We start from the raw sequence: 72,089 nt of genomic DNA, 5'->3' as shown, positions 1-72,089 counted from the left end.
GCAATTGATTAAAATAGTAGAAAAATCCTTCCTTGGCCGAAAGAAAATAATAATGCTACTAATACTATTAACATATCCCAAAACAGATAAAGACCTCATTTAATTTAAATAGACTTGTGAAGTGAAATGCAAAGCAACACTTTTCAGCTCATTGACTTAGAAAGATAAGCTCTAATTGGTACAGCAGTTGAAACCGGCGGGTACTGCATAAACAGTTATTTCTTTGCCTTATTTGTTTTCTTCCTACTTCAGGTTTTATATATGCTATGAAACTATAAACTGTTGTTGTGAAAGCATATAGTATTATATATATATATATATACTGTACATAATGGACTATATATAATGTACATAGAGGACAAAATTATAAATCCAACATATATAATAGCAATAGCATGTATTTCTACAATAATGATTTCTGTAGAAAAACATTAATTTCATTTGCTAGTGTTCTGACTTGGCAGGAAAACAGATAATAAATTTTGTGAGTAAACCAGGAGAAGCAAAAGGTAAAAGCAACTGAGAAGCAACTGAAACCCAGACAAGAGGCAAAAATAAAGTTCAAATAACAGGCAATAAGTCAAAAACTAGGCAAGACAAGAAGAATAAACACACAGTAAGTCAAAATGAAAATAAGGATTTTATCCACAGATTGGATAAAGCTCAGAGCAAAAGGCTGACCTTTTATACTGCCTGCTGACTGAATCAAGGTCACAACCCCAGAGACCACACCCCTGGAAACATGGGATGTGACCCTGACAACAGTAGGCAAAGTTGCTTCTCTAGCTACAAAACGCCATTATTCAGCCTAAACCATGACAACTAGCTGGCACCCTTTTCATTTTTAGCTCCTGCCTTGTACCAGATACTGCCAAGAGTGATTGTGGTGGCTTGTGACCTGCAGTTGGTTAAGCAAATTCAAACAGATGCACTACTGGATGAAATGAATTCAGATTTAATGGCAACCAGTATGCATCATTTTAGTGATTTGGACAGAATATAATTATCTTAGCTGCATTTTATGAGAGTGAAATTAATTTTTTCATATTGCAGTACAGAGCTGAGAAGATTAAATCTTGCATTAGTGATATGCAGATCCACAGTTGTCTTAATTTAGTGGATTTTATTAAACTATATTAATTCTGCAATTGAATATGCTATAAGATAGAAATGTAGGTGTAAGCATCAATCCTCTGAATGATTATTTTATTAATATAGGAAAAAGGGCTTGCACAATCTAGAATGTTAAATAGAACACCAAGAGCACAGAAAGCATCACAAATTGTATGGTTAACAGGCAGCTCCGATAGACAGTGTTGCTAGAAACGAAGTGTATATGTGGCATGTGAGTCAGATTCTTGTTCATGGCATCTTTTCCCTATTTTGCTTTTGAGCTTCCCATTGTTTCTTTCCCATGTAATCATGAATTATTTTCACTTTATTGTGGAACAAAAAGGGGCAAGGTTTCATATGAAAGCAGGACTTTGTAACAACTTATGATTCATTTAACTTTGTAATTTTTTCTGATAACTTTGTATATTTTTCTTTCAAGTTTGGTATTTTTCCCCAGGGTTTTGAATAGTTCTGATTCCAGTTTCACTTTCAATCTGTCATTTCGTTTTAATTTTAGAGTTATGATTATGTTTTATCACTATTTTGTTTCTGTTCTTCTGTGGCTTCTGCCATTTTGGGAGTCGGTTTCTAATATTAAGAAGGCATTGCTGAATGTAATCTTTATGATGAGACATAAACTTGAATTATGTGTACTCAACATCCAAGACTGTGAATAATAATAATAATAATAATAATAATAATAATAATAATAATAATAATAATAATAATAACTTTTATTTAAAAGTGTCTTTCAAGGTACCCAAGGCCACTGTACAACAATACACATAAAATCAAACAATCCAATATAGAAACAAAAATTAGTGAGAACAACAAAAGGTAATATTAAAAAGAAGGTTTTAAGTGTAGATTTAAAAACAGAAAATGAAGCACATGCATGGAGCTCCAAAGGCAGGGCATTCCATAGCCATGGCCCTGATACACTAAGCCCTGTCGCTCATAGTGCGCACTCAGCATAATTGAATGGTTAATACCAAAGAGTCAGAAGAACAAAGTGAACGTGATGGAGTATAGGGACAAATTAAAGAAGACAAATAAGGTGGGGCCAGACCACGAAGAGCCTTAAAAATTAGAAGGAGAAGTTTATATTGAATACAGAAAGGAACAGGTAGCCAATGCAATTTTAGACATGTAGGAATAATATGCTCCCAGGGTTATAAGTGGGTAACCACTCTTGCTGTGTAATTTTGTACATATTGTAATTTGTTTAGACTCCAAGTAGAGATACCAAACAACACTGCATCGCAATAGTCCAGTCCCAAGTTGACAAAAGCTTGAATAAGCGTCTCAGTTGCAGTATTAAAGAGCAATTCACTCAGCCTTGAAATATGCTTAAGGTGAAAAAATGCAACCTTGGTAATATTATTAATATGAGAATTAAAGGAGAGTGTAGTATCAAGAATAACACCAAGATTTTTAATCTGTGCAGACAAGGATGTAATAAAGCCAGGAATTTTTACTGAGGAATTGTCTATTTTCTTGAAAATGCCTGGAGATGCAACAATTAAACACCTCATTTTTATCACTATTTAGTCTGAGAAAGTTTTCAGAAACCAGTGTTTGGTAGGTCATTCCAGAGTCTGGGCACTATACAGCTGAAGGCCCTGTCACCCATGGAGTGTAGATTAGTGAGGGACACAACAAGATTGCCAGAATCAGAGGACCTTAGTGGGCGGGCAGGCACATAGTGATGGAGAAGGTCACTGATGTAGTTTGGTGCGAGGTTATTTAAAGCTTTGTAGGTTATTAGTAGGAGTTTATATTCGATTCTGTAGGACACAGGGAGCCAGTGAAGACGGAGCAGGATGGGTGTGATGTGCTCACTGCTGCTGGTTCGAGTAAGGACTCTTGCAGCTGAGTTTTGAATAAGCTGGAGCTGTGATATAAGAGTAGAAGGGGCACCTGCCAGTAGGGAATTACAATAATCGATGCGGGATGTGATAAAAGCATGGACAAGTTTCTCAGCATTAGAGAAGGAGAGGAAGGAGCGAACACGGGATATGTTACGGAGGTGAAAGTAAGAAAGTTTCTTAATGTGATTTACGTGGGCGGAATAAGTGAGGGAGGAATCAAAAATGACACCAAGATTTTTTACAGTAGAGGCAGGTCTGATGAGATCACTGCCAAGATGGACTGGGAAGGAGCTCATTTTATTAAGTTGCATTTTAGTCCCAATTTGCAGGAGTTCAGTTTTATTGCAATATAATTTTAAAGAGTTCTGCTCCATCCAGGTTTTAATTTCACTAAGGCAGGTTGTGAACTGAGAAAGCTCTGATGAAGTTCCACTTTTAACATTGAAGTAGAGCTGGGTATCATCTGCGTAAAAATGATAACCCAATCCATAACTACGGATAATATGGCCAAGGGGAAGCATATAAATACAGAAAAGCAGAGGACCGAGGACAGAGCCCTGAGGGACTCCTTGTGTGACTGGCACGGAGTTGGATCTGCTGTTGCCAAGACTAACAAACTCTTGCCTATCAGTTAGATAGGACTTGAACCACTGGAGGGCAGTGCCAGAGATACCCAGCATGTTCTCCATTCTGGACAGTAGGATGTCATGTCTGACAGTGTCAAATGCTGCACTGAGGTCTAACAGAATTAATATGCTAGTTTGTCCAGAGTCTGCTGCATAAGCAAATCATTGGTTACCCGTAGCAGAGCAGTTTCACAGCTGTGCCGCGCCCTGAAACCAGACTGAAAGGGTTCCATCAAATTGTTAGAGGTTAGGTAATTGGTGAGTTGCGAAGCTACAACACGCTCAAGAACTTTTGACAGGAAAGGTAAGTGGGAAATAGGCCGGAAATTGTTAAGATTGTCAGCATCAAGACCAGACTTTTTTAACATTGGGGTTACAGAAGCAATTTTAAAAGTGAGCAGCACAGAGCCAGTGTCAAGGGATGAGTTTATTATTGTTGTAACAGTCGGGATTATGTCATGAAGGCAGGATTTAAGTAGTGTGGTGGGGATGGGGTCCAGTACACAAGTAGTCGGCCTCATCTTACAAAGCAGGTTATTAACAAACGCAGAAGTGACTGGTGAGAACTTAGAGAAGGAGCTGGATGGAGTGGGAAAACAGGGAGAGATATAAACAGATGATATATTTATGTTAGTTGAATTATTTAGATCTTTAATTTTGTTATGGAAAAAGTGGAGGAATTCCTCACAGACTTCAGTAGAAGAGGTAGTTGGACCAGATGCGGGTTCAAGTAGTTTATTAACTACAGAGAACAAAACCCTTGGGTTATCATGGCCACTTTCTATTATTCTGCCATAATGGGTGTTCTTGGCAGAAGTTAGTGCTTCTCTTTAAGCTCTTTGGTGGTCAGAGAAAGTCTGGATGTGCACGGTGAAGCCAGTCTTACGTGACATTCTCTCAAGGCGTCGGCCAGCTGCTTTCATAGATCGCAATTCTGAGTTATACCAAGGAGCTGAGCGTTTAAAGGAAACCTCCTTATGTTTTAAAGGAGCTGTTTTATCTAATGCTGAGTGAAGGGCTGAGTTATAGTGGTCAACAAAACTATCTAGTGTTGGTGGAATAGGTGCAGACAGTAAAAGATCAGAAATGGATCCAGAAAGGATAGAGGGACAGATATTTTTAAGGTTTCTGTAAGAAATTTGTCGTTTACAGGTAAGAGGTGGGAGAGGTAATGAGACAGTGAAAAATACTGCTTTATGGTCAGAGTCCCAAATCAGTGCTGTAAATGTTGGCAACAGATAGTCCAGAAGTGCAGATCAGGTCCAATATATGACCGCCAGAATGGGTTGGAAAATCAACATGTTGTGTCAAGTCAAAACAGTCCAGTAAGGATAGGAATTCATTTCTCAGTTTAGATGTGGGGGTGTCAATATGGATGTTGAAATCACCAAGAAGGATAATTCTCTGAAAGTAAGAGCTTAGGTGGGTCAAAAGTTGAATCAGATCGGATAAGAAGGATGCATTGTATTTTGGGGGGACGATAAAGAACAATGAGTGAGACAGGACCTGATTTCGTTATTAGTTTAAGAGCCAAGCACTCAAAAGGCAATGGACAGTCAATTGGGATTCTTTTAATGTTTAAGTCTTCTCTGATAATTACTGCAAGCCCGCCGCCTTGTCTTGAGCTGCGAGGCTCTGAGTGGAAAGTGAAACCAATTGGAGTCGCCTCTGTGAGAGATGCAAATTCGTTTGGTTTTTGCCATGTCTCCATTAAACACAGAATATCAAGTTTGGTGTCAGTGATGAGTTCTGACAGCACCAATGCTTTGCCATTAAGAGACCTCGAGTTAAACAATGCAATATTACATAATGAGGCTTCTTTCTGCACAGAGCCATGATCAGGGTTTATTTCCACATAATGCAAATTTGGCACACCGACAATTCTATTTCCAGGGTCATGAGAAGGACGGCGTATTCCTGAGCAAATGCTGCCGGTGGTCTTTTCATTTGCAGCCCGGCAGTGGCGGCGACCTGATCCGCGATGTATATATTTCGGGCGCTGCAAAATACCGGCGTCCTTTAGGATGTTGCAGTCAGACCATTTGCTCTGGACAAACTGTTTAATAAGAAGGAGTTTGTCATGAGAGTATTTTAGCATGATACTGGGCAATACTTATCTGAATAGCAGTGGAGAAGCAGCACAGCACAGCGGAACCGGTAGGACAGGCGGGTGTGGTAGCGTAGATGAGCAGCCATTGCAAGCAGCAGAAAGCATAGCAGGAGGAGGTAGCAGGAGTTGGAGGTTCCAATACACAGCCACAAACAGTAACGCTTGGTAATTTCAGGCGTGATCGCCCCGGAGCCAAAAGCCAGATTAGTATGAACATCAGATCAGTTCCCAGTCGTAGAGTACTGTAAGATGAAACGGGAGCAGATCAGCAAAGCGAATTTAATATAATCACAGAGACAGATCATCCCGAGGTCCTAGATTGCCAGGCACAAAGAAATGCTTGTAGGTTCTCGTCCCGTGATCCACAGACTCAGCTGTTCCCAGTCAAAGTAGAGTCCATAAAATCTGTAAATATAAGCCAAATCCATACAATTCGAGTCAGCTGTATCCACAAACTATACGTACAATAAAAGAAATAAAACAAACGTAAGAAAGTGTAGAATTAGGTGAATAGCGAATAGCTTTTAGCTCTACTTGACTTTATTACCTTTCTCTCAGTTTACTTCTCTGTCAAGATGCTAATGTAACCTGTATGTGTGTGCTAGACCATCAATTATGTCGTCTGTTTTTTTTTTTCAGAATTTACTGTCTTAATCTTCTTTATTTATTTATCTGGTTTGTACAATGCTATATACTGTATATTCTGCCGTCCTTTATTATACTCTGTAAGTGCCTTGAGCATGGGAAAGGTGCTATATAAATAAAATGTATTATTATTATTATTATTATTATTATTATTAGTGTTTGATGTCAGCCAAACAGGCATCCAATTCATGAGGAGGTAATGTTTGTGTAAGCCCGATATGTAAATAAATTTGGGTATCATCACCATAACAATGAAACTGTAGACCACACCGTCTGATAATGGCACAAGGAGGAAGCCTATGAATGATGAAAGGCAGAGGTTCAAGAGTCGATCCAAGAGGGACACCCTGGAATAAGTAAGATGGATCAGACCTAATCCTACTGACAGCAACAAATTGCCAACGGTCCTTAAGGTATGATTTAAGCCATGCAAGAGCTTTTCCAGAATAAAATCTATAAAAGCTTATCATGATGTTATCAGTAGTGCTTCTTGCTAAAAGTTTAATGACTTAGGGCAAAGATTCTGGAGCTCAACTTTGGTTTATTTTGGTGGTGTTTTCTGGTTAGTATAGGATACCTGACTTTTGACTCCAGCTTGTTTGCTGGTTTCTGATCGTGTCTCATCTCCTGTTCCTTGTCCTGTTCTGGTGGTCCTTATTGTCAAAACACAATTAGGGCTGCAGCCACCTGAGGAAGTTATAAAAGATTCTAATTTTTCTCAGCTTGTGCCATTGTTTATAGCTCCCTTCACTCTTAAATAGGTTCTTAAAATTTTACTATTTGGTTTATTTTTTATCATTTTGACTTTGGCTAAGTTAAGTATTTATTTATGTCTCAAAACGTGATTTTTAAAGTATAGTATGTTGCCCTTTGTAATTTTCTAATTTTTGTCCTTTTACCTTATGCCTTCGCTTTTGCTTGCTTTTTGGCTTTATTATTTAACAGTCTTCTTTTTATTTGTTCTTTCCTACTTGTTCTTCATTTTATTTGTTTCACATGATTTTCGTGTCTTTTTTCTTTTGCTATGTTTAGAGTTCACTTAACACTTGTTTTTTGGTCCACTTTATTTAATACAATAATTGTTGTTAAGTAGATCCATCAAATTGAAATATTTGTTTTGGCAGAGGATTTTTGTTTGCTCGTTTTTGCTTACAATTAACCACATCTTTGTCCAGCTCTACATTTAGTCTGAATTATTATTTAGATTTTTCTCGATGTAATTATTTTGATTTAGGTTCCCTCATTTGGTCTTTTACATTTTTGGTTCTTGTGTAAGTTATTTGCTTCAATTGGTGTGTTCTTCACCATGTAAAAAATGTTGTATAAATATATATTTTTCAGCAAACGTGTGTCAAGAAATACTTCTGGAACTCCATTATACCAACAGCAATATGTCTGCACAATGCCACACTGTGGCTGCCAAGTCAGAAGTTTATTTTCTTTTTTATTTTCTTTTTTGTTCAGACCAAAGTGTATGTGTATATTTATTTATTTACTTCCTTACTTATCTGTCTATTTATATATGTATGTATGTATGTATTTATTTATTTAAAGAGGTTCTACAAAAAGCCAAAGATCCATCAACCCATCTATCCATCTCTCTATCTATATCTCTTTTACTCAGCTACTGATACTGTTAAGTATTATTTGGGTTTGTATAGTACAGGTTATTTTTTATGAGACAGCTTTTAAGAAAATTAGGCATACCTAATTCACACAGTTATGTGACTAAAACACAGTAATCGTATACACTACAATTAAGTAATCAGATATTTGTTCCCTGTAATTAATCTGACGGCTGAATAGATTCATAAGACAGGTATCCTTGAGGTGCAGTTTGCCGAAGTAGAAGAGACGATAAAAACAGCACTTAGAATCATTGCTTTCTACTCTCCCTGCCAAATTTCATCTTTTAAGCATTCATGCTTTGTTGCAAATCAAGAATTTAAAAATATAAATTAAACATCATACAGTACTGTTTAAGGAAGGCAGGTACTGCAATTAGTTCACTCACATGACAATTGTACTACTAGCTTGTTTAATATCTACTCACGTGGATCTTTTATTGCAAAAGCATTTAAACTTAAAAAATAGAATGATTATATTTGAATCTACATTTAAAATTAAATTCATCCAGTTAAATGGAAAACTCCACCTTTTGAATGTATGAGGTCATTATTACACATTCCACAGGCCACATCTATGCTGTAATATGTTTTTTATAACTATTGAATGGATTTTTGTGTTTTTACTTCAAAAATGCTCATTTCATTATTTAAACACCACAAAGAAAATCTCATTGGTTTACAGCATTATTAACAGTGTCAACAAATGTTGATATTGCACTCCCATAAACATGCCTGATTGAAAAAAATAAAGACATAAGCCTACCATGCATTGACAAAAAGACAAAGTAACCTCTTTTACTATCTTTACTTTTAAACACCCACATAAGGATGTACACAATCATATTTAATTTTGAACTATAAAAAAACTGTTTGATTGCTACAGATCAGAGATTTGTGATGTTGTCTGATTTCTGTGGGTAACTGGGATGCAGCTTAAGCCTGTTAAAGAAAATATTTTGTGTAATGTCAGTCTGTTATCAGTGATCATCCCAAAATATTTGTACTGTACTATCATTTGTACAGTTTTCCTATTTAATACTGTTAAGAGAGAGCAAGAGGACGGGAACATCTAAAATCTTCAGCCACATACCCCTGATCTTAGAAATATTTAACTATAAAAAAGAAAGGGCTACACCACTGAACATGTTTTTTGATTTCCTATTAGCACTAGAATTACCAGAGCCTACGAAAAAACTCGTAAATCCGTCCCACCTTAAATCGCATCTTAAATCCGTTTGCACCTCTCCGCCAGAGTCCTTTGTCATCTAAATGTGCTGATAAACAAAAGCTACTAGTAGCCAGCTATTCCATCCCCCCACCGACTTAGAACGAATTTCTCCTAGCTCATGCCTTGCCTTGATTTGATTACAGTATCTGGGATTGAAGTGGAGTTTTAGAGTGGAAATAATATAGTGTTATTTGGAATACACGCATTTCATGTGTGTTCCGTTTCTATAGTAGTCTGTGCAAGCACATTTTTAAAACAGAAACGTTTTTCATATTCTAATAGTAAATGACAAAATGTAGGCATAAACTATATAACGTATGAAGCCTGAAGTCCATATATCAAAGAAACACTTTCACAAAAGGTACAAATAAGAGAACACGTGCGCTTTTATTCAAAAATATAACTGCACAAAAAAAAAAGTCGCGTTAGCATGCCACATTGACATTCTTACTACAACCGCCACGGTGGCGTAATGGTATCAGCTCCTGACTGGGAATCAGAGGGTGGTGAGTTTGATCCTGCACGGCTCCACTTCAAGAAGTGAACTGCTCTTATTCTTACAATTTTAGAATAACAACATAAATTTGATTTCAGTCTGTAACAGCCGGTGTAACTTATGATACTGGTAAAGGTTAGCTTTTTTTTTTTTTTTTTAATTCACTTTTCATTCTCGCAGTCGCATTCAGAATCAATCCATACAACCCCATCTGACATAAAGACGCGCTATAGGTCTGCAGTGTACCACGATGCATACTACCGCCCCCCCCCCCCCCCCAAAATTTTTCTGACACATAAACGCTGGCGAAGCTGCCTTCTTCGTATCTCACCGTCACTTGAAATCAGCAGTTCTTAGCTGCTTATCAATCCATACAACCCCCATCTGACACAGCTGTTTTTCACATAAATAAAAGTGTACTTTTATTCAAGACTATAACCGAAGAATAAAGAAAGCAAGTTACAGTTGGTGGTTGATACGACAGCTTGCGTGGTGCAATGCTAAGAACTGCTGATTTCAAGTGACGGTTTGTGATAATAATGTGTGTGTATATATTTATCTATCTATTTAGGTAATTATTTAAAAGATGTTTCTGTAAAAGGCCAAATCCCCCCCCCCCCCCCCCCCCCCCCACTTCTGTTCTATCTAAAGTCATCAACAATGAGTACATGACTTACCTGCCTTAAACTGTAAAAAGACTTACAATGACAACATATTCCTTTTATGAACTCTTCATTTCTATACAAAATAAACAGAAGAGGAGAGCTGAGCAGTGAATGAAGTAAAGTCATCAGAGCAGCCATCTGTTGCTTATGTACTATTAGTAAAAATGTCCAGAACCCAGCACACCAAGGTAGGATGCAAACAAGATTTATCAATCAGCTTCAAAAACGTGAGGGTGGGTTGCATCAAAATCAAATTAAAAATTAAGTAAAAATTATCTTGTGTGGGTTTTTGATCCTTCCAATCACTTATACAGCAGATTCAAAAGAGTAGCTGTGGTGTGCCCTATTTCCTCTTTGCCCCGTATGCAAACTGGTAAGGATCCAGATAGGCCTAAAGTAAAACCAGGACATTAAAAGAAAAAGAGATTGTGGGTTCTTTAAAAAGTTAGGCACCTATCCCATTTGCTGTTCTGGTCTCCATTTCTTCAGTCCCCCATCTCCAGCTCAATCCACCACTGCCTTGATTTGTTGTTTAAAAACAACAGTGATGTGGAGGTTAAAATTCAAAAATGAGAAAATCTGTTAAAACAAAGTTAAAACACAGGCAATAATCTTCTTCAAAATATACAGTCCCCGGCACTTCCCTTTAAAAACCAACACCTCTCTGGCTTATCCTACTAAGCCCTCACAGCACGGAGAGACACCAATCTATGGCTTTCCGCAGAGAGCCACAGGACCCTGCTCTGCTCCGCGCTTTACCCAGTGAAAGCATGTTGTCCTCCCATCATTGCCTATCGCTGGCTCCACTCGCTGAGAGGATACTCCTGAGCACTCCTGCTCCCAAATCTCTCAACAGGAGTGATCCATGAGCCCCCTCTTGAGCGCTGGCTATATAGCACTAAAACATAAGTAATATAATAGTTATAATTTGTTACTAACCCCCAACTATATTATTTCTTTTCTCAGTACCCTAATGTGGCACTTGGTGCCACTTGCCCTACTGCCAAGTTGTTTTGCTTGCCGAAGGTAAAGTCATCTCTGATGGAGGATCGCAGGAATCGTTGGTTAGAGGGGTCCTTTCATCAGATTGGCTGGCCCAGTGCTGTCTCAGCTGTGGAATGGCCAATTTGGGGAGGCAGCATGATGGCCTCTCTAGGACTCTAAACAAATCAAATCTAAATTATATTATGTAATATCATCATGCCCAACTTGCCTGGAAAGGGGTCTCTCTTCGAACTGCATTACCCACAGTTTCTTCCATTTTTTCCCTACAAGGGTTTTTGTGGGGGGGTTTCCTTGTCTTCTTAGAGAGTCAAGACTGGGTGACTGTCAAAAGTCAGGGCCTGTTAAAGCCCACTGTGGCACTTCTTGTGTGATTTTGGGCTATACAAAAATAAATAGTATTGTATTGTATTGTATTATATATTACTCCCAGGGGCTCCATTCCTGTCCACCCGCTTCTCTCTTACACCAACTCTCTGTCACTCCTGCCTCTCTTCTTCCTTTCATTAACCTTCATTCTTTCTCTCAGTTCTTTGTTTTTTTCAAGCTGGCTTGTTCTTATTGGAATCCGTGGGTGCAGCATCTCAATCGCGCACTGCCGGAAGCCAATGAAGCAATTGAGACAGACCGCACCCATACATACAGGTGTGCTTCGCCCCAATTACTCCACCAACTCCTGCAGGCTACATGAGCATGCACACCCATGGAGAATGAGCCAGCCAATTAATTATTTATTTATTAAAAACGGCCACTTTTTCTGAGCTGTGGACCTGGTAGGCCACACCTGTCTATAGATCACTTGATTTCACATTTCACTCTTTCTGTAATTGCTCTTATCAGTTATAGTTCCATGCTAAAATGTCATGTTTAGGAAGTACCTTTCAATTTTTGCTAGTCTATGGGTTTTTTGTTTGGATATATTTTGACTGATTTAACCGAAATTAGGGTTATACAACAGAATCGTGAAAGAATAGGGAAACCAGTATTATATAGTATCAGTTTATATAGTATTGCAATTTTTTATAATTGTTTTCCTTGTGCTTGCTTATAATTTTATTGTTATGATGGTGATGTCAAAGTTTATGCTAATTAGGATAACTATTTTACTGTCACCCAACATTTTTTGTATTTGTTGTTGTGGACACCAGCATTTTTGTTTCTGGGTTTCAAGAATATCTGGTCACTATGATGCTACATGGTTACTATGAAGATGTTCAATTGTGACATCATAAGTGGTCATGTTATATAAGATGGCCATTGTTGCGACCTAAAGAGTCCTAAATCAAGAAAATCCCAAAAATTGTTGAAATGCCCACTAGAGAGGGTAATACCAAGTAAATGTCTGCTATTCACACAAAGGACAACACAGAATCTTTAGAAATAAAAGTTGTATTTTCAGAAAGCAGTGAAGCTCTAAGATCACAAAAGGCACTGCAGAGAATTCCTGGAAAGGCAAAGTCAATCCAAGGAAAACAAGTCCCAATTATGAATTGAGGAAACAACATCAAGAAACAGCACAGAGGTCACAAAATCCTGAAATTCTCAAAATATTCAGATAGCAAAACACACAGGGGGACTCACCACCACCATGAGTGCATTCAATGAACCAAAATGGACAGTGGGTTACCACTACCTTTATAGAGTTGACAGTAGTCCATTGACAGTGGTAGGCAACTGACCCCACTTCTTGGTGGACCACCTAAAACATTTATGAAACACAACAGAATACACTTTGACATGAAGAAACTAAATATTCAATATTGTTAACATAAAATATGAACAAAATTAAAATAAAAAAGGCATTTGAACCCCAGCTGGGGAGGAACACAACAGACGTGAAGTTAAAAATACTATCTGAATTTTTTACAAAATAAAGGAGAGATCTAGCAATTCTTGGGTATTTTCAGAAGAATTCTGGTTACAACTAAAATTGAGTGAACACTTTCTATACTTTGAAAAAATATTATCTATTTAGTGTAACGATCTAGGTAATGTGGAGCTTATCGCAGCTAGCATAGGGTGCAAGGCAGCAACAATCGCTGGAGAGGGGCAGGGGCGCCAATCCATCACAGAGCAAACAAAACACACATACGCACACACAAACACCAACCACACACTAGGGCCACACGAAGACCACCAGTCCACATAACCTCCATGTCTTTGGACTGTGGGAGGAAACCAGAGCACCCAGGAGAAACCCAAGCAGACACGGGTAGCAGCCCAGTGGTCTGGCTATAAAAGACCTATTCAGACCAGAGCTCAACTGTAAATCGGTCAGTGTGCTGTACAAAAATTGAGCATTATTATGGGGGCCATGGACCACACGCCCTAGGCCCTGAGGACATAGGTCTTTGATATTGTACATTTTTGTTTGTGCTTTTGTTTTTCCTTTCATTTTAATAAGAAAAGCATTTTATTGCTTCTTTGGCAATGCTGTGCTGCTGTTTGGGTGTGGGAACTGTTCAAGAGTTCCCACTTCAGTCCACCCAATATATTGGTTGTGACAGTTTGGTGGTACACACCAAGGAAGTTGTTTGTGATTTTATTTAGCATTAAATGTGTAGAATTTGCTTTATGGATAGTAAGTGCTGCACATTTTGCTTTTAGTGGTTTCATGTGTGAAGTCAATTTTGGAATCAATGTGTTTATTTCACGGGCATGGTGGAATTCTGAATTGCTTCACAATAACAGGGAGTTGGGTTATAATCCTATCAGATTGGTGTGTACATTTTCTTCTTATCTTCATGGGGGATTCAAGTGCTGTGGTTTTACCCAACAGCAAAAAAGCAAAAACAAAAACATGTTTGGCTAATTGCTTTTGGCATAGTGTAAGCAAGTTGGCTCTTTGATAGACTGACTCTTTGATACAGGCTGTTAATTGCCTTATACTTGATGGAACAGAAGTATTCTATAAAGGATTAAATAGTTTTGGATGAACAACCTGCATGCATAAACTCTGGAGCCCATTTAATCCATTTTGCTAGTTGTGGTAGAGCAGCGAATATTCCAAATGAAACACAACCCAGAACAGGGCACCAGTCCACCACAGGCCACACTTATGCACACAACCACGTGATACCAATTAAGATTAAGCAATGAACATAACAGTCTCTGGAAATGCAGGAAGAAAACCAAAGTACCCACAAGGAAGTCCATGCAAACACAGGGAGAACTTGCAAACCTCACACAGTCAACAACTGGGCACAGGACTGGAACCCATGCAGAATAATGCCACTTTTGGATAAACTAGACATCTAGTGATTCATTATTTAAAAATTACAAAAAAAAGTATACTTTGTTTTTTCGTTTATATGGCTTTCATTGAAAATCATTTTGCTTTGTAGCTTCTTTAATTTTAAGATTAAAAAGCTGAAAATAGTTAATTTTATCTGAAGCAAGGAACCAAACCAAATCCCAAGGTATCCATAGTGCAATTCTGTTTAATCAAAAATGTATGCATTAAATGAGAATCATTCATAGCAGAAATTAAAATAAGCAGGATGAATTCGCTGAAAGTGAAAATCTTCTTAATCAAAATAAATGCCGTAGTGATGAGGATTGGGGATTCTTTTCTTCTACACATTTTATCTGATTTTCAACTGCAATGAGAATTGGGTAAATACTTGCTGAGCTGGGTCAGAAAAAAAGAAAGAAAAGTTCTTGACATCATATGCTGAGTCTTTAACCATTTTTGTGAAAAGGTTATGTAACTAAGATCAGATTCACCCTTAGTGTAAGTGTTATAGCTAAAACTATTAACTTTAAACCACAAGTTTTGATTCCATATATGAGTCACTGTGTGATGCAAGTGTGTACAACTGTGCATCAGTTGTAAAAAATGTAATAAAACTAGCTGATCTTGCGAGGTGCCTTCCATAATACACAACAGTAACACCAGTAGCCTTCACAGCTCACCCCCCACCTATGTTTAAAAGCAGGGTCTTCCTGAAGATCAACAAATCTGTAGGAGCTAAAGAAGAATTTATTTAACCTGGATGGCCAGAATTAATATTATGGCTGGGTAGTGCTCTATAAACAGTTAACACATTGCTTCACTTCACCTTTCTTTAATATGCCATTCTCTAAGAATCATATCCCCCATAACAGAGATCGAGTTTGCCGCTGGCCACCACCAAGATTTGTCCTTCACAAAGAAATCATCCCCAATACTACTTTGGAAACAAATGACATAGGACGCTGTGCTAATGCTCAGAAAGTGCCATTATTATCTACAAAAAAAATGCCTTAAAAAGTTTGCACAATGGACATTATTACCTTTATGTATAGAGCAATATTCCCTCTAAGGTGCAGAATGTTTCATACTTCAGTGCACAACATTCTCCAGTAGTGTATAAAAAAGCCAGTTAAGAAATCCACACCCAGTTGCCAAAAAGAACACTCAGTGGTTCTCCTTCTTGAACTTGATTATTAAAAGTCGTGATTCTGAAAAGCCAGTTGGTCAAACCTTGGGACATTGACATTAAAGTGACTCAGGCAGTAGAGGTCTGCACTCCAGTGGAAATTATAACTTAATTTTTTACAATGCAGGACTAGAATTTAAGATTAAAGAGGTGACTAGATGGTATTCCCCTGTTCATGAGTATGAAGGTCAGAGCATAGATGAGCCTCTAAGAAAATTCTTGAAAACTAAATAAACTATATACGGCATATGCATATGCTTTCTACATAATGATTATTGTACTAGAAGAAAAGAGAACGTGTCTGGGATGCGGTCTTGTTTTTATTTTTTTTAACTGAGTATTCAAATGAATCATTCCAGGCTTTTCGGTGCACATGCATTACAGCTTGTAAGGCATGTGCACAATATCATTGCTGGTTGGAGTACATCTTAGCTGTTTCTCTTTATTTTACTGTCAGTAGACTGTTCAAAAGGGTCAGCTGGAGATTAAAAAAGGCTGGTGGTTAGTGCTTGGGTTTGTGGTCCAGATTAGTCACTTCATGTTGTCATGACTGGCGTAATAGCATTAAATAGTGCTCACTAGGTAATGTAACTTTTTCCTCACAAAGAATAAATTTTGCTCAGAGTCATTCCGACTCTGTCCTTAGAGGGACCATTGGTACAGAGTTGGAGCACAACTTAGCCTGGTGTCACACTATACAACTTCAAGTCATATAGAGCATGTAGCTGTAGAGCATAGAGTCATATAGACCACAAATTCTCTATTTGTTGGTGTTGTATGCATTGAACATCTGGCTGAGTGGACTTGACAAGGAATTGTATGGAGATGATGAATTCTGCGAGTCCCTCACAAACTCTCAGCACAGTTTTAAATTTCCTATTGCAAATGTATCATGAAGTAAATAATTTTGGCAACCAATTAATATAAAGTATTTTTTTCTTTCTGCTCTCTTCAACTGTAGGATAAAGACAAGATGTTGAGCAGACATTTCTGTTGGTTCCAAAGCTTCTCCTATATTTTTCTATTTTCCTTTGTTTGTTGAGGCTGCTACTGTTCTTTGTTGTCATTCTTTTATTTGTAGATTTCATTGGGCTCTTGTCTGTTTGTTAGCGCAGTGTGCATTATACGTCTGGCTGAGTGGTCATTCGCTGTCATCTCTCTCACACACAGAAGCACACTGCTATGACTGAATAGTTGGGGATGTCATACTAACACAACTGAAGGTATGAGTTCATGCTACAGCTCCCCACAATTCGCTAAGATTATGTCACTGAAAATCATTGAAATGCTTGTAATGTGTTGCTGGGTCTCAAGTCTACAAATTTACATGATTGGAAGTGAAATGAATAAATGTATATAAAGATTTCTTTATAAATATATTATTATTTTTAATAGCCACATTTTCAAAAAAGTAATATTTACATTTAACAGTGATTCACTTTTTGTACTTTGAAGGTTCTTCATTGTTTTCTTTTTTTTTGAGTAATAAGCCTATAACAACATATATATTTTTTGTAATCTTGTCATTGTAACAAACTAACCAAAAGTCATGAAAGGCTCATGTAAGACAAGATTTCTATTATAAATAAGAGGTTTACCACCTAAGTTTATCAATTAAATAAAAACAGGGAGCAGCTGAGGTTCCCCTCTCCTTGTACAGCCTACACTGTTTTAACAAACGACACCCACCTCTTTGTCCAGGCTCACGCAGCCTGACACTTCCTTACGTCCCACTGCTCACGGGCTGCTGAAGTGACAGGCACTGCAGACCACATTACACCTCTCAGTTCTGGTGCATTGCAGCTTGGCGCCAGTCTCTAAAATGCAGACATAGCAAAGATCAGCTTGATTTAAGTACAAGACTGCATTTAAAGATTTCTGAATGTCTGGCATATTATAAAAATAATTATACAGAGATTGTCTTGGAGTAATTTACTTGTCTAATACACAAGTTAAATATAACTTCACCAAAAAATAAAATTAGTTTGGAATCACACAGTTCATTTCAAGTATCAGTCCCCTCCATCCACTTATCTTTCTATTATAAAAATCTTGGAAGGAGACGAGATGTGATTGTCTCAGAGATACTTTCACATTCCGCGAGATGAGTCTTTGTGCCAAGCGATGTAACCACGACCAAGGCTGGAAGCCCCGCGAGACAAGAGCTTATGCAAAGAGATTTAGAAAAGATCTATGTGGCTATGTCAGACACATTTCTTGTAGAGAAAAAGAAATGGTATTCACTCACGGGCAGTTATACGTTACGTTGTCACAATGTAATTCCAAACACAGACTCAAAATTCAATGCGATATTGATGAAAAGGTAAAAGCAAAAAGAGATCGAATATATGGACATAGGTTATATGACAGAAGTGCGCGAAATGCAGAGCAAGTGGCACGGCAGCAGTGCAAATCCAGCAACTGATCGAGCAAAGAGAAGGTAAAAAAAACTATGTGTTTCCCATTGTATCACCATTTAAGAGGGGGTGTTGGAGGAGCGATCGCATCTCTTTGGGGGTGTGTTCAGCCCTCCTTTTCACAACACGAGTGGCAGAGACGCCAAGTGGCTGATGAATACCACAGGCAGGGGGGGTGGGGTTGGATGGTGGGGGAGCAAAGCCCCCTAGTTGAATATATATGCTTTGTGAGGAGTGGCTGGAACAGTCTGACGTCCTGGCCGGGATGAGCCCCATTCCCTTACCTCGCAGGGAGGCCGGGATAGTGGATGGACAGGGGAAGACAGCCTCTCAAGAGTGTATGCTTCCCCGATACTCTGTATGGCAGTATTTCTTGGCTGGTGTACCCATTCATATGGCCATAGAGCACACTGGGAGTTGCAGTCCAGTGGAACTTCCCTGCTGGATCCTGTGGAAGCTACCGAAGGGAGCTGCAGGAAGGAGCTGTTTCCACTTTTCAGAGCTCCAACCTGACCCAGTGTGGAATATTGTTTCCAAGGCTTAATTTTTTAGTGTCCCCATTTTTAAATAAATAAATAAGTGACTTCCATGGTTGTGTGTGCGGGAGGTTGGCGAGATAATTGATGCGAGACACAGTTGCACGTGAGGGTACGATCATCTCAGTTGCTTCATTGGCTTTCTGCAGTGTGCAATTGAGCCGCTGTGCCCACAGAGGCATATAAGGTGGAGCTGGCACAAGGAAAAGAAAAGGAGAAAGAAAAGGGTGGAAAAGATAGAAAGGTGGTTAAAGGAAGGAGAGAGAAGCAGGCAGGAAGACAGGAGAATGCTGGTGCAAGTAGACAGAGAGGAGAGCCCCAGGGGTCAGAGTGTGCAGCTGACGTTCGGGGCTACTGAAGTGGATGACTCCGGCTGAGCGTTTCAAGGAGCTGAAGTGATCAGGGGTGTAAGCAACTCCACATGGAAGTCAGTGGGAGTCAGCGGCTTGGATTGGGAGCCTTGCTAGATCCATTGCCATTGAGGACCCAAGCCTGGGTCTGAATGGGGAGCCCAGCTGTTGAATCATGGACCAGCAGGGACCCAGACCAATCATTTAAGAAGGTTGCGGTTTGGTATCTTCTCCTCCTGCATCGTCTGGTCAAGATAAGGGGAGAAGACACTAGGATAGAGGAGTTGCATCAGGATTCTGAGGTTTTTAAAAGGACAGTGTTCTGCCTGAGCAGTTTTAACCTCATTAATGAATTTATTTATTGGATTTTTTTTAACCTCCACTGGATAATGTTTCTGTGGATTATTTATTTATTTATTGACTTTCGATGTACTGAACTTTTTGGACACTTGGATTTGTGATTGATTTTAATAAAGCACCTGCCCCTTGCTATGTATGTATGTTGTGTCCACATTCTGCTAGGCTCATCCCTCTGTTACGTTATCGGCAGTAGTGGGTTCAAGAGGCTCCTGGAAGAAACCGGAGCATGGAGCCAACCAGCACTGTCTCATCCAGGGGTGGTTCCTGCTTGTGGTGTCCAGGGTCTGCCATAAAAGGGGCGACATCCTCTCAGACAGGGAATCAGTGCTGGGAGAGGAATAAAACAAGGCTCCCCTGTGAGAAGAGGAGTAGAGGAGGGGAAAGAAGTGTACTGGGTTTAAATTGAAAAACATGTGAAGGTACTTGTAAATAAAATGATTATGTTTGCAACAAAACTGTGTTGGTAAAGTTGAGTTAATGGTTTGGTAGTCATGACATGCCCCCTACAGGCCACAGCTTCTTTCTGGTGAGGCATATGGAAAGACAAAATTAAATCTCAGTAGCAGGAAGTATATGGCAGGAAACAAGTAGAGACTACTGTGGGAAAAGCGATATTTTAGTGAAATATGCATATATATGCAGAAAGAAATCAAACTTACAAACATGGAGGCATGTGCTTCTATTGCTTCCATTACTTTTTACTCACTGTTCAAAATACCTGTATGTTACTTTTGTTTCTTGTTAAACTTTCAATATATTTTTGATCAAATAAAAAATTACATTGATGCAATCAGTGTATAGTATATCAAGTGTCATCACAGGATGCTGGGAAGAGAAGAAAAATTTGAGACACTTAATAACTGTCCATTAAAACAATTGCTATAATTATTAAAACCTTTTAAAGACCTTTATAATGATTTGATAAATATGAGAACAGTGAAACCAAAGCCAGGTAAATTGTTGTGCCTGTGTAGTAGATCAATATAATCAAAATTATATTTAAATCTAAAATGATAATGATTATATTTCAGAAAGCAGTAGAAAATTAGAAACCTCAGGGCTTGCGGTCTAAAGCCTCAACAAGACATTGCCTGCCAATAACATTAGCCCTTGACAAACAAACAAACAAACAAACAAATAAATAAATACAAGTACAAATATTGTATATGTAAAAGCACTTAGTTACATAGTACTTCTGATACACCTTATTACCCAACAGTAATAAAACTGATACCCTTTGTTTTACAAAATTTCCTGGGTAAAGCCAGGTAACACAGCTAATCTTATATATAAATGTCTACGCATGGAAGTGTGTGTGTCTGACCAGCCTGGAAGTGAGAGGTGGAGTCGGGGTAAGGGCTCCACCTCGGAGGAAACAGAAAACTTGCTTAGCCACTAATAACACAAGCGAATAATGCTTTTATGTTCTAATAAGCTGTACCCTTTACCTTCAGAAGAGCTTCAGTGCTTCTAGGAATGCCATCATATGAGACCTGAACTGAGTGTAGAAGGATACTGCAACATTTTTCAAGAGAAAAAGCCTCCATTTCTTTGAGGGATTAAGATGGTGAGAATCTACTTTGCACTCTGCTCCAGAGCTTCCCATAAAGGTTCAAGGATGTATATTTGGAGATTAACAATTCATCCAGGTGTTAATAAAAAATATCTTCAGTTAATGTACCTTTGTGCATGAGGAAATTTTCAACCCGGAATTGGGGAAAACTACAGTTTGAGCAAATGGCCTTTGGACCAGATTGTATGCCTGGTCCTTGCAATGGCCTCATATTCCGTGGCTGTTATACAGTTATATGAAAATGTTTGGGAACCCCTCTCAGCCTGCATAATAATTGACTCTACTTTCAACAAAAAAGATAACAGTGGTATGTCTTTCATTTCCTAGGAACATCTGAGTACTGGGGTGTTTTCCGAACAAAGATTTTTAGTGAAGCAGTATTTAGTTGTATGAAATTAAATCAAATGTGAAAAACTGGCTGTGCAAAAATGTGGGTCCCCTTGTAATTTTGCTGATTTGAATGCATGTAACTGCTCAATACTGATTACTTGCAACACCAAGTTGGTTGGATTAGCTTGTTAAGCCTTGAACTTCATAGACAGATGTGTCCAATCATGAGAAAAGGCATTTAAGGTGGTCAATTTCAAGTTGTGCTTCCCTTTGACTCTCCTCTGAAGAGTGACAGTATGGGATCCTCAAAGCAACTCTCAAAAGATCTGAAAACAAAGATTGTTCAGTATCATGGTTTAGGGAACAGCTACAAAAAGCTATCTCAGAGGTTTAAACTGTCAGTTTCAATTGTAAGGAATGTAATCAGGAAATGGAAGGCCACAGACACAGTTGCTGTTAAACGCAGGTCTGGCAGGCCAAGAAAAATACAGAAGCGGCATATGCGCAGGATTGTGAGAGTGGTTACAGACAACACACTGATCATCTCCAAAGACCTGCAAGAACATCTTGCTGCAGATGGTGTATCTGTACATCATTCTATAATTCAGTGCAATTTGCACAAAGAACATCTGTATGGCAGGGTGATGAGAAAGAAGCCCTTTCTGCACTTACGCCACAAACAGAGTCACGTGTTGTATGCAAATGCTCATTTAGACAAGCCAGATTCATTTTGGAACAAAGTGCTTTGGACTGATGAGACAAAAATTGAGTTATTTGGTCATAACAAAAAGCGCTTTGCATGGCGGAAGATGAACACCGCATTCCAAGAAAAACACCTGCTACCTACTGTCAAATTTGGTGGAGGTTCCATCATGTTGTGGGGTTGTGTGGCTAGTTCAGGGACTGGGGCCCTTGTTAAAGTTGGGGGTCGGATGAATTCAACCCAATATCAACAAATTCTTCAGGATAATGTTCAAGCATCACTCACAAAGTTGAAGTTACGCAGGGTTTGAATATTCCAACAAGACAATGGCCCAAAACACAGTTCAAAATCTACAACGGCATTCATGCAGAGGGAGAAGTACAATGTTCTGGAACGGCCGTCACAGTCCCCTGACTTGAATATCATTGAAAATCTATGGGATGATTTGAAGCAGGCTGTCCATGCTCGGCAGCCATCAAATTTAACTGAACTGGAGAGATTTTGTATGGAAGAATGGTCAAAAATACCACCATCTAGAATCCAGACACTCATCAAAGGCCATAGGAGGTGTCTAGAGGCTGTTATATTTGCAAAAGGAGGCTCAACTAAGTATTGATGTAATATCTCTGTTGGGGTGCCCAAGTTTATGCACCTGTCTAATTTTATTATGATGCATATTGCATATTTTCTGTTAATCCAATAAACTTAATGTCACTGCTGAAATACTACTGTTTCCATAAGGCATGTCATAGATTAAAGGGAAGTTGCTACTTTGAAAGCTCAGCCAATGATAAACAAAAATCCAAAGAATTAAGAGGGGTTCCCATACCTTTTTCATATGACTGTATAATCATGTAGAGCAACAGATCTAATAACTCCCACAAGATGGCTGTCCATAACAACTCTGTAGCAACATACACTGTAAGTTGAAGGCATCCTTTGGCTTTTTCCAAATATAGACCCATTCAGATATAAGAAATAGTGCAAAAGTTGACAGCACATTATTATTTTTTTCCATTTTCATGTTTCATGAGTCTGGTGTTCTCCTTTGTGTATTGGCCTTGGATAAAAGCAGTTTTCAGTTGACGATACTGCCGTAAGTTCCAGCTTTGTGAAGCTCATGACATAAAGTTTTTGTTGAAACACAGAGGTGACATTTAGCATCTGTGTCCTGTCGTATTCATCTCTCCCTGTTTGTGAGCCTCCACTTTTGATCACTGATTCTCTTCGCTGATGTCATCCAAATTTTTAATACTGTTTCTCTTGACACATTAAATAATTGCCAGGTTCTGTGACCGCAGCACCTGCAATTAGGACACCCAGCTATTTGGCCTCTGTAGAATTTTCTTATTCTCCACATTTTGCCTTGAAAACTCCCATATCAAAGTATTGATTGACAGACGTCTTTTATAGCTTGTACACACTGCTAATTGGTAATCAGCCTAACAAGACTTCCCTTTTCAACTGCATTTGTGATTGACAGCTTCAAAGTAGAGGAATGGGCGGCACGGTGGTGCAGTGGGTAGCGCTGCTGCCTCGCAGTTGGGAGACCTGGGGACCTGGGTTCACTTTCCGGGTCCTCCCTGCGTGGAGTTTGCATGTTCTCCCCGTGTCTGCGTCGGTTTCCTCCCACAGTCCAAAGACATGCAGGTTAGGTGGATTGGCGATTCTAAATTAGCCCTAGTGCGTGCTTGGTGTGTGGGTGTGTTTGTGTGTGTCCTGTGGTGGGTTGGCACCCTGCCCGGGATTGGTTCCTGCCTTGTGCCCTGTGTTGTCTGGGATTGGCTCCAGCAGACCCCCGTGACCCTGTGTTCGGATTCAGCGGGTTGGAAAATGGATGGATGGATGGAAGTAGAGGAATGCTCGGTGCTGTGTAGCCATGACACATAAAAGACTTATTTATGGTTCAGTATGTCGTGAGTAAAGTTTGCTTTCTGTTATTTGTTTTTGAAAATAATCAGGGCTAATTCTTTAAGCTGGGAATGGTGAGATGCGGTGGGGCTTTGTGGGTATTGTAGTTTATTATGTTTATTGATTAGTTCCCCTATATAAATCATTCAAACTCCCAAACTATTTGTTTTCCAATAATAAGAAAAATTGCCAGCCAGAGAGCAGACTTCATAGGGAAGATCTGGTTCTGCCTCATCCTTTGAGGACAGTGGAGTACAATTTCAAACAGTTTAATGTTGTTCATCGTCTAGAGGAGGCACATCTCTGAAGCTTTCAAGCACTTCAAGATTTACTGGTTAGACTGTGTATTATTATATTGGGAATGCTGTATTTGTTAGGGGAGAACTCACTACCATCCATCTATAAGCTTTATTCCTTTACCTTTAGTCTGTTCAATGCTTCCACCCTTCTAGATTTGTTTGGGACTCTGTAAATACAGTTTAATAATCGTGTGTGTCTATGCTTTGTTCAGTCGTGAGATGTGGTAAATATTGTAAATATTTTGTGTCATATTTTTGTATTTCTCAATTTATTTGAACAAGTGGTTGATGAGAATACAGTATTGGATTATTCTTGGACTTTGAACTCCATCATTTTAAATTAAGTATAGTATTTTCTAGTACAGTGTAGGGCCATTAAGCCGCAGTGATTGGGGTCCAAACTACTTAACCGCGGCTTAAATATTTTTTGATAATGCATAAATTACAATAAATAATGAAAAAATAAATGTTTTTTGATCACAATCCTTTTGCTGAACATCATATGAAGCGTGTTCATGTTTATTACTCATGGCGTAAAAATTTTTAAAGCAAATATGATGTGCTCGCTATAGATTCAGAAACTGAAGTGATTTACGTTGGGTTTGTGACTCATATTTATACAATTTCAAGTTTTATCAGATTATTGAATTAAAAATAATACTTTAAATATGAGTCGATTTTTTTGCGGATTTACCGCGGATTAACTTTGTAGCATTGTAAGGTGTGAATCGGTTACAATAGCGGCCTCCATAACTCTGACACTCAGCGTGGATAAAACAGATTAATATTTGAATTTCATTGTAAGTTATTTTATTGTTTATTGATAAATAAAAGACTAATCTTCTATAAAATACCTCTTTGAAGTTATAAGCCAGCATTTAAATATTTAATCTACGATAGTGCATAGCATGTCAATCACGGACATTCGAAATGCCAAAATGACAGCTGTCAACACCTGTCTCGAGTGTTTGAGAGGCCATGTTTAAGTCCGTACGATCCATAGTGTCAAAAAATTGGGATCCAAGCTTTTTACGCAGCTTAAGCGAATTCACAGATTACTAGCCCGCGGCTTAATGGCCCTACACTGTATCAGTGGGTAGCTCTGCTGCCTCGCAGTTAGGAGACCCGGGTTCGCTTCCCGGGTCCTCCCTGCATGGAGTTTGCATGTTCTCCCCGTGTCTGCATGGGTTTCCTCTGGGCGCTCCGGTTTCCTCCCACAGTCCAAAGACATGCAGGTTAGGTGCATTGGCGATTCTAAATTGGCCCTAGTGTGTGCTTGGTGTGTGGGTGTGTTTGTGTGTGTCCTGCGGTGGGTTGGCACCCTGCCCAGGATTGGTTCCTGCCTTGTGCCCTATGTTGGCTGGGATTGGCTCCAGCAGACCCCCGTGACCCTGTGTTTGGATTCAGCGGGTTGGAAAATGGATGGATGGATGGATTTTCTAGTATGCAAATTAGTGGCGGCCTCAGCGCTTTGAGAATTTTGAGGTCTCTTACAAGTGATTTTTCAGTCCCACTACTGTCTAGTCTCAAGTACTTCTATCCCATTTCTGCCCACTCCCGGCTGCTGTCTCCCACTCTGGCAAAAGTCCCATCCTAAACTCAACCATATTCCCGCTTTTAACTGTAAAAGGTACAATAATTGACCACATAGCCTAATTATATTTTAAAACATCATTAATCCAACTAGTAGACAGTATTGTCCATCTTCCTTCACAAGCTGCTATGCATGTGAACCATAAAGCCTGTAATAACTCATTTGAAAACTCGGTTTTAAAAAAGCCAAGACACCAAAACCACATTATAGATACACACACTCCATCTTCTTCTCTTCTGAATGCATGTGATTTTACAGTGAAACAGTATTGATTACGACTTGTAATGTGTTTGTTTCTCAGACTACTGACCCTGATGTACTTATTTTCTTTTTCTATCCTTTTTAGATCCAGTTTGCCCTCTTTCCTTAAGACAGTAGTGGTCACCTTTATATGACATCTTCATTTTCTTGACACTCTGTCTCATGGAAAACCTTCATTTTGCAAGGCAAGCATAGACTGACAAGAAACCTTTTTGTTTCTGGACATTTTTGACCCACAGTTAAACTTTAGAAATGCCTGCACCTTGCAACACAAGGAAAGATAATTTACTTGCTTATCTGAACAGAGTAAACAGGTTTGCTGTGCTAACAGAATTACAGAAATATCTCTAATAGCCAATTTACATTTAAACATGATTAATTAAAGATGAGCTAAGAAAGTTTACCAGAAGAACACAAGAGTAGTGGCTGCTGAATGGGGGCTTTGCGGTCATATGTGAATAATAAATTATAAATCAATCATTTCAAGAAATAATAGCCTTTCCAACTTTAGTAATATTTTGGCTGTATTTTTAAATCAGTTTAATGGTACCTTGATTTAATACGGGGATGTAAAAGAGACAGCGCCACTAAGTTTTGTTCCACATGTTTTCCTAGAATGTAGCCAGAGAAACCACAGGAAAACTGAAGAGGTCACATCCTGCACCTACAGAGCCCTGCTGTTTCTGGTTTCAAACAAACCCTCCACCAGAAGTTGGCATTCACTTTTGGACCAGCTTTGGAGAAGTATGGAGCTCTGCACGTCTGAAAACAGCATTACATCAAATCTTATCGAGCACACTAGTGTTTACTTTGGTTTTCATTCTTTAGATTTTCAAATTAATCTAACCGCCCATATCTGCACACAAATTGTAGTAGTGGCTGCTGAAAAGGTGGTTTGCATTAAGTTATAAATAAATTAGCAGTAATAGCCATTTACAACTTTAGTAATATCTTAACTGTACTTTTAGATCAATTTACCGGTACTTTGATATAAAAAAAAGGTATCAACTTCTGTTAAAAACTTTCTGGGCGACTCCAAATTTTGAAATGCTGTTATATACCACCCGTGTCTGAGTAGGTCCTGGAGGGTACAACAGGATTTCTGCTACTTCTTTTTCATTTTTCCATTACTTCATCCACTCCTGCAATATTCCTTTGTAAAAGACGCAACGTTTCTTGTGTTCTTTTCCATGTGGAATTATCTTCCACTTATTTGCTCTACCAAGGTAGTTTGAGTCTAATACAGTATGTTTTTTATTGCACATACAGTACAGTATAAGGATCTGCAGCTTCGTACACTTTGTGCTTTCTTGGTGTAAAATAGGCAGTAACTTAAAAAAAAATACATTTGCACTGTTTTAGTGATTATATTTTTAATTGAAATAGAATATAACAACAACAGTTTAGAAAAAGGAAATAATGGCAATGTGTAACACCCAAAGATGCAGATTTCACAGATGAGTATGGAGAAAGCAGCCTGGGCATTTTACCTTAACAAAAATTCAGTCTGAACAGTAACATGAACATCAACATGTGTGTGACTGAATATGACATATGAAGGACTTGTGCTTTACTCAGTTTAGTTCCGCTTAATGCCTGTGGCAGTCAACAAGAGTTAGCTTTCTTTTGGTCAAACACATCAATGAAACTGCTTTACTGGCTGCAGCCTAGGGAGCCACCATAATCTAGAAGTGCACATAATTACCTTAGTGTAATTAAAAGGGATTTTTAGTGAAAAATAAGATGACCCACAGGGCGACACAGTGGTGCAGCAGTAGCGCTGCTGCCTTGCAGTTAGGAGATCTGGGTCCGCTTCCCGGGTTTGCATGTTTTTTTGTTTTTTTTTTGTTCTTTATTTCGCCTTATACAATTTCTTGTATTAGGAATTTGGTAGTTTTTGCATACCCCTTGGGGTCAGAGCGCAGGGTCAGCCATTGTACAGCGCCCCTGGAGCAATTACAGGTTAAGGGCCTTGCTCAAGGGCCCAGCAGAGCAGTGCTCTTTTGGCAGTGACGGGGATTCGAACCGGCAACCTTCGGGATACCAGCGCAGATCCTTAGCCTCAGAGCCACCACTCCGCCCTAAATGTTCTCCCCATGTCTGCGCGGGTTTCCTCCCAAAGTTCAAAGACATGCAGGTTAGGTGCATTGGCGATCCTAAATTGTCCCTAGTGTGTGCTTGGTATGCGGGTGTGTGTGTGCCTGCGGTGGGCTGGCACCCTGCCCGGGGTTTGTTTCCTGCCTTGCACCCTGTGTTAGCTGGGATTGGCTCCAGCAGACCCTCATGACCCTGTAGTTAGGATATAGTAGGTTGGATAATGGATGGATGGATGGATAAGATGACCCACTATGGGATGTGGTCGGGTAGATGGAGGACAGCATATCATCAAAACAGGAAAGTTAACCTCTCTGAGGATGGTCCAATCCCACTTAACATTCCCCACTCTTGGTAAATTGTGCTTCACAATGACAGGAACAGCAGATCATGCACACTTGACTGACAGGACCCAGTTATCCCTGCTGCCACATTCCTGACATCTCATATGTAAAACTGAAAATTACAGAAAGGATGATGAGGCTCTCCTTTCACAATCTGAAAATCAAGAATAAGCAAACTTTTGTTACCAAAGGCCTTCCTGAGTTGCTTTTTGGACACCCACTTTATGGTATGACAAACATACCACCGCAGTCAAACTCCATACCTGCCACCATCTCCAGACAATGGTTTTGCATCAGGGCAAGTGCTTGAAAATGAAACAAAAAGCCCTGCAAAGGTGCAACTCTCCCCTCACAAGGTGAATGTCGGCAAAATATTGTGAGACATAAATTTAAATATTTTTTTAAATTTAAAAAATTTTCTGCTGAAATGTGGGTATTAAAATGTAAACCCATATTATTTGCTCACATTACTCACAAACATACAACATTCATTTAGAGCACATGGGCTACATTTTTAGAGAACTGCAGACAACATATTACACATGTAAAACCAACAGTGCCTAGAAAAAATCAAAATCACTAACTCCAAAGATGAAAATTTTATATCAAAATGAGTCAGCAATGTTAGCATCACTGACTGCTGTGCTATAATTTACAAAGCGGATTTAAGTGTTCTTTCATAGCTGGCAGTGTTAAGCTCCTTGTTCTGTGTCTGATGGCTGTGCTTTAACTGAAGTGATATTTTACTTGGTGTGAGCTTCCTACTAGTTTGATTGATGTAGATATAATCGCAGGATATTTGATTGGACAGACCTTGTCTGTTTAGAATAGAACTGGTGCTAATGGTGATTAAATGTAACATTCTTATGTTCAGTTAGCAAGGTTCTGTTTGCAAAAAGTCTTAAAGATTTACTGCAATGAGAATTTAGCAACATTTGAAAATATAGGACATAGTTTTTGAAGTGTAAGTCAGGACATCTAAATTTGAGGCTGATATACAGAATTGTCCCAATTAATATAAGATGCTCACCCACCTAAGAGAGACATGCAATTTTCTCCATAGAATGGGGGACTCCGCAGTTGTCCTGGGTGCTTCTGCTCTTCTTAAAAAGAGTGTGAGGTGAGGGATAGTTTTCAGGAGGTGGCCAAAAGCAGGCAGCATATTTTCCCAAGGTCAAAAGAAATGAGGGTGCCTTTCCCTTTTAGATTGAAAAACTGGCAGGAGGCCAGATGCAAAGGTACAAGTCTAAGTCTAATACCTGGAGGAACTGGAATCATGTTTCCCATTTAAGCAATTAACATGGAGGCTACCTGAGGGATGTGGACCACCAGAACTCTTGAATCAGTTTTTAAAAGAAAGAAAAAGAGGCCTTCCAGTCCCTATTGCCCCTAGAAAACCTGTCAGAAGTGTGACTACTTGAGAATAAGAGTAGATTTTGTACTGCTTGTCTACGCACACTTTAAGTGGGAAACTAATCAGGAATGCCATCATCATCATCATCATCATCATCATTTTCATTCTTTTATTCTTGGTGAGCCCAGGAATATCATCATCATTTGAATTATCTTGGGGAAGATAGTGACAAGTGACAACATAGTGAGAACAAGCTGAGTTTGGGTGACTAAGAGAGCTTCCTACTAGGTCACCCCTAGTCACCAAAGTCACCCTATACCCAGCAACTTCTACCTGTTTTTCCTTGGAAATTTCTATAATTTCCCGGGCCACTTATGATTTATAGTCTTTACCCCATGTCATGTGTCTTTTACTCTTTCTTCTTCCAATGAGACCAGGGACTTCTGTAGATCCTTCAATAATTCCAAGGTTCTTATCCTATCACAAAGAATAAATTCAGAAACCCTGCTCAGGAGCCTCATTTCAGTCTCTTGTACTTAAAATCACATTTTTCCAAACACCCACAGCTCTTGATAACAGGTGACAACAGAGACAATGACTGACTAGTAAAAGGTCACCACAGTTTCACCAAAGTCACCAGGTTTATCACCACAGACCAGAACAACATTTCAAAGCTGCTGTTACCTCACTGATTCTGTGGTCAATTCCACAATCCTTTTTACCCTCTCTTGTAAACAAGACTCCACAATAGTTGAACTCCTCAACTTTAGGCAATTGCTCATGCCTAATCTGCAGAGAGTGAAACACTCTTTTCTAGGAAAAGACCATTATCTCAGATTTGGAGGTAGCAATTCTTATATCAACTGCATTACACTAAAGTATGAAGGCCTCCCTTGCATATCAGATTAGACTGTATGATGAGTGCAAGAGCAGTGACATGTGGTGAGGTTCATGGCTGGTGAGGCACTGACTCCTTCAGAGTCAGATTTACAAATACAGTGTAGGGCCATTAAGCTGCGGGCCAGTAATCCGCGAATTCGCTTAAGCCGCGCAAAAAGCTTGGATCGCAACTTTTTGACACTATGGATTGTACGGAACTAAACATGGCCTCTCAAACACTCGAGACAGGTGTTGACAGCTGTCATTTTGGCATTTCGAATGTCCGTGATTGACATGCTATGCACTATCGCGGATTAAATAATTAAATGCTGGCTTATAACTTCAAAGAGGTATTTATAGAAGATTAGTCTTTTATTTATCAGTAAACAATAAAATAACTTACAATGAAATTCAAATATTAATCTGTTTTATCCACGCTTTGTGTCAGCGTTATGGAGGCCGCCATTGTAACCGATTCACACCTTACAATGCAACAAAGTTAATCCGCGGTAAATCCGCAAAAAATCGACTTGTATTTAAAGTATTATTTTTTAATTCAATAATCTGATAAAACTTGAAATTGTATAAAATGAGTCACAAACCCAACGTAAATCACTTCAGTTTCTGAATCTATAGCGAGCATATCATATTTGCTTTAAAAATTTTTACGCCATGAGTAATAAACGTAAACACGCTTCATATGATGTTCAGCAAAAGGATTGTGATCAAAAAACATTTATTTTTTCATTATTTATTGTAATTTATGCATTATCAAAAAATATTTAAGCCGCGGACCACCTAAGCCGCGGTTAAGCAGTTTGGACCCCAATCACCACGGCTTAATGGCCCTACACTGTATATGAACCCAAAAGAGTAGCTTATTCACTATTCAATTGGCAGCATGCACATTGACTACTGGTTATGTTTCATATCTCATCAGCATTCTTTGCACACAGATAGGTAAGGCACATATCTGGCTAAGAAAGAACATTACATTTATAGCGGCAAGAGAGAGTAGAGATACATTTGCTCTGCACCCTTTATGTGTTCTAAATTTGCTGTTGTAATTTCACAATTCATACTCATTCAATACAATTGAAAGTATAGAGTGGTGTACAAAAAAAAACGGATTTCGATTTTGACCTTAATTGAAATATTTAGTTGTTTTTAAAAGCTTTTAATTCTGATGCTTTAATCAATTTTAATAAAGACTGTTCAACAAATGGAAAACAAGAAAAACAAAAAAATATTTTATTTAAGGTTAAAATGTAGTTTTTAAATATTGGATTTTTTTTCTTAGTCTGATCCCATTTTTTTTTATAAAATTGAAAACCGTTTTTTGGTCTTACCTTTATTTGTAAATGAAGTCCATGCGCCTATTCTTCTCCACGAAAATCTCTGTTACTTTCTTGTAAAAGTCCTCCTTATTTTCCTTTAGTTTTAAAAATGTTAATCTTCCATTTAAGCAGTCAGTCGGAATAAAAAATAAATAAATAAACAGACCGCTGCAGTGCACTTGATTTTCTGATATCGCTAACTTATTGGCGCCCAGAGCCTCTGCGTAGAAGAACAGCGGCAACAAGCACCTGATGGGTTCATATCCACCCCCTTCAGTGTGGCACAGTACCATCTGCCTCACCTTGTGCCTTTTCAATGCGGTTTTATGTCCGATCAACAAGACTAGATATGTCACCCGCATTCATTAAAGATATTAGCCACACTGTGGAAAGTCAGGATGTATAATAAACATGTCTGCAAACATTATATTGGCGACATACAGAAAGACAGCAACAGGCACACGTCAATTGCATGCATCAACCAAGTCTCACCTGCCTCTCCTGACTGCACGTCCCTGAGCAAGAGGTTATCATTACCAGAAAACTGCATAGATGTAACCCTTATTTCACAAACTGGATACTTTCCAAACCTTGTTATTGCTTGATAGCCTGTCCATGAAAATCATTAATGTAAGATAAGCCCTTAGCAGAGTCCAACACCTACTGTACATTGCATGGCCTCAACTGAATACCATTTAGACAAACACGACTCTTGCTTCACAAAAACAAGAGCCAAATAGCACAGTTCACCAAACCTGAATCCCCACTCTCTTCTAAGCATGTACAGGAATTAATCAAAGCAGTTCCTACAGAGATCATCAATATGAGATGCCCTGTGTACTGCCACCCTAACACACACTCAGACTCCAGTAATCTGAGACTATACCCAGACGGATCAGTAGCAGAGGAAACTGAGACACAGACCTAAAACTATTCAAAAACAGAATTTTTTCTTTATTAAAGTACCACAAAGATAATTCTAGTGTCATGAACTAATAAACACAGTTCTCTGCAATGACACAGGGTATTTACAAAAAAAAAACTGTTCAGACAAATGTTCTTCATCCTCTTTCCCACAGGACAAAGATAAAGAAAACAAAAAGAACAGTTATCAAAATCAAAATGTGAACAGTAACACAAGCACAAAAATACAAGAAAATACACAATACTTATTTACAAGAATGTTTTCCAAATAACTGCATCGCACTCACTCTGTGGCTCTCACCAACGGCAGACAGTAAAAAGACAACCTATGCTGGTCACTAGTGATGTGAGATTCGTGAATGATTAATTCTTTTTGAACGAGTCTTTTCAGAGAATCATATGAACCAATTCACGAACTAGAATAAATCGATTCAGTGGAGCTCAACGGGAGTGCTAAATTGCATGAATGTCCTTACTGCATGTGTCGTCAGCATCTTTAATTTCAAAGGTAGATGTTTAAGGCATGTAGACAAGAATTGTCTGAATCATGAGTCTTAACTAATTTGATACATAAATGAGTCACTGCCTGAGAATCAGTCTAACGATTCTAGTTTATTTGATTCATGAACAATTTATTATGAGTTGCACAATTCTCATTCATTTGTGATTCTGTAACGTCTTATTTTAATTATGGGTCTTAAATGTATTATCATTCTTAATGTATGGAGAGAGGACAATGGCATATGACTTATCATGTTAAATTATAATTAATTATACATAAATAATTATTATATATAAATAATTATATACAATCAGTTATATATAAATTAATAAAAAATTATATTATTTACATACACACACAAACTGTATGTCAAAATAATGTACAAATTACCCTGGACTTCACATATACATCAGGCTTTAAATGAATAAAACAAATCAAATGAATAAAAAGAGTTGTTTCACATAAATAGGTAGTTCAAAAGAATCTAATTAATAAAGTGAATTGAAATGCCCATCACTACTGGTTTCCCTATGTTTTATATGTCAGGTGCCGTTTACCTGTTGTAGGGTAACTTCAGGGCTCTTTGAAGGCTAATTCCACCCTGAGTCAAGGCTTGGCACTGTCTTTTAATGTCTCTCCTCTTCCTCATCTCAAAGACCTCTGATGTCTATTCTAGTTTCTGGTTGCCTGAGCCCATCTCTTCCTGCTTGATAACCACCACCACTGCCGTCTTGAGTCAGTCTAGTTGTAGACTTGTGTCTGGAAATGTGTTTCGCTAATGAATGGTAAATCGTTTTTGTGAATTTGGTCAACAATTATACATGGATCACCACTGGGCCCCCAAACTTTATTATCACAGACATCCATCCATCCATCCATTTTCCAACCCGCTGAATCCAAACACAGGGTCACGGGGGTCTGCTGGAGCCAATCCCAGCCAACACAGGGCACAAGGCAGGAAACAATCCAGGGCAGGGTGCCAACCCACCTCAGATTATCACAGACAGCAAAGCATAATCAATTGATGATGCTGTCTGTACATCCACCTCACATACACTTCCTATCAAGTGGATGCTCTCAGCATTTCAGTATTACCCAGTTTCAGGTTACTTCCATAAACTTTTCTCTGATACCTTAAATCTCTTACAGCTCTTTTAACAACCAACATAGGGGCTTTCTTTAAGCTGGCAAACTCCACAACTCATGCAGATTAAAAGGATGTCCTCACCAGCCATGGAGCAATGCCAGGATATTCATGCTTTGGCACTCAACAGTAGACATGACTCAATAGGCCTCCTCTCAACAATGTGACCAGCCAATCGTATACCCATCTTCACTTTTCTGCCCAGCTGTTTCTTCCTGGCGCCTTTTTCATCGCTATCTCACAAACACAAAATAAACGAACCTTATGATTAATTATACCATTAAAAATAAATCTATAAACATTTATAATACCAACAAAATTAAACTTTGGTAATATAGCCTATCAACAATATCCCTAATAGAAATCAACATCTCCTCCACCTTGTTGAGCTTAGCTAATAGCTGTGTGAGAGTAATTCTTGCTAACCAGCATGTGGTGGTCAGGTGAGTCACATAGGCATAGGCTCAGTTTAAAAGAGCTTCAGGGAGATACCACATCGACTCTAAAACTATGCAAGATATCCTAGAAGCCTTTTAACCAAATTATCAAATTAGTTATTCAAGCACTGCACATCTGATAATTAAAATAATTGTATGATCTTCTTTAAAATATAAACTGAGTGTTTTACCATATAAACTATATTGTACTCAGAGTGCTACCTGTCTAAGACAGGTTAAAATCTCAGTAATCGGTGTATTCAGCATTAATGTTTGCAAGTGCACCATCTATTGGAATGTAATTTATAATGCATGTAGTAATAAAATTGTCTTTTTCATTCCAACAGATGGTGCGTCACAAAACATTTGTACCAATAAAATGCATTGAGTTTTTCATTTCAACAGATGGTGTATTGTATTCATTAGCACTGCTTTTAAGAATCCCATAACAATAACAGAGACATAGCCTTTGATGAAAACATTGATACACAGAAACACACACTGACATTTGTTCTTTTATTGAGGTAGATGTTCCTTTATACAATTTCAGAAAAGGCATTATTCCTTTTACAATGGATAAACTAGGCCCATGCTGAGCAAGCTTAAAATTAAAAATCCATCTTTAAACAAAAAAATGAAGATACATCTAGCCCTTAAAATTTGGATCACTACAGACCCCAGTGCACAAGTCTTTGTACAATGTTCTGTCCAGTGGATTTATTGCACCCCCACACTGATAGCTGGAGGTGTTTACCATCAACCCTGTACACCAAATGTAGTACAAAAATAAAAATTCTAAAAGTTAAAATGAAGCGTTTCTCCATAAATGCAGCATTTGACACTTAACCATAATCAGTAGGCTTTTAAGTTAAATTAACTGGATAATTTAATTGCAATGGAGGCTTACTTAGTAATTACACATGCAGGGTCAATGACTGTCAAATGTGCCACCTGCAGCTACCTTTGAAGAACACGGAAACCACAATAGTAAAAATGGGGAAAGCAAGAGGAGAGCCCACAATTAGATCTGACAGCTGCTTCCTTCTGCTGGAGCAAATGCAGACAGATGACAAGAATATGGAAAAGTTAACAGCGTATTTATAAAATCACAGGTCTGTCAAAAGTTCAGGAAGATTTAGTTTCATAGGGAATATTTCTTCATCCATCCATCCATTTTCTAACCCGCTGAATCTGAACACAGGGTCACGGGGGTCTGCTGGAGCCAATCCCAGCCAACACAGGGCACAAGGCAGGAAACAATCCTGGGCAGGGTGCCAACCCACCGCAGGACACACACAAACACACCCACACACCAAGCACACACTAAGGCCAATTTAGAATCACCAATCCACCTAACCTGCATGTATTGTTAAACTAATAATTTTAATAATTTTTTTAGTATTAGTTATAATAGCCTCCCATATTTTAAGTAAGAATTTCTTATTATAAATTGGAATATCCTAAAAAACGTGTACAAATTGAGATGAAAGTATCAGCTTGAAAAGCATTGGTATTTTTTTTGTCATTTTTTGGTCTGTAGAAGCCATTTTAGTTCTGGTAGACTGTCTATTTGAAAGAACGCCATTCTTAATTTTAAAAGAGAGAGTTCAGCCATCACATAATGGGAAAAAAAGCCAAAGTCATTTGGAAAAGAACCTGATTGTCATCATTACTTTCATCTCAGGGTCTGAGCCAAGATAAAGAGCTACAAAAAGAGACTATTTTCACAGGAAGACCTGGACCACCATCTGCTTTTATTTTAATTATTGAGGCTTACAGATCTTCGGTTGAAGATACAGTGATTGTTTTTTCTTATATAAAGGGGCATCACTATCTTCCTCCATGCCAGCATTTCAATTATAATCTTTTCGGCTATCTTACCTTCATTAAAAATAATCCATCCATCCATCTTCTAAGCTCACTTTATCCTGTGCAGTCACAGGGAACTAATAGAAATAATTTGTTTAACTTCAGAAAATATTTCAGGTTGTTTTTTAATATTGTGTTTGTTGTAGGTTGTATTATTTTAAGCTCAACATTGGTCAGTTTATGTTGTTTGTATTTGTGTTAATTACATTTCAATCCACTTTAGTTACTTTCTATGATCCAAAATAATTTTGGGGATGATGTTTTGATGTGTAAAGTAGGTACAATTGTGTAGCTTGGAAATAAATTGTTATAGGTGGCACGTATATCTGTGTTTTACATTTGAGACAGCCAGTGGTATTACAATATTACTAACAAAACTGAAACTTCAGTATAGTAGTTTAATTCATGAAGATATACTGTATATACTCACATTTAAGTTCCCCCGCGGATAAGTCGGGGCTTGATTTTAGTGTATAATTTCTGGTATTTTATAATGTCGGTCGTATAAGTCAAATGCGGAAAACTCACACTATTGGTCCAAGAGATTATTATATGCTAACGCCCACCTGAGAGAGTAACCACTGAGCACACTGCCTTTTTTTTCTATGTATTGTGCCTACGTGACTACACGGTAATACCCAAACTATTCCGAAGCGATGTTGGCACTGTTTTGTATTTTTTGTATCTCACACCCTCATACACCTTTATCTTAAGAGCATCCATTATCTATGATGGAGAGTTTGATCAGAAGAAAATATGAAGCTGGTTTTAAATTAAACGTCGTTGAAGTGGTGAAAGAAATTGGTAACTATACAGCTGCAACTAAATTGTGTCTGAGAAACTGGTGCAAGATTGGAGGAAGCAAGAAGATGTAAAAAAAAAATAAAAAATTAATTGTCGTATTTTTGAACAGGCGTATAAGTCGGTGTCTGATTTTATGATCGATTTTTCGGGTTTCAAGACCTGACTTATACAGAAGTATATACGGTATTTGGTTTAGTAGCATGTTGCACCTCCTTTGGCTTTGAGAACAGCAGAAATGTGTGAGGGTCCAGATTCTACAAGATGTTCAATGCACTTTTCAGGACTTTTGTACTGTGCAGGAACAGTTGCTGCCAATTGGACTGTTACACAGCCTTGTTGCAAACAAACCTTCCCACTGCCCTCCCAAAAATATCCTTGCTAGGATTGAGATGCAGGGGACTATGCAGGCCACTAAAGTAATTAAAACTCACTATCATGTGCCTGAAGCCATTTGGTGATGATTCATGTCTTGTGACAAAGATTATAATCATTCTGGGAGTGTGAATAAACTGCAGAGATGAAGGGATGATCAGATACTCCCTGCTGTCCGTATGTTCTTCAGTGGGTATCAGAATGCCAAATTATAATTTCTCATACCATCACACTGCAACCACTGGCCTATAGTGTTGACAATAAACATGATAGCTCTATGTTAATTGTTTAAGCAACATTCTGATATTTCCATCATTATGATTCAGATTGACCAACTTTTTTTCTGCTCCTTAACGGCCCAGTTCTGATGTTTCTATACCAGCTAAAGATTTCTTATTTTTTGTGAACAACATTGGCAGTCAACATGTTCTTTGGTTGATGTTGCCCATTCTAAACAAAGTCCAGTATGTGTTCTGAAATGATATGCAAAACACCGATGTTAAGTTTTCATGTAATTTGCCTGGTTTTAGTTCATAATGTGATTTTCACCATTGTCCCGTCTGATCCACAAATAACTAATAGTTTGTTTCTTTTCTCTCCTTTCTCTGAAAACCCTTGAAACAGTTGTGTGAAAAGCTCATGATGATAACCATTTGGGAGATACTAGAACCAACACGCCTAGTGCCACCTATCCTGTCATTTTCAAAGTCACTAAGGTTAGTTCTTCTATTTATTCCAATACTCAGTTGACAACTAAATAATGCTAGAAATGGTGGTCTACCTGATGTACACCACATACCAATATTGCATGATGTATGACTTGTATGACTTGTTGAAGTGTAGAATTTGCCAAGATGATACAGTATGAAGTGCATGTGTAATGGCATACCATGTGGACAATTTGTGATGATTTGCAGATTGGAGGTGGTCCAAACACTCTGGAATTTTCTATTGAATGTGTCCACAGCACCATTCTCTTGGAGAGTTTCATCACAATGGGTATGAGTGGACTGTACTCATAGAGACAGTTCAATTGTTTCCTTTGGTACTAGAATGATTGTTATCATTTTGTAGTAGATGGGGACTAGTGAGAATGTTAATTATTTAGCTGCTTCAGGATTTTAAAAGATGTCATGAAATTCCAACTGGAATGGATTCCTTATGGACATTGACTCATCTAAAAAATCCCTCCTTATGTAATTTAGAGAAACAGGAAAGGATGAATCATGCAGTACAACAAACACTTCCACAAGGGGGGCTTTGGTATAATATTAAAAGATAGCATATAAAGCATTAGGTTCATCCGAGAGAGAAGATTTAGATAGTTTTCTAAAAAATTTGTAAGATTCAGCATGCCTTCCCACAGTTTATTTTTATCACCAGTGCTGCTGTATATTGTTTCCTGTTATGCCAACATTAACTATTTTCCTGAGCTTCTGCCTAAAGTTGTAACTGGATTTTCAAATTCATCAAGTCAAGCCTTCAGTAAATTAGAACTGTCCCAAATGGTCTATGGTTTCTTAATTGAAAATAAGACAATTATTAACATACTGTTGACCACACATTTTTTAGTGAATCCAGCTATGTAAGTATAATATATATCCAGATCTAATGAGGAATGTTTAAACATGTTTTCATTTATAGAATCAAAACAATCCTACAGTTTTCCTTCTACCTCCTTATGTCAGCAGTGCACACGTTTTCTTATTGGCAAGTAATTCCTTTTCAAATTTGTGCACCATATGTTATTTAAGATAAAACCACACTGCACCTCCTCTGCTATTACCTGACAATTTAGTTGAATTTAGTCCATATGGCAGATGGAAAAAGATCCAGCTGTGTGATTTAAACAGAAGGCTGCTAGTCACCCTTCATTATCTGCTTCTAATCCTGATCTGTCTGTGGTGATATGCTCATAATATTTAGGTGAAATATTTTTTTGTATTTGCTTTGGTGTACTATGCAGCATTCCATTAGGATGTAAATATTTGCATTCTGGTATGAGCTTGAGGTGTGTCATAGACAACAATCCAGAAAGCACCAGAGAACAGATAAAATGGACAGCACTTAACTACTAGTCGTTTGAGATTCTTTTGAAAATTGTGCACCTTATATTGTTTAAGATAAAACATACTTCACCTCCTTTGCATTTACTTGACCATTTAGTTGAATTTAGGCCATACTGCAGATGGAACAAAGATCCAGCTGTTTTGTAGATCCTGGTGTCTCAAGGGTTGGCCGAGTTTTCATGAAACAGAACCTGCAGGAGTTTCATAATTCTACTCTAAATGAACACAAGAAACAAGTATCATTTGGAGAGCATACAAAATGCACTCCGTAATTAAAACAAATTAAAATGGCTCTTAATTCACAATTTAAAATGTATATAAAATAATCTGGCTCAAAGTCATCCTACGTAATACTTAGTATTCAGGTCATTCGCAGTACTCTATACTGGCAAATTGACTGTGAGGTGCTCATTGCTAGGTCTTTACATTTGCTGGCTTAAAATTATACCTTGATGATGGAATTATTTACATAAATTGCTGCCCAAACAGCAATGTCCAAATATTGTTATTTAGTTGTGTGCCTACTGTACTGAGCTGCTGACATGTGTCTGAGGCTCATAACCATATGCTATGTTCTGTTAGATCTTATAGTTTCCTGAATAATAATGCAAAGCTAATCTGCACTTTATTTTCATATTTCTAAACACCATACTGTAAAGATGGACTTACAGATCTTCACCTGTTATACGATAGCTATAGGATGTAAATGTAAAGGTATGTATGTTTTAGATGGGCTTTATATGAGCTGTTATATTTTGACTTATTTCTTACTTTAATATCTGAGGTGGTGCAGTGTTCATAAAATGCTACAAGAGCATAGTATTGTTATAGTGAGATGTGCCTCATAAGTTTTTTTAAGCATCTAACAAGTAGTGCATATTTATCTTTCTGTTGAATAGCATTCTTACAATCAGAAACCTAATCTCAATGTAATTTCTCTGCATTAGAACTCTCTTTTCAAATTGTATCACCCTCATTTTTTACACTTTCTACTATCAATTTTAAATCCCCTTAATCAGCATTCATTCTCCATTTAGTCAATCACTTTTTAATTAATTACTGACAATCCTAGATATGCCTTGCCATGAATGCTCATTTTAAGAATGGTTACCATGAATTGCTTAATGCTGTTCATGAATATACATCTGTTTTGCAAAGTAGCAACTGACTGTAGAAACCAAGGCATAGCTGTTAGTTCAAACAAGCCGTGGCTTTTATTTTTCATTCAGCAACTTTTTTTTCAAATTTGTCAATTTTATTTTTCTTTGTTTCCTTTTTTGACTGTTCTTCTTCACACACAGATAGCATGTTACATATCTGAAGCCTATGTTGGACTGCCGGTCCATCCGCAACTGGCCTTGTACCTGATACTGCTGTGACTGCTCCAGTGACCCTGACCTGGCTTAGCTGAACTAAGAATGTTGCGTTATGTTATGTTACATTTAAAGGTTGCCTTTTTTAACTTATCAGGGATTTGCTACAATTAGTAATCAAAAAACTACTTTATTATGACTGCATTTGTGCCTTGCCCCTGTTTTTGCTTTGTTTTGGTGATTTTTATTTTTTATCTTAATCTTGTTTCAATTTTTTTTTTGATTTTCCTCAGTCCTCAATTGTTTTCTGCATCTGCAAGATTGGGGCCTCATTTTGAATTAGGAAACTGAGGTGCTCCTGTCATTACAGCTGCAGTTACCTGAAAGGACCATGCAGGACGTTTGTGTTCCGCATTGTTTGCTTTGCCTTTGACCCTCCTTTCTCTAAAGAAAAGGACTTCTTAAAAATCTTACTGTGTTTCCAGCCACTTCCTCGGCTTTATCCCTATAGCGTGGTTTGTATTTTGACTTGGAGTTAGTCGGGTAATTTTCTTGTATTATTTATTTTTTTTGTTCAGTTATTGCACAGGCTTTTTATTGTTTAATGATATTTCAGTAGTTTTAATAAGTATTGAATTTTGCTTCTTTTTTAGTTTTATTTTTCATTAATCAATAAAAATGTATTAGAATAAATTAATAAAGTTTTTCTTTTGTGTGTTTGATTTTTGTAAGTTTTTGCCTCCCCGTTTTGGCATTAAATCATAACACACTTGTTGCCCTGGGCTTTTTCTAAATATCAAATTGAAGTCTTCAAGATTTTATTTTTACATGTTTGTGTATGCCTTTGTCAGAATAAGGCATGCTTTGCAACTTTCCTTTTGATTTTGAAGGATCTGAGTAACTGTCCTCTTGGCTTACTAATGCTTTGTTAAATGCTTTCCCAAGTGAGCAGCAGGCCGAAAAGAATAAATCATTTTTGATGCACAGTTGCCATCTCCCATTACTGACATATCCGAGCACTGCAAACTTACACCATTCATGTCCTTTCATCTGCGCTTCCAAGCATGAAAGCTGGAGCTTGTCCTGATTAGATAAGTCACTGTTAGGCTTTTGACTCACTAAACCTTTCACATTTTCAATAATTTTATTCCAAAGCCACCCACCACCAGTATGATTATAATACTCCTTCATCTACTGCACATTTTTTGGGGTAAAAACATAAAGAAAACTTTGTGAAATGAATGAAATGACGATATGCCCTGTCAAAGCAATACTCTCTTAAACAATCAGGATTTTGATGACAACTCCAGAATACTGGCCGTAGCATTGTTGTACCTTTATATTTAATTCAGATATAACTATCTGGCTTCTGTACAGTATGTAAAAAAATTACTCAAATGAAAATTGTGTTGCAGTTACATAATGAATGAATGATGCCATGTCTATCAGTATTTAATAATTTTCCACCTTATTCTCGCTTCCAGCTTTGAATCACTTTGTTTTAGACAGATGAGTGGGTTATTAAATCTAACAGATTATCCGTTAGCTTTAAGATGCTTGTATTTGGATGAGAGAATGTATGCAAAGCATAAGGTTCTGCAGCTTTAGCAAAAATGAAAAAGTTAAACTAAAAAAGCATTATTTAGAATAAAGAAAAGACATACGGTTGTTGTGCTTTGAAACCTCAAGCAAAATCACATTTGCCTTCAGGTAGAAAGTGTAATATGGACTCATTCTACTTTTGAATTACTTTTGCCTCCTAATAATTGAAAGAAATGTGTTTTTTAAAGTTTGATTTAAGGAAAAGCGGTTTTATTCTTGAAGAGTTTGGATGTTTTGCAGGCAATTCACAACAATGAAAAGTTAAACAAATGACATAAAAAGGTAACATTCTTAATGCTTTATGGTTTAACTTGAATGTGATTATTTCAACAACCATAGCAACTTTTATTTATATAGCACATTTCCATACAAACAATGTAGCTCAAAGTGCTTTACAAGACGTGAAAGAGAAAGTTACGAGAAAAGAAAAACAATTAAGATCAGGCAATAATATTAAAGAGTAAGTAACAACAAAATGGCAAGTTCAGATGGCCAGGAGGACAGAAAAAAAACTCCAGTTAGGCTGAAGAAAAATAAAATCTGCAGGGGTTCCAAGGCCAAAAGACCATCCAGTCCCCACTGCCTAACATAAATGTTCTTTGATCAGTTTGTTTTCAGGCTTCACAGCTGAGACACCCACCTTTATTCCATCATCACAGGTGGCTGCATATCACCACCACAGAAGAACAGGGACAGGTAGCGGAGAATGGTGGGGATGAGTAAAAATTGTGGATCCCTGGAGAATGATAATGCCATGCCTATATAGTCTATCAAGAAACACAACTAAATGTAGCAATGAAAAAGGAAAATTAAAAAAATGTTTTTTAGCTGTTTTTTTTTTTAATATTCCATAGTATTAGCCTGTTGGTAATGTATTCCAGATTTTTGGTGCACAACAGCAAAAGGCAACCATACCACTTCTTTTAAGCTTGGCTCTTGGAATTATAAGCAAACCACCATTAGAATATCTAAAGTTATGATTTAGAGGGTACGGGGACAGGCATTCAAAAATATAAGACGGAGCAAGATTATTTAAGGCTTTATAAACCATTAGTAATATTTTAAAGTCAATTGTGAATAACAAGGGTAACCAATATAACAATGCTAAAACTGGTATGAAGTGCTCAGATTTTCTTTTTCTAGTTAAGATTCTCACTGCTGCATTCTGCACTAATTGCAATCGATTGATGTCTTTCTTAGATAGTCCTGTTAGGAGTGTATTACAGTAATCTAGTCGACTAAAAACAAAAGTGTGCACTAATTTTCAACATATTTCATTCCTTAGTTTCAAAAGCTGGGGCTTATTGTGATACAGGGTTCATGGCAGGAACCAAACTGACACTGAATGACAGTCCATCACACAGCACACTCATCAGCCCCAGTTTAAAGTTTTCTGTCAGCCAAATCTGCATATTCTTATGTTTTTAAGAAATTGCCTTTATTCCTTTTGATACATTGACAATCACACTAGTTTGTGCTCCTGTATTTTTTCATTCCAGAATCATTAAAGAAACTTCTAAATTCTTGGATGTTTCTAGTAAAATCCTCACCTTTAGGTCCTGATTTTATATTTATCAAATTCACATTAATGTTGCATTTTTATTTATTACCTGCCAAAAGAGCAGAATTGATATTATTTATGAAATTAAAATAAAAGACTGTTTTTAAGGACTGGTAGTTGAGAAGAGCTGCCTCATCCCTATACCATGTTATTCCTAATTTTTCCTGAGTATAGGAAAGCCACTAAGAGTTGTAAAAAGCTATTAAATTCAAAGATGCTTTGGTCAAGTGTGCTTGCACCAGCTGCCAACTTCAAAAGAGAGCCATGTAGTATTATGAACACTGACATGCTGCAGTTTCAATTCCAGAACTCAGTTCTGCACCAAAACATAATGTAGCAGCCATGACAGGCACAACTAAACTGTGTGCATCAAGGGGCCAATTCTGGACAGTATTACCAATAACTGTGGGATCTTACCTTTTGTAAATCCATAAAGGCTTGGTTAGAAAGCAATCACACAAAAGCTCCCAAGTGCTCTCATTCTGTCACATTCTCCTCATTTCTCTGCTTCAATTGCTGTGGAATCAGAATCAGAATAAATGTCAATTCCATCACAAGCTAGGGACTCAGCCATTGTATTAGTAGCAGTGCTGATGGATCACAAGAGTGTATACAGCTGAACATGATGTCTGATTTACTAAGCAGCATATAAACATTAAAATGTTTTCCAACAGAGCTGTAACTCCTAAACATTCAGTTGTCATCCATTCATTCATTTTCTGAAGCAATTTAACCACATGTTCCCAATAAGCCAAACTCCATCATGAAAGTATATTTGAACCAGCTTTTATCCATTGAAGGCTATACTTCTAGATACACCTACACTCACTCATATTAAGCTTGTTCATTTTAAGAACATGCTTCCACAAATACAGGGTCTTGTTAAACCTAAAGTTAATTTTCCCTACATCAGGTACAGGATAGGAACCCACCCATTACATGGTGTCAGGCCATTGCAGGGTAGTTAAAATTTAAAGAAATTAAAATGTTAGTTGGTCATTAAAACCTGGAGAAATATGTAATCCTAACCTGAGATTAATTTTAGCTACTTCTGTTTTACTTTTAAAAGTTTCTTTGAAGATCTGTGAAAGAACACAAACAGAGATTAATATAGCTATGATCAAGGGATGTGAAGTGTGAAAGATCTTTGATCCTCAAATGGTCTACTAGTTGTCTTCCTGTTTCACCTGGGTAGATGAATATAATAAAATGTTCTGTATGCCGTAAGGCCTGTTGCTTAATATTGAATTTACCAGAGGTTCCAGATACAAGAGTCTTCTTCTACATCTTCTTCTTCCTCTTCATTTTTTCCCAGTGCATGAGGTTGATGTGCTTGATCAACCTTCTCCATACAGCTCTGTCATGCACCTCCTCCCCATTCAGACTCTTTTCCTTCAAATCTTCTTTTACTTTATCCATCCACCTCTACACTGGGCTCTCTCACTTTCTCTCACCCTGTACTTCCATTCCCATCACTCTTTTTCCCACATGTTCATTGTCTCTCCTCATCACATGTCCATATCACATCAATCTACTTTCCCATACTTTCATTGATATCTCTTCCACTTTTGTTGTACTTCTGATGGTCTCATTTCTTTTTCTGTCCTTTTTTATAACTCCACACTTCCATCTCAACATTCTCATTTCTTCCAAATCTAACTTCTTCTCCTTAACTCCCTTCACTACCCATGTTTCATCATTGCTGGGCTTACCACTGTCTTAAACCCTTACCTTTAACCTTCACCTTAATTCTTCAATCATGCAATACTCCTGATACCTTCTTTCTAATTGTTCCATTCACAAAACACTCTGTGGGTTGTCTGCCTCTCATTTTCCATCTCAGGCTGTCACTGATCTTAGATATTTAAATTTATCCACTCTTTTCAATAGCTGTCCCTGTAGCCTAACTTCTGAATCTTGATCATCATTTAACCTCATATATTCTGTCTGCTTGCTTTCTATTTATCTTCAACCCTATATCTTCTAAAGTCTTTCCCAATTCCTCCATCTTCAACTCCACTTCCTCTTTTCTGGTGCTACACAACCCAGTGTCATCAGCAAAAAGCATTCACCAGGGTGATTAGTCTTTTATCCCATAGTCTTTGGTATTTTATCCAATGACTCAACACATTGATAACCAGATCAAAGAGGTAAGAACTTAAAGAAGATCACTGGTACAGACCTAGTCTAACTGGGATCTTGTCTGTTAAACAAACACTGCTTTTAACCCAAGTCCTCACTCCCTCATACATATCTTGGATAATCCTCACATACTTCTCTGGTACTCCTTTCTCTTCCAAGCACCTCCAGACCTGTGGACATGGAACTCTATCATAATTCTTCTACAAATCAATAAACACCATAGGCAATCTTTTCTGGTTTTCTGCTTCTTTATGAGCTGTCTCAATGCAAAGACTGCATCAGGTGTTCCTCTCAAAGGTATTATCGATGACTATAAGAAAAACTGAAAAATAATTATGCAACACTTGTGACCTGTATCATACATCCCAGCAAATGGGGTCAGTGTAGGGTTATTTCACCATGTATCTCCAAAAAAAGTTAAAGTTTAATTACACGATGGAAAGGAAAGATTAAAGACAAAAAAGAAAATAAAATAGCAGGTAACATATATAGAAATGAAGGAGGAAACAGAGCCAGGGCAGATGAAAGTAGAGAAGAGGAGGGTGGTTGAAAAAAGGCATACCATTAGAGAAGATAAAGGGAGAGATTAAAAAGTCAGGTTTGAAGACCTGGAGACATATGTGATCCTAGGCTAAGAAGGAGCTTAGGTTCTTCTGTTTTTCTGAGAAAAGTGTCCTTGTAGCCATGTGAAAGAACACAGATAGAAAGATCAGTGTGCCTATGATCCAGAGACACAAACTGCTCAAAAAAGGCTTCTGTGGAAGGATCAGTCTGCAAAATGGGGTAATTTTGTTTTATGACCTGTGGTAGAGATAGAGTGTTAGGGTTGAATGGAAGGACCAAAGGGATGCTAAACGTTAAGCAGTCAGGATCATGAAACTGAAAACAGTCAAACAACTGGAACAGCATTGTTAGTATCTTTAAATATGAAAGGACACCGTCATCCAATGGTTTTATACTGTAAGACTGTTGAATAAAGCTGAAATATGAGTAGTAGGACAGTTGGATGCAGAAACAATGGAGCATCGAACATTGTCTGGTTTGTGGATTTTGAGATAAAGGTAAAACTGAGATATCTGATTTTTCAACATTTTGGAACTGTATTATGTTACACAGTATTTGTTATATTTGTGACTTCTTTACAGTGCCAGTTTATAATTTGTATTTCTTGTGGTTGTTGCCATTTTGTGTGTTTTTTGGATGGCCACTATCATATTGTTCGTAGTAATGACTCCCATTTATAGCCAGGTGGTATATCCCCTTCTAATGGTATCACATTGTCTCCATAAAAGATGGTGGCAAGCACGACTTGGTGCTTCAACTTTAAGTCAAAAAGGAAAGAATCCCACAATGTAAAAACTACTCTGCTTAAAATTATTTAGAAGCAACAAACTTTTTTTGTTGTCTTGGACTCATTTTGACATTTTGGGGACTCTGCCTCTAGTTACATACTCTTGCTTGCCTCAGTATACATCCATCCATTATCCAACCCGCTGAATCTGAGTACAGGGTCACGGGGGTCTGCTGGAGCCAATCCCAGCCAACACAGAGCACAAGGCAGGAACCAATCCCAGGCAGGGTGCTAACCCACCGCAGGACACACACAAACACATCCACACACCAAGCACAATTTAGAATCGCCAATCCACCTAACCTGCATGTCTTTGGACTGTGGGAGGAAACCGGAGCACCCGGAGGAAACCCACGCAGACACAGGGAGAACATGCAAACTCCACGCAGGGAGGACCCGGGAAGCAAACCCGGGTCTCCTAACTGCGAGGCAGCAGCGCTACCACTGTGCCACCGTGCCGCCCACTTGCCTCACTATTCTTTGTAAAATCTGTTTGAATTATATGAGATTCCTTCTGCTGTTAAAGTAAAACCTAATACCATTTGATGGATTGAACACACACAGACATGGGTCACCATCTGTGGGAAGAGCATTGGGTCAATTGCCCCCCCCCCCCCAATCCTAAAATATTGCCACCAAGATCCTGTAATGATGTTAGTAAAAATTGGCAGTCTCTAAAGAAAGATTGATCTGTACTTCACCCTGCAATAACAGCCATGAACATATAAATTTAATTTAGGTCCCTGAAATAAACTGACTAGTCCAATATAATCACAAAGTGAGATGCACATGAGCTAAAATAGTCACCTTTAACCATTAATGCATAATGTGTGTTTACTGTGTCTAAGCCAGCATTTCCTGCGAACACAGCAATGCACCACATCAGAGATTTTCTCAAACAAGAAACCGCCTACAGAGAACCAGAGTGAATGTGAAGTTTGTCATCAATCAAGTCATAGACGATAGTGAACAATAGAGAATGCAATTTGCCAGGTTTTAATGTAAGCCAATTGGAGGATGTTTATGTTTTCACATTGAATTAAATCAGTTTTTAGCAACACTAGAGTTACAGTATTGATCTCTTAATTTTATTTTACTATGTCTCCTATGCTATTTCGGATACAGGATTATTATTATTGCTTTTTTGCGCTTGTTGTTTTATGGAAAATTAAACAATACAAATTCAAGTTTCAGGCAAAGAATTTTCATTGCTCTTGTTGTTATTCCAAATATTACAGATAATCAATACAATTGCAAGAAAAAACAAAAACCTAAAGTAGCTTGAAATACCTTTCAACAAGTATTCATATCAATGACCAGGCTCCTCAAATGAGGTCAAGTTTTTAATGCTTTGTTTAAATAAAAACATTACTCATCTCTGAACCCAAGCAATAACTTAGATTCTTAAAGGTCCTACTGAGAGCAGCCAAACTGAATTATTATTTATGTTGCAGACTATGATTTTTTGCTGCCCCAATGTATGCAAATGCCCACTAAAGCATAGTATCATGATTTTCCTGGTTTGAAATTATGTTTTTACTGCATCAGCTAGAGAACCTCCTGTTCTTGTGTTAAATGGAGCACAAGGGGCACCAGTCTAGATTTTGTTTTCCTACAGTGATGTTCCATGTTGCATCAGTCCTTTCACTTACCATCATAGTGCAATCTTGGGTACATGTCAGCATCAAGTAAAGACAGCCAATGACTTATTGTCACAGTTTCAGACATTGTCGTGTCTGCCTTGTCTGTGGATGTGCCATCTTCTAGGATTGTGCTGTTCACCTGCGGCTTCCCCCATCTACTCTGTGCCATTTTCTCTTTTCTCCATGTGGAAATTGCCTACAAATAAAGTGTGTGACAAACATTGGATTGCCATTCCTGGGGCCTTATGCATAACGCCATGCATAGAATTCACACTAAAACATGGCGTACGGACAAAAGCGGAAATGTTCGTAATCACAAAAAAATCCAGATGCATAAATCTGTGCATTCGCCAACTTCCACGTTCTTCCGCTCCATAAATCTTTGAATATGCAAATCAATATAAATAGCCCTTAAGCTTAGCATTCTGTGAAAAGGCAATGGCAAAAGCATGGGGAAAAATAGAATTTCAGCGAATACCAAGTGGAGGCAAGGAAAAGTGTACTATTTGTTGGTTTAAACAGTGGTCTAAACTATAAAAGGAAGTTGATTGAGTGACATAGAGTGTTGGAAAAACTCGAAAGCTCAAGTTCACGAAATTGCACAGTGCCCGAAATAAAAAAGAAGTTGTCAGATATCAAAGTTGCCATGAAAAGGCAAGTGGTAGCCCACCGTCTGAGTGTCATATAAAAGCTTATTAGGGTACAGAGAAAATAAAAAAAATAGGCACACAGTGGGGAAAAAAGCTCGAAATGTCAACTTTAATCTCGAAATTTCCACTTTAATCACGTAGTTTATTTTGTCATTAAAGTAGAACATCATAAACTTCATCTTAAAATCATTTAATTCACTAGTTTCTCAAATCCCATCGTATCTAAAGTAGCATGTTAAATGCTTTGTTTTGTATGTGTTTTTCTATGTGCTCTATGTGTGTGAATCACTACTTGCTTCTTAAACGGGCTTCTCTTCCTCCAACAGGACACAGAATCCATTACATTCATGATATTACAGCTCTCTGAATAATTTAAATACTGAGATGTATATTTGGTATCATTTTTATGATGATAGGAATTAAAGCATGTTATTAAACATGGGAACATGGTGGCGCAGTGATTGTTCATGCCTCACGCAGTATGCTTACTGTGCTGTGCGCGACTTTGAATGAAATAATTTATTGCAGCAGTACTGTCTCTTTCAAATGTACTAACCCCCAATTCCTATCCTTCCTTTTCTTTCTCCAAATACCCAATCGCCACACAATCAGCTCTGTAATAGATGTAAAGCCATCTGTAAGCTGAGAACACTGATTCTTCAAAACTTTTAAGGAACATTGAAATATCTTCATAGTACATTTTGTGAGATATGGCCGGCCATTCATCCCGGCCAATACCCCCAGGCCGCCAGATGGAGCCCTCCTTACAGCATGGAGGTGCCCCGAATGTCAGCAGGGAATTATGGACAACGAAGTTTTTATGCACAGCCCTGCTGGCTACCATGGGAAGTACGTCCCAGTCACATGGACAGAAGGAATGACATACTTCTGGAATGAAAAAGAAGAGTTTTGATTTGACCCAGAAGTGCTAAGAAGCCGGGCCGGCTACACGGGTCAGGAGAAGCCTCCGGACAAAGAGGACTTCAACGAGGTATGTGCCGGGGATATAATTGATAATATATTTAACATAACTCATTTTGTACCGTGCACATATCGGACAGGATCATCCGAAGGCTCTGCGGGATGCAGAAGAGAATCTCGAGGATGGTGTTGCGCTCTTGTTCGGGCAGATGAACAATACAGAGGATTTCCGCATGTCAGGTGCCGGCGAGGGACACGTGTTCCAACCCGATGCGTTGTGGGAAGGGGAAGGTCCTCATCCTGCTGTTTTCGACTTCGGCATCAAAAAGACAGACTTGGCCTTTCCAAAGGGGAAAGGGGAGGCGAACAAAGCATCGCTCAATCCACATGAAGGTAAAGAGGGCCGGGAAATGGCTGGTCGGTCTGCCGACAAATTATTACAGACAGATCACAGTCAGCCAAAGATGGCGACCCGATCCTCAAACAAAAAGAACTCCAATTCCCAGAAGCCCTTGAAAATCCCGTCAGAGCACGTGCCAGGAGCAGACGTGCTCATTGGCTCCCAGTTGGAGGGTAAGGCTAGTGATTGCCTGGGCCTACCTCCGGCTGAATTGAATAACTTTATGGACGTGCGGGAGCTGGAAAAGCTACTCCAGCCCATACATGCTTTTTTACAGGTGGTGACGACAATTAAAAAGATCGTCGAGGAGCTGGGAGCAGCGGCTGAAGCGCCTTTACGAAAGGTGGAGGAATACCTGCGGCGGTTTGGTCAGGAGCCCCCCATATTATATGATTTGGTGGTACAGGTAAGTAATACCGGTACTGTACATCATAGAGGGATGCAGAGTGACAGAGGCCCGTGGTTAATTAGTAGCGGGTGCCAAGTCACCGCGAGCCCTACAAGAGAGGCGGAAACAAAGACCATTGGCTTGGTGGAAGGGTTGATCGAGCTGGAACAGCTGGATGGTGCTGTCTCCTGGAACGATCTGAGTCTGAAGACACCAAAGCTGGTCATACATAAATCAAAGGGGATTCAGACAGTAAAGGGGCTTTCTCATACACATAGAGAGACCCAAACTGTGGATAAGCCCCAGATTAAACAGGAGATCCAAAAAATGAAGTGCGGGTCTCCTGACAAAATAGAAAAGAGAACTGGGACATCAGAGGCGGCCGTAGAACCCTCCTCGACAGGAAAAGGGGTGTTTCCAGTCTTGCAGAGTGATACAGACGGGAGGACAGGGGATCAGAGGGGTTCCCTATACAACGTCTCCCCTAGGTTCTCCGGGGGTTCTTGACGACGTAGCCAAGGCCCGACCCATGGATCCTCCTGGAGGAAGACGTCCCTCGCAGGGCTGGCCACTTCAAACCGTGGTTCTTCGCTGGTTGGAGTACTGTGAGATATGGCTGGTCATTCATCCCCGCCAATACCCCCAGGCTGCTAGATGGAGCCCTCCTTCCAGCATGGAGGTTCCCCGAATGCCAGCAGGGAATTATAGACAATGAAGTTTTTATGCACAGCCCTGCTGGCTACCATGGGGACTGCCAGGAGATGCTGCAGGGAGACACAAGGACATCTATTTTCCCTATACCCCGGAAGTATGTCCCAGTCACATGGACAGAAGGAATGACATACTTCCAGAATGAAAAAGAAGAACATAACATTTTGTTATGTTACAACCTTATTCCAAAATGGATTAAATTCATTTTTTTTCCTTAGAATTCTACACACAACACCTCATAATGACAACATGAAAAAAGTTTACTTGAGGTTTTTGCAAATTTATTAAAAATAAAAAAACTGAGAAATCACATGTACATAAGTATTCACAGCCTTTGCTCAATACTTTGTCGATGCACCTTTGGCAGCAATTACAGCCTCAAGTCTTTTTGAATATGATGCCACAAGCTTAGCACACCTATCCTTGGCCAATTTCGCCCATTCCTCTTTGCAGCACCTCTCAAGCTCCATCAGCTTGGATGGGAATTGTCGGTGCACAGCCATTTTAAGATCTCTCCAGAGATGTTCAATCGGATTCAAATCTGGGCTCTGGCTGGGCCACTCAAGGACATTCACAGAGCTGTCCTGAAGCCACTCCTTTGATATCTTGGCTGTGTGCTTAGAGTCGTCCTGCTGAAAGATGAACCGTCGCCCCAGTCTGAGGTCAAGAGCGCTCTGGAGCAGGTTTTCATCCAGGATGTCTCTGTACATTGCTGCAGTCATCTTTCCCTTTATCCTGACTAGTCTCCCAGTCCCTGCCACTGAAAAACATCCCCACAGCATGATGCTGCCACCACCATGCTTCACTGTAGGGATGGTATTGGCCTGGTGATGAGTGGTGCCTGGTTTCCTCCAAACGTGACGTATGGCATTCACACCAAAAAGTTCAATCTTTGTCTCATCAGACCAGAGATTTTTCTATCTCATGGTCTGAGAATCCTTCAGGTGCCTTTTGGCAAACTCCAGGCAGGCTGCCATGTGCCTTTTACTAAGGAGTCTGGCCACTCTAACATATAGGCCTGATTGGTGGATTGCTGCAGAGATGGTTGTCCTTCTGGAAGGTTCTCCTCTCTCCACAGAGGACCTCTGGAGCTCTGACAGAGTGACCATTGGGTTCTTGGTCACCTCCCTGACTAAGGCCCTTCTCCCCCAATCTCTCAGTTTAGATGGCCGGCCAGCTCTAGGAAGAGTCCTGGTGGTTTCGAACTTCTTCCACTTACGGATGATCGAGGCCACTGTGCTCATTGGGACCTTCAAAGCAGCAGAAATTTTTCTGTAACCTTTCCCAGATTTGTGCCTTGAGACAATCCTGTCTCGGAGGTCTACAGACAATTCCTTTGACTTCATGCTTGGTTTGTGCTCTGACATGAACTGTCAACTGTGGGACCGTATATAGACAGGTGTGTGCCTTTCCAAATCATGTCCAATCAACTGAATTTACCACAGGTGGACTCCAATTAAGCTGCAGAAACATCTCAAGGATGATCAGGGGAAACAGGATGCACCTGAGCTCAATTTTGAGCTTCATGGCAAAGGCTGTGAATACTTATGTACATGTGCTTTCTCAATTTTTTTATTTTTAATAAATTTGCAAAAACCTCAAGTAAAATTTTTTCACGTTGTCATTATGGGGTGTTGTGTGTAGAATTCTGAGGAAAAAAATGAATTTAATCCATTTTGGAATAAGGCTGTAACATAACAAAATGTGGAAAAAGTGACGCGCTGTGAATACTTTCCGGATGCACTGTACATCGCAATTTGAGTGTGGAAACGGGAGTACGCAACATTTTTGTGCGTATGCACCGTTTATACATGAGGCCCCTGGTGATTTTGTATGTGGACTTGCCTAACTGAAATCATAACCAGCAGAACCCAAGTATCTAGGTGATTGTGGCAGGGGCAGCTTTTAGTCTATTACATTCTGTGTTATCATATTTTACATAGCCTATATCACGAGATTCACATCCAAGTGGCAGCGTGTTGTGTGTTGATGACGTGTGCACTAAAGGGCTCAATTGCATTTTGCACACATGACAATCTGAACCAAACTGATTACACTACATTGCATTTTTATCAAAGCCTTCGATTTTTGTAAGAATCAAAGCCCCACGCACGTTGATACTAAGTTTACAATGCCAATGAATAATTACTAATAAGCACTTTATGTGGTGTGTTGTGTGTATATATGATTAATAACATTCTAGGGAAATCAAAAAGGCAGATTATGCGATAGAATTTAAACACAATGAAGTAGGCTGAAGCACTAACAAACTAATTATCTAATTATTGTAGGGTGTGCTAAGTTACTTTTACTTAGGATATGTATAGAAAAGAACAACTGAGGTCAATAAAAGTAATTAGTAACTTCCTTTTTTGGTAGTCATTTACTAAAGCCCATAATATGAGGTAGTACTAAGTTGTGATTTATAGCTATTTTAAATTAATTTTGAAAAATGTTCAATAAAAATTATAGCATAAATGATCAACACTGCTGGTGGTAAGTTAATATATACCGTGAATGTTAAGAAATAATTTTGACTTGAAAAATGCCCAATTAATCCTTTAAGAAGCACAATAAGGTTCTCTACAAGGATCCCTGTGATTTCTACTTAAAATTAACAGAAAAAGTTATTGTGCATGCACATCTGAAGATCACTCTCCAAGCTCTTCCTAGGTATGTTATACCACCCCAGGCCGAGAAGAAGCGCTGCCACTAACTGTCATGTCTTTTTCTTCCTCCACAGTGCTGAAAAACTACCCAGTGAAGGCAGCTGACACTGCTCATTACTGTTCAACGGCTTTTAAAGGGCAACCGCCCAGAAGGAGGAGTCACTTCTTCAAGAGTCAACAGCTAAGGAGCTCCATGAATTCACTAAAACAGAAAAGAGTGCTTGATTAACAGCGGCCACTTACTTTGTGTGGCGACTAATTTTGGTTCCTTTGTGAAGCATTGTGCTTTTGTTTTGTGAGATTTAAAGTAAATGGGTACGGCCTGGCTGGTAACCCAAAAATTCTTTTTTTGCAAGACTGTTATTCCCTTAGACAACCACAAAATATAACAACCCTTCAGCTATATTTAGAACAAAATCGAATCTTATATTAACAAAATGAACAAAAAGCTGTTTTTATTCAGGAATACGAACAGTCTAACTCCATTACCCCTAGTACTAGTAGTAACAGCTTAACATATTGTTTAACAATAACCCTACAGAATATAACATTGCAAATTAAGCTGTCAGTTTTCTGATTTAGTAGCTATGGATTTCAACAAGGAACCTGATTTGCTTCCACTGCATTTTTTAAGGGTCTGGGAACCAGTTGTGAAATTTCTCAGGATTATTTCCAGCTCTGTACAGTCTGTGGGTCATTTTTCTTCGTGGGCTTTGGTAACATTGTGGTCATTTGGGTACAGCTACATGTTCTCATATACAAGAGATGGTCTTGTGGGGAGGTGGTCTCTGGGCTTGAATTGTTTCTTCCTGTTTGCCACTTTTTTGTTGTGTGTGTGTGCCACTTTAATTTGTTTCATTTGTCATGATGGGTGTTGTTTTTTGTAACACTTGCTTTTACACAAAATTGAATAAAACATGCAAGTCATAGACAACATGCAAGCACTTATTGTCAGCATTCAATTTGATTCTGAAACTTTGGTCTCTTAAAAAGCACTTTGCTTAGGTGAATATTAAAGAAATCTACAAAAATGAATGCTATTGTAACGAATTGTAAAACTTACACTGCTGGCAATGGGTTCCTAGGTCAGAGGTGTACCAGGCTGGGAGTAGAGAGGGGTATACCTGCGGCCATATGGTGAGTGGAAAACCTACACTAACAGTTTGAGAATCCCTCTGAATGCCAGTGTTGGCAGAAAAGGACTGACCAGAGTTGTTGAACTATGTTTGTGTAGATTGTGTTCTTGATGAATATCTGAGGACACCTTAGAGAGAAAGAGGGAGAGAAACAGAAAGAGAAGTACGAGTGCAGGGAAAGCTAAAAATATTGATATTTTTAAAAGAAGGCAGGTAGTCCAAAAAGTGCTGTAGGGGTCTGGTGCTTTATACACAGGTCAAAGTTAACAGAAACAATGGTCTCAGTGAATATTATGGCCAGCGTTGACTTGAATTTTCAGCCCTTCAACAGCTTCTAAGTGACTCCAGTAATGTAAATTTTGGATGGTATTTAACAAAGCACTCCCTGCTAGTAGTTTAGTCTACAGTTGAGAAGTAAGTTGGCAGAAACCTTCTTTTAAGGGAGGAGAAAAGACTAAGGAAGAGACTGAGGGAAGAAGAAAGACACAGTGATGGAGAAAGGAAGGTGAGGGAAATTATCACCGTTTCAGAAGGTGTGAAATTAGGCAGAGCAAATCCCCATGAAGACATACACCATTGGGCAGCTGCATGTCATTGTTTTACATGCATTGTTTTCTTCCTAATATTATTCCTCCTTTGTGTATTCTTTGATTATATAAAACCTCTGCTTTTGAAATTTTGGCATTTGTATTCCTTAATCTGAACGACAGTTTGTCTTCAGTGCTGCCAATGATTTTAATTAAGAAAATTAAAGATTTTTAAATTTATTTTATCAAGTATTATATGTAGATGGTAACTGAAAAAATGGATAAAATAACCATTTCTATGCTAAACATAATACCATCACTATCTAGATATACTTAACTGCATTAAATCCATGCATGTAATTAATCATCTAATTATTTTTTCATTGTTTTTTAAATATTCTGATATATTCATTTCTAAATTATTTTTATATGTTGTATTTTCTCTTTGTTCTATTGCATATTTTTAGCTTTTTGTGAAGAAAGAAATGAAATGCTACATTATGCTCTGTTATAAATACTTTTGTGATTCTTAGTCCACGACATTAGCAAATCTAATTCCATCCATTATGAAAGCCATTTAATCCAACTGAGAGATGTGAGGGAGTCAAGAGCCAGCCCTGAATGGCGTGACAGTTTATTGCAGTAAATTATATACACACAGACCTATCCACACACATGCACAAACACACATCCCTTCTGCCCCCACAGCTAGTTTATATATCGCATTCATGTTTTGAGGAGGTGCGAGGAAAATGAGAGTGGAATGCTCCAGCAGACATGAAGACAACATGGAAACTCCACACTGTCTGTAGTGTTGCTCTTTGGGCTCTGCATTGCTCAAATGTAAGTGGAAAGGAGTGCATTTCTAAATAAATATTGTGACCTTTCCATATAATTTGAGAAGTGCAAAAGAAAACAGTACATCTTCAGCTACAGGTCAACTCTGTCTCATTGCATTAGTAAAATGCAGAGCTGAACTCATGCAACTGGGCAGATACTCTGAAAGGCTTCTTGTATTAGATACACAAGTACTTAAAAAGACTCTTACTAACATGAGATATGAGACTTGCATGTTGATAAAGATGATCCTGCCCTTTCCTGATTTAAATTTGTATAAATTTGTATTTTCATTTGAACCAATGCTTTACCAGGAAGCAAAACAGCTAATCCTCATCACAGAAGTTACTGGGCTGGTTGTTTCAATCCGAGCTCCTGGCGCTTTCATGCAAAAATATTAACCACTGCACCACCATGTCATCCGAAAATGTACTTCTATTTTGAAATTAAATGATTTCTTTTTATACAGTAAGAACGAGGAATGCTAGACAAAAGTTTTCACATTAACCTTAACTTCACTTTGGATTCTGTTTAATCATTATGTCTGTTTAGTGACTATGGTCATATCATTTTTACACAATTGACACCCAGACCACACTTTTACTTTTTTATTTTATAGGTTTTTGTTCTTAGCACTGTTTTTTTGCCACCTTTTTAGCGTTATTTATTGTGTACTCACTGGTAATCTGCTCTTTGTTCATTTAGTTCTTGTCCCAAATGGCATACTATACATGTAACTTACTAATCATTGCTATTTTCTCAGTTACATCTTAAACTTTATTTTGCCAAGCACTCATCAAACATATTAATAATAATAATTAAATATACACGAACAATTCATTTTATGTGTTGAGATGTGTGTCTTAGTCAGGATGAATCCCCAAGGACTAGCTTGCTGAAGCATGCCCAGATAACAAGAATAAAGCTACCGTACAAACATTAGTTAATTAAACAAACAAAAAAGGAGCATCCCATTAGTTTACTTACTTTATGTAATGAAGTACAACATAGGATCAGAGGAATTAATTCTGACATTCAGCTGGAATGCTGGGTCTCTGGAGTTTGAAGAAACAAGTGATATTTCTTTCATAATATCCCACCTACAGATAGATGAATGTGGTTAAAATGTATTTTTCCTGAAGTAGTCAAGAATTTATTCTCCTTAATTTTAAAGCTACATTTCAAAATTGCTCAAATGTGTTATTCCATCCTGTTTGTTTTTAGAGCTGATATCATTTGCTGCAATATTTACTCATGCAGCACTCTAAACTTTCGACAGCTATTTGACTGCATTCCTGTTGATTGATATTTATGGCAAGCCACCGTAACATGTAGAGATATCTCAAAATGAATTTCCAAATTTTCCATCTCATATACATTTTGAGGTATCTCAAATAAGTGCCTGTGCACTGTTTCAAGTAATCTGTCATCAGCACTAAAATATTTGTCAGTTGTTATTTTTCTTAAAGATGATTTTGAACAAAATAGTGTGAGACGTGGGGAGTGTGGCCTAGACTCCGTTGACTCACCATGTCACTTGTTAGAGTGTAACCTGTGGAAATATCAAGGTTTTGTGATTTGTAAGTTGACCTGAACAAAACATAAGATACACACAAGAAGTACTTTTCAAAATAAGATTACTTTAAGAAATTAATACACTTTTTCATTTCATGCGTCACTTGATTTGACCTGTAAGAGAAGCTTTGATAATAAGGTCACTTAGCAATGAAGTGTACCCCTGGATTGAAAGCAATGAAAAAATAAGGTTTGTAATTGTATGAAACAGCTCACAAGATAAAAGTGAGTAATGAAATTCTACATATTTAGTGGAACCAAGATTTGCTTTGTCATTTGCACCCATTATGGCTTATCCCCAATCTGGCATTAGACTTCAGCTCTTGCACTACTGTAACTACCCTGCCACCATAGAGTGTATTCTTAAATGAGTTAACACACTGAGCTGAAGATTATTATTAACAGCTTGTATAGTTGGCATTTTTTTTCTTTTGTGAGGGAAGACCCTTCAAGGCACAGTAATTTGGTATTTTCCATAAGGGGAGTTGCTTACTTCTAAAACAGTTGTGACCCAGGTCAAGTCTTAGTGCATGCCATGGGTCTTCCCACTCCTGGGATCGAACCCCAGCTTTCCTAAACTGCTGAGTTAAACTGTGACTGGAAGATTGCAAGCTTTTCATTTTTTATGCCCAGAATAATGTCACTGAAGTGAAAGAGGTCAAAACAGATCTATTTATGTTTTATCCCAGTATAAATAAAATCAAAGCTCTAAGATGCAAAGGAACAAGAGAAAACAAGACCCTGTTGGTCGATGAGCCTTCCTCCATGTCAGAACTACTCTCCGTTTGGTGGGATGATTTATCTACCCAAAACCTAAGTACCTTACCACATGCTCTGCTTTTCTCTCTCTAATGGCTGTGGCTCCTCCTTGTATATACCAATGAGCATTCATTCTAGCTCTTCCCCAGATTATACATTTAATGAGAATCTGGCTTAAGTTGACTTGAAATTATTAGGGCCACTTCCAGCAAAGCATTGATCATGGTCAGCCCAGGAACATCCAGTTAATACTCTTTTAAACAACCATTGACTCTGTGCCTGTCAGCTGTCAGTAGCTTTCAGAGGGCAATATCTGCAAGGCAGCAGCTGGTCTGCACATTTTGATAAAGAAGGAGCATGGTTCCACTCATCCAATTGAAGTAGAGCGTGCTGCAGTCTGGTGGCATGTGCTGCATCACCTGACCTTATGTATCATAGAAAAATGCTGTATGTTTCCTCTAAAGATGCCAGAATCTCTTTCATGCTCTGATGCTGTTTGAGGTTTCTTTTTTTTGGCATAATTCATGACAGGAGCTATTCTTCCTAGTGACCATTGCCTTACCACACGATCATACAGGAAACCTATTGCTTTGCCAGTATGATTCTCTATGAAGCTGTAGCTGTGCCTTCCTAAATAGATGACCCTCTCATCTGGATACCATATCAGTATATCTCAATCTATCTCTCTATTATAAAAAGAAATCCTGTCCCCTGTCCTGATATTCTACAATACGTGATCTTCTCAGAAGATAATTTAAAGACCCGCGAGACGAAAGAGACCTGCCACGGTGCGTCTCACGGGAACATAGAACGAGAGTCTTGCAAGACACACCCTACTTACAAGCAATTTAAAAAAAAACAAATCAGTAGTGTAAAGGCAGTCATGCAGCACACACAGCTCCAGGGCTCTCAGTGCATATAAAGTGTATAAGGTCAATACGGTAGAAATGAATAGGGTAGAAATGAAATGAATAGGGTATAAATGAAACGACAACAATTAAACGAAGAAGAAAGAAAAGCGTGAAGAAAAGAGACCCAAAAGCGATGGAGAGAAAAAAATGCTAAAAAGAAAAACAATAATCTAGGTGCAAATTTAGAAAATAAGGAAAATAATTATCAGCCCGGAACAAGTGGAATTGAAAAAAAAGCACATCCAATCCGGCTCAGAATTAAAAGACAATGAGTAAAAGAAAGTAGAACTTCATAAAGACGTTTACAAACGTTGGCGCTAAACACATGCAGAGCAGGTTAGAGACTATGAAACCAGTGAAATTAGAAAGGCTCAAAAAAAAAAAAAAAAAACGGCACTATACACATGTGGAGAAAGTTAAAGGATATGAAAGTAGGAAAATTAGAAAATATAAAAAAAGAAAGTAAAGACCGCAGTAGCGCAAACAAACAAACTGCCTCATTTAACTATGCTCCAGTCTAACTTTGGTTATGCACAACAATTACTACACTATTGCACCTTAACACTTAATTCTACCTTATTCACATAATTTTACTTATTTATTACGTTCTACTATACTGTTATCTTTCAATCTATGACTTTTTGTTAATCTAACTGATATTCTTCTAACTTTGCACAGTTTTTGATAAGCGGATCAGGATGCATTTCACTGCGTGTTGTCCTGTATAACTATGCTTGTGACAAATAAAGAATCTTGAGAATTTCAAAAACGGAGTTTACCACACATGCATTTATTGGTTACTTTGTTCATGTATATATATTTATCTGTCTGCTTATTTAAAAAGCTACATTTACCCCAGGAGTCAAAAACAGTCTGTCTAGCCCTTGTACAAAAACCTAGACAAAAGCTGGGGTATCATCTTGGTAACCCCATGTACTTTTGGAACTGTGAGAGGAAAATAGCACAACTTTACAGACAGGAGTCCAATGCAGAACTCTACTTACTTTGTTACTTTGTAAAAAAAAAAATATTAACTGCTGATGATGTAGATCGTTTTGTCTGTGCTGAAATTCCAAACAGAGAAACCTTTCCTGACCTCATTAAAAAGATTCAGCCTATTGGGACTCGCAAGATTACAAATATTGTTTTTACAGAAGTTCTGAAACAAAAGTGAAACTAATGAAATAGCAACAATTCAAAGAAAAAAAAGTCTTAAAAGTGTGTATCCGGAAAACCAAACACGGGGGTTGGTGAGCGAAGCAAACAGGGGGCGAAACCCCCTAGTATATATAAAAGCCAAATACCACTGACTCACTCATCACAAAATCTCCCGAACCATGAGGACTTGGGACTTGAAATTTGGAATGTAGGTTACCCTTGGTCCATAGGTGCTTGCTAAGAAACGGTTTTAAAAATTTTGTGACCCAAGCATGAAATTTCTTATAGTTTTTTAGACCCATTTGTATGTTTGTCCGCTTTTCACAAGAGAACTACTTAACGGATTTAGATTGGGTTTTTTTCTATAATTTGCTTGAACATTCCGTTGATTTTGTGACTTTCTCATAGTTTGCTTGCGGTACCGATTTATTAGCACAAATCCGAGAGAGACTCATCTGGGGCCCTTCTCACTCACGCATCTGCCTTGGGGCATAACCTTAACATCCATTTAGTTAGCAAACGAGAGAACTACATAACGGATTTAGATCTTTTTTTTTCTATAATTTGCTTGAACATTCCGGTTGATTTTGCAACTTCTCTCATTGCGCTAAGAATCATAGTTCCCTTGCAAGAGCGATATATTCGTGCTAATCCAAGACAGAGGCTGCGGGCCAAGGAGAGGGGTAAGAGTGACGTCAGGAGTAGAGAGCTGGGTGGGGCCTTCCTCACTGTCCTGTTTTAGTAATACGTGGGGGATGGCTAGTATGTATACAGTATATAAAATCCAATGTCTGTCTGTATGTCTGTCCGCTTTTCACAAGAGAACTACTTAACAGATTTAGATCGGGTTTTTTTCTGTAATCAAGCTAAGTATCATAGTTTGCTTGCAGGAGCAATTTATTTGTGCTAATCCAAAACAGAGGATGCGGGACAAGAGGAGCGGGAAGCATGACATCAGGAGTGGGGCTCTCTCTCTCTCTCACTCATGCACCAGCTTCCATTTAAATCATTCTACCTCTTGCAACATGTGGGAGCGTTCCTTGCCTCCACTTAGCTAGCAATACCTGTTTGTTTATTGATTTTTAAAGTTTGTCCTGTTTCACTACAGGAGCCATGGGGGACAGCTAGTAGTATATAGATAGAGCAGATAGATAGAGACACAGATAAATAGATGGACATATACTGTAGATATACAAAAACAGGTAAAGTCACAACTTATGAGAGGATTTTGATACAAAAACACTATTCTTCACTATCTAAATTTTTTGGGACACACTGCCATTAATATCTAGTGACCAAAAAGTATTACATATATTGTGTACCATTCTGTGCAAATATCTACAAAAATAAAGATAAAATCGTAAAAATGTAAAAATATATTGTAACCCTTACAGCTCGGGATAGTACTGTAATGTGCTTTCCTTTTCCCATGCCCACTTTTGTCACTGAATTTTGTGTGTTAATTTCTTCCAAAAATTATGAAAATAGATGATGGTGTTGGATAATGATGGGTGCTGCATGTAATAATTGTTAAGGGAGATTTATTTTTTCATTTAACATTTTCCAGTACATCTTGATATATTTTCAGTTAGCAGAAGGTGATATTCCGTTTAATAAAATGCAGGAGTCTATCCCAGATCTACTCATTCAACAGAAAATTCTAATGTGCAATCGGAAGAATGCTCCACAATGACTGCCTGCAGTGGTGAGATGACTGTCTGTCATCTCCAGGCTGTTTGTTAAAAAACACAAGGCAACTGACTGATTTAGACTGCTTGAAAATAAAATGACAAGAAATGTGGCTTGTTGGAAGGCAGGGCTCACTATTTACCCATAGTATGTTTTCCAAGTGCCTGGAAAAAAATTGAAAGGCAGCTGATTGCTTTAGAATGCTTGCCAAAAAAATTAGTGATGAGCATGGCTTCTTGGAATTAAATGACATGCTGGTTGCATAGACTATGCTGGGCTTCCTGCGGCAAAGTCGAGACTCAGAATGGAGCCATGCCTGTGCAGTATGAACAGAAGCTTTTGTTTGCAAACTCAGCCTAAAAATATGACTTTCCCCTTACCTCTACCAATGTTTCTATAGAAAAAAAGATTAAATTTAGTAGCCACATGTTCATGACAACTGTGTCTCCAAAAGACCTACCACTCTGTTCCCTAAATGGTAACATTTTACACGTTAGAGCTGTGATGAAATTAAATAACTATGATGCATCTGGGGATGTCTTAGTATGGATTACCTAGAAGAGAGTTATGTAGACTCACTAGACCACTCAAATGGTTTGAGGTGTAATCAGAAGCATGATTAAAGTCCAGAATTCCATTTTGTTTTGGGTGGGGTTAAACTTCATTGATTAAGTCAAATGAGTGTATGACATGACTGCAGTTTATATTCAGGTGTAGCAAAAGGGCAATTAGTTTGCCCTGGTGGTCCATAGAGGTTAAACAATGCAGCACCACACACTCAATCCCCAGACAGCCGAGTGTATCGGCCAAAGCAGTTGTTAATGCCACTTCTTAGACCATCAGGTCACATCCCTCCAACTTTGTGTGTTTTCAAAACACTTTGAACTGGACTCCATTAAGTGTTTGAGCTCTAACACTTTATTTCAATTTAAAAGCAGGTTGAGTAAGGTAGTGAAACTTCAGTCTTCAGGTGTCACTCAGCAATACAACAAATCTCATAATTTGTTCCTCATAGCAAGAAAACATCTTCTTCAATACTTCTCAGTCAGTTAATCTTCAAAATAAGATTGTCTACTTATAGACAAGGAGCCATTTCTTAGAAGATTGTTTTCTTTTGAGAAGCTTGAAGTCCAGAACTTTCTGGTTTGAAACCACTTTTCCTTTAACATCCATTCTGTGTAAGGATAGAAACTCATGGGCTAAGATAGAAGACATTGCTTTAGCAACAATTGCTTTAGCTGTGTCCCTGGGCTACCCAGCAAAGGAGCAGTGCAGTGCTTCACTGCCTTTGTGGATGACCCATGCAAAGTAAATTGCATTTTGCTTAAACTTTCTCCCTTTAGCTTTTTAAATAAGTGAAACAAAGTGAATTTTATTTGTATTACCTAAACTGCCCAGTGTTGTAAGAGGGGGGTCTCAAACATTGCAAAAAAAGGTGTGCATCCAAAATAGCTACAAAATAGGCCAGGGTCTTCACTAGCCTGTCCAGAAGAAGCTCACCTCAAGCCAGCCTTCCCTCAACTGCTACCTGCAGGCTATGGCCTACATAGTCCTAAAAAGAGGAATTGGTTTTAAAAGCACAAAATACAAAGAAAGTCCTGGAAATATACCAAAAAAAGCTCTACAAGGGAGAGGGTGACTGTAAACCTCTAGCTTGTGAACCAAAGGGCAATAAAGAATATCTGTAAAATGAAAATGTATTAACACTAGAATCCCCGATGCCTAAGAAATTTTTCGTTCTCCCTGACCTCCTTAGATTTTCCTGACATATGCAAGGAAGCTTGTTGCTCCTTATCACTGTACCGATTTCCTGCTTTTGTTTTGCAAGTGTATCAATTAACACGATGCAGGCTATAATCCTCAATCCCACCATTCAGCCAAGTGAAGGCATCAGGCAGCTACAGCTGAAATCTGTGTGGAAGTGTTTAACACACATTTCATGGGTGTTCCGTGTCTACAATGATTTGTGTAAATGTAGAATGACAGGAAATGCGAGGCAAGAAATGTTGAACACACAGCTAGAACAGAAAATGTTTTCATATGTTATAGTAATAACGACCTAATGTTGATATGAAGTGTAGAATGTGTGAAGACTGAAGTCCAGATATCAAATAAACACTTTCACACAAGAAGTGTGAATTTTCAAGAATAAAACTGAAGAAAAAGAATTTGTTCAAATGACATGTTGCTGAAACCCAAATATAAGTTAGTACAAAATAAAAAATGTTTGCATGCATGTGCGTGTTTCATTTTCAACCAGTTGTCACAGTGGTAACGCTGCTTTTATTCAGATCCACGCAGGTGGAACAGTGGATCAGCTACCGCTTAGCAGGAAAAAATAATGGGTTTGAATCCTGGGTCCTCCCTGCATTTCACACTTTGAGTAGTGAGCTGCTATTATTATTATCATGTAATAAAAAAATACATTTGATTTGAGTCTGTAACAGCCTGTGTACATGTATGGTACTTGGAAAGTTAGCTTATGAATCATTTCCTCTTGGTGACTTGTTGAGCAAAAAGAAACCACAATGTCTATGGTGGGTGTTACTTTACCTCACACATGGACATTCACATCAACATGTCATTTGACCGATTTTGTTTTTATTCAGTTTTATTCTTGGGCAAAAGCTCACTTGTGTAAAAATGTTCTGTTTTAGCTGAGTGCTAAAATGAATAAGGAGGTCAGGGACAACAAAAAAATTCATAGGTTTCAGGGATTCTAGTGTTAACAACAATAAGAAATCACAACAAAATGCAACAGAGCAAAAAAGCAGTTGCCTAAAAGGCTGTCTGAAGATGAATTAGCCTCAATAGAAAAATCCAACACACAAGTCCAAGAGATAGGCAAGAAAACCTAGCAACCAGCAAAAATAAATGAAAAAATCAATACTTACAGAAACCTCCAACACAACTCAATGATCCACTGCGGGGTTTGAATATAGCCAAAGGGAGATCCCAGCCAAGATGATTTCAAAGTGGCTCTGCCTTATATGGTTTCACCCACAGAACACAAGGAATGGATGCAAATATAATAAATAAATACAACAGAAATAACAAAAAATATGAAAGTATTTGTTCAAAGTTTACAAAACAACAGTCACAAAATTAGAAACTATATCCAAGGCAGGGAAAAAACTCTAGCTGTAACAAATACCCAGTTGCTTCCACTAACCAAACAAGACAATTTAACATTACCTTGGACATAGACCCCTGAATTCATTCATCTAATTTGGAGACAGAAAGAATCTGTGGAGGTAACATAGCCACAAACACCTAGTTATTCTTATTGCACTTTAGAGTCAGAGGTTACAGAAGACCACAGATGGCAGCATGTTCAACTGGTAACTGGCAGCATTGTGGAGTCCCCTCAGTAGCCTTAATTTTATTTTGATATTATGTATGTTTTAATAGAAAAATATGCACTGAAAAATAATTATCAACACTATTTTATATTAAAAATTAGAAATTGGTATGAAATTATCTTTTATTATAGAAAATTAAAGATATTCGCACCATTCAGTATCTGTTTTATGTAATAAGATGTGCATTTATATTATATTATTTCATTGTCTGGAAGCATAGTAAGATATTTAGATTTTTTTTAAATTTTCCATTGCTATCCTTTTGAATTCTTAATTTAAATTGATTAGATTAAAAATCTACCTTCAGAAATCAGAACCACCACTGGCTTTACCTAAAATTATTTAGCTAGGAGTTTTAAATGATCACTCCAGTTCAACAGTACTTTAATAGTCTGTAAAATTCTCTGTTCATTATCCACAACATTAAAAAATGAAACGGCTTGCATAATGCAAGCCTTACTTAGTTTTAATATTAGATGCATATTTAAATACCCTCATAAAAAGAAAGTAGGTTGTTTTCTTTTCACAAATCAAGTTATCTTATTGAGTGATCATTCTATTCTATAAAAAGATATATTTTTCAATGTGCTTGCTGTATTGCAACAGTCTCTTCAGACACTTTACCTTGCCTGACTGAGTGCCTCTTACCAAAATCTCTCACTCTAGTTTAGTAGAGAAGTAGGCTTTGAATATGACTGCTGTGTGGAGAAGTTGCCATATCTAACATCTAACACTCATTTGGTTTAAAGAATCATAGTGTATGCTGCATGTGGTATTGATGCTTTAAAGAAATACACAAACTTTTATTTTTTTTTAATAATTGTTTTCACAGTTTACCATATAATTCATAAAAAATATAAAAATGCAGCCACTTTTTAGCCTTTTCAAGTATAATTATTTTTTAGAGGCTCAACAACTCATTTTAATCAACAGTTTGGGTTTGCAGGATGGTGCACATCAATATATTATAATGAATAATTTACAAGCCTTGAACTGCAATACCGACAATTAAGGCTGAATCTTCAGGGAATATCAGATGTTTGGATATTGATTTGCTGGTATCAGCCTGTATTGTTGTGTCCTGCAAAAATGCTGTGATATTACAGCTCCTGCTCTAATGTTATTATGTCACCAGCAGGTGGTGAAAATCTGATAGTCACACATTTTTGCAGTAGCTCGAAGGTGATTTCCTACCATGAATCTGCGAGAAATGCTTGCTGTTTTCATACAGATTAGTTAACAAAATGGTAATTTGAAAGTTTACTAATTTAAAAGATCATTGAACGCATTCTACACGTGTATATTACAGTTGCCTGAATCCATGCATATGAAAATTCGTCATAATTTACCTCTATCTGTACTTATTTTTTCATTCCCACTTTTAAAGATAAATAGCAGAGAACAAGTATTATTTTTTTAATCTATGCCAGATTTTTCCATCCATTAAAATGAGAGAAGAGAACGGAACTAAAGAAATGGTTCCATGATAGCTCTCGCATTGTAAATCTGCCCAGGATCTGTCTTACACAGTAGACAAATTAATGTTTATGGCATCTTTTCTATATGAATGTAACTGTTTAGTAATTAATTGACTTTAGCACATTAACAGCATTCATATTTAATTTAATTTCCAAAGTGTTGCTTCTTCAGAAACAGTTTGACATTAAATGGAGAGAAATAAAGCTTTATTAATAACCATCATGTTGTGAGATATTACGTGTGAACAGTGGACATTTTGCTTTTATCAATACAAAGTGTCTCAAAATCATTTTTCTCACAGGTAAAAATACATTTTTTTCACAAGGCTGGGTTAGCACAATCTAGGCAACAGATCTGTTACATTATTTCAGCTATTTGTGATATTGTTGAAACATTGTTATAATGAACCAAATAAAATATATTTCCACTACATAAAATGCCTAGCAACTTGAACTGCTTGCAGTAATTAACTGTGTTGTAATTTAGCTTATTTTATTTTTCTGACATAATTTATATGATTCAAGTTCTCAGGAAGACAGGAGGAGGGCTCATTCCTCCTCCAGACCGCGAGGGGGTGTCTGCCCTGGTGGTATTGAGGGCCACGGGTACAGGGCTTGGAAGCTCTACCCTGTAGGGGACCGTGGCCACCGCCAGGGGGCGCCCCGATGCCTTGGGGACCCTGGACCCCAGCGCTTCCGCCACACCCGGAAGTGCTGGGGGGAAGAACAGAGGGAACACCCGGAGTGCTTCCGGGTAAGCAGCCGGCACTTCCGCCACACTGGGGAGTGCCGGTGGAAGATTGCCGGGGAGCACCTGGAGCACATCCGGGTGCGTATAAAAGAGGCCGCCTCTCTCCAATCATGGACAAGGGTCGGGAGGAAGTAAGATGATGTCGGGAAGAAGGCAAAGAGGCAGCCTAAAGAGAGAGAAGGCATTGTTGCGTAGCCAGGACTTTGGGGTTTGTGGGCACTTGGATATTGTAAATATTGTGAATAAACGTGTGTTGGGTGACATGAGTGTGTCTGCCTGTCTGTGTCCGAGTCAGTCACCGCAATATATATATATATATATATATATATATATATATATATATATATATATATATTAGTAATAACATCATCCTGAGCAACAAAGCAAAGACTTCAAGTATAAAGAATTACAGATCGAAGTAAGATGCACACTGGGAAGCATTAAGACCAGATTCCAAGAGCAGCTGAACAAAATCCTGTGTAGAGACAGTGCAAAAGAGATCCAGAAAATCATACTCCTTGGCATGGCCCGCATTCTTCAAGTCCTCAACTGAACAGCGAGCTGAGTTCAAAGCCTGAGTGGTCTGGTTGACCTCTGGCAAACACACCAGTGCACCTGAGTGCACTGAGAAGAGGCTACATTCTAACTATAGGGTCACGGGGTCTGCTGGAGCCAATCCCAGCCAACACAGAGTGCAATGCAGGAAACAAACCCCGGGCAGGGCACCAGCCCACAGCAGGGCACACACACACGCACACAACAAACACACACTAGGGACAATTTAGGTTCGCCAATGCACCTACCCTGCATGTCTTTGGACTGTGGGATTAAACCGGAGCACCTGGAGGAAACCCACGCAGACACAGGAAGAACATGCAAACTCCACACAGGGAGGACCTGGGAAGTGAACCCAGGTCTCCCTACTGTGAGGCAGCAGCGCTACCACTGTGCCACCATGCCACCCGGAGGGTTATATTAATAATAATAATAATAATTAGATGACGCTCATGGACCACTTCATTCAGTGCTCTCGTGAGTTGGCTGTGGGAAGCTGCAAACTTAATTCAGAAGTTCTGGAGCTTGGCCAGACTAGGCATCTTCCAGTTGCTGGTCCTGTTGATCGCACTAGCAACTTCATTAACTGAGGACTGACACCCCTGCTGTTCAGGCATGCTCTAGAACAGGGGTTCTTAACCTGAGGTCTATGGACCCCGATGGGGTCTGTGGATGGGTTTCAGGGGGTCCGTGAGGGTCAGATAGAAATTAACATTTGATTAACATTGTTGATTTAGTTTAGATGTAGTAGTAGTAGTAGTAGTAATGGTAGCAGAAAACGTAGTAGTAGTAGATCTGTTTTAATTTGCATAAGAGGATTGTATTTCATAATTATAATGAGTGGCCATTACTTTTTTGCATAAAAGGAGTGTTGTTTTAGATTGTTTAAAGTTTAATAATACTTTGTGTATGTCATATATGTATGAGACAATCAAATCTCGATAAATACAGTAAGGTATGTTATATTCATTGCATGCAGTTTTGTTTATGTGAATATTTCTTGGGAAGGGTGTCCATAGCTTTGTTCAGATTCTTAAAGAGGTCCATGACTCAAAAAAGGTAAGAATCAGTGCTCTAGAACTTAGTGACCTTGTGTTGAATCCATAGTGCATTCTTGTTGTGTTCTTTCTCATCTGGCAGGATGCCTCTCCAGAATTTGTGCAGTTTCTCCTGATCTGATGGCTTGTGAAATACAGTCTGCTCCTTGTTTAGCTCTCAGTACAGGAACTTGGTGTTGTCTGCAAAGAGCTTGTTCTGGTGGTAATGTTTACTCCGCTCCTCGCGGAAACGATGCAGACGCTGGGCATGTGCAATGATCTTAAGTCTGATATCCTGAATGAGTTCCACAAGCTTGTCCAATCCCATAAAACATTTCTTGAAGACGGTGGCTGAAACGAGTTGGATCTTTTTGGTGGTGACTCCCTTTTCCAACTCAAGCAGGATGGAGAGCTGCCCTCTGGGATGCTTCATCTTCCATGCAGGTGCCTCGCTAGTCAGCCACGTGACAAGCTTATCATTATACTCTCCCATGATCACAGCTGCTGCAGTATACAGGAGGTGATTGATCTCAGTGAATGTAAAGTGTTCTCTACACGGACTCTCAATTGCATGGTTAGCAAGCTCAATCTTTGACATGGTGTTTTTTTTTAGCTTGATCTATCTATCTATCTATCTATCTATCTATCTATCTATCTATCTATCTATCTATCTATCTATCTATCTATCTATCTAT

Source organism: Erpetoichthys calabaricus, chromosome 5 (genome assembly GCF_900747795.2).
Source record: "Erpetoichthys calabaricus chromosome 5, fErpCal1.3, whole genome shotgun sequence".
NCBI lineage: Eukaryota > Metazoa > Chordata > Cladistia > Polypteriformes > Polypteridae > Erpetoichthys > Erpetoichthys calabaricus.
Note: the sequence above shows the minus strand (reverse complement) of the source record.